The following is a 72,089-nucleotide window of genomic DNA, read 5'->3' on the forward strand; positions in this document are numbered from 1 at the left end:
TATTTCCCTAATTTATAGTATTTTTAGGAGTAATTTAGATCGTTTTTAATTTAGTTTATAATTAATTTTGGTATTAATTTGATAGTTTTTAGTTAATTTTAGTATTTTCCACTTCTCATGGCATGATTAGTGTTTTCAGGGATCTTTGGAGACCATTCGAGCATTTTTGGACCAGACCAGGGACCATTGGAGCATTTGTGGACTCATCAGGGACCTTTGGAGCAACTTTTGGACTCATCATGGACCAAAAAGGGCAAAAACCGAAAGTCTCTGCCCCTTTTGAAGACATATCTCGGCGACAGGGCCTTGTCTTGCCGAGACACCTCATGTCTCGGTGAGACGAGGTGGGGAAGGCGCTCCCAACGCCTTCCCCTTTGCTGATACGCGCGAATTTGGTCCTAGGACCCACAAAAACACTGTGTAATTATCTATTTTACCCTTGTGACATTGGGGTTTTCTTCCTAACTATATAAATAGGGAGATATCTCTTCTGTAGCGGCTATCCCGAGGGGGATTGACACTTTTAGTTTTCAGCTTTATAGAATAGATTTTACTTTTCAGCAATTCCTTTTTCTTTTCACAATGTAGATCAGATACATTTTTTCTGGCTTTTTAGCATGTAGCTTAGCAATATTTTTATTTCATAATTATTTTCCCCAGCTTTCTAGATTAGCTTTCAATTCTTTTCTTTTTGAAGAACAATTGACGGGAGAAGCACTTGATCTTCTATTTTATAATCGGAATCGACAAAACGGGTTTTAGATTTCTCTCTTCCCTTTTTATCTTTTACCTTTATAATTAATTGAAGATGTTTTCCATTATTCCTATATGCACTATTGCTATGATTAGTTTGTCTATGAACTAATCCCCATCCAATCTGGGATGAGGATGAAATTGATTGTATGATTTTGTATGATTAGGGATCTAGGGTTTATGTGGTTGCTATTGATTGATCAAATTATGCATGTTTAATGCCTTGAAACAGACAGGATAGGATTATTGCTAGATATAAACCGATGGAGATTATCTAGTATGAAATATATATGCTTAATGCCTTAAACTTGACAGAGATAAGATTATAGATAGATATGAGACCGACAAGAGATTGTCTAATCTGAAAATGCATGACTTGGCCTCGCTAGGACACTAGGAGTGCGGCTTCGTGTCTGGGCTACGACTTTAGTCTTAATTACCAGAAAATATAATGCTTTACATGTCATAGATTATATGCCTAACCAAGCCGTTAGCTGAATGCATGTAAATAGGTTATATGAATCTTGATCACGTTCGTATTTCTTGTTAGGGTAATTACTGTCAATTATCAGCAAAACATAAATCTAAACCCCCTAAAATCATATATAGGATTTAATCAATGAATTCATCATCCTAGATTGTGCCTTCCATTAATTCATATTCTGCACTGTTAATTGTTCACTTTATTGCTTCTAATTCAATTAGTTAATCAACTGTTCAACCCAATTCTATCCAGGGCTAATTACAAATCTAGCCCAATTAAGAGGGACCTTTTACATATCTAACTCACTTTGCTTCCATCTTACCAAATTAGACACTTTCAACCATTTTGGACAAAATTACCCTTAGTTCTATTCAATCATCGATCTTCTTCTTCTTCTTCTTCTTCTTCTTCTGGTTCTGGTTCTTCTTCTTCTTCTTCTTCTGGTTCTGGTTTTTCTTCTTCTTCTTCTTCTTCTTCTTCTTCTTCTTTCGTTTATCTTCTTCAATTTCTGATACCAATCATTATCGATTTTTGAGATTATTGACGTATTATGTTCAATTTCCCGTAGAAATGGTATGTTTTTAGTTTATACGCTTGCTTTTCTTGTTGGTCTTGTCTCTTTCTTCATCTGTAATGGTATCGTTTCAATTTCCTCTATTTTCCTCAATTTTCCTCCATTGCTGTCGCATTTGTGACGAAATTTGTCGCATTTCCTCACAAATGCGACAAGAGTTGTCGCATTTTGTCACAAATGCGACAGTCTGTCGCATTTGCGACGAGTGCGACAACTCTTATCGTATTTGTGACGAAATGTGACAACTTTTGTCGCATTTGTGACGAAATGCGATAGCTCTTGTCGCATTTGTGACGAAATACGACAAATTTAATCACAAATGCGACAACAATGGAGGAAAATTGAGAAAAATTGTGGAAAATAGAGGAAATTGAAACGATACCGTTACAGATGAAAAAAGAGGCAAGACCAACGAGAAAGCAAGCGTATAAGCTAAAAACATACTATTTGTACGGGAAATTGAACATAATATGTCAATAATCTCAAAAATCGATAATAATTGGTATCAGAAATTGAAGAAGATGAACCAAAGAAGAAGTTGAAACGAAGAAGAAGAAGAAGAAGAAGAAGCGGAAGAAGTAGATCGATGATTGAATAGAACTAAGGGTAATTTTGTCCAAAATGGTTGAAAGTGTCTAATTTGGTAAGATGGAAGCAAAATAGGTTAGATATATAAAAGACCCCTCTTAATTGGGCTAGATTTATAATTAGCCCTTCTATCCAACCTTCTAAATGATTAGATCAGCTTAATAGATTTACTAATTATAACAAATAGTTATTGTGTTCGATCTCGTGCTTAGCACATTATTACTTGTTGAGATATGATACACTTGTCCTGTTAAATGCTATATATTTTGCGAGCATCACCCCACTGTAATATTAGGTAATCATCAATTGTATATCTCATGAAAATGATATTTTTAATATTAAAATGATATTTTTAGTAATTTAATTCTTGATTTTTTTGGTTTTAAGGTGATTTGGGTATTGTTTGATTAGTAAAGAAAAAATAATTGTTTAGAGTTTGAAAATTTAAAAAAACGTGATTATATAGTAAATATGGTTTTAAACAACTTTAACTATCGGATGTTTCTATTTAGAGGTCATCACCAATCATTTTGTAATTTTTTACTTTAATAAGTGATCATAGTATATGTAACAATGAAATTAAGAAACTTTTATATTAGGTTTTGAAATTTAATGTCCATAATAGTAGTAAAGAAAAAATTAGTTATAATAATGTTATATATAGAAGCTATGCTTACTTTGCTTACTTTGTTTTTGACAAAGTAAATATTACTTTGTATGTTTTCACTCCATGTTGAAAAAAAAAAACAAAATAAGATTTACTTTCTACGAAACCAAATAATCATAATTTTTTATTTTTTTAAAGAAAATCCATGAGTTTTCAAAGTTTTTTTTTTTTTTAGTAGTATACAGTTTTGCCGTTTCGTTTTCAATGATGTGTCGTTTACCTGCCTTGAGCGTTTCAAAATTGAGCGACCTGTCGTTGGACTCGGCATCTCGTTTCTCGCAGGGTGAAAACTGTAATTTAGCGAACTGTTCTTTGCTCGGAAAAGAAGGAAGCAGGGTTTCTATTTCTCAATCTAACTGAAGCACGCAGTCATGGAGGATTCCCAACTACTTTGCGAGGCGTCGAGGAATGGCGACATAGACACTGTTTGCGCTCTCATAAACTCAGGAACCGATGTTTCCTATTTCGATAGCGATGGCTTCACTCCTCTCATGCACGCGGCCAAGCTCGGTCACGTTGCCGTTGTCAAGGCCCTTCTTGAAGCCGGTGCTCCTTGGAATGCACTATCTCCTTCAAATATTTCTGCCGGCGATTTTGCTATGGAGGAAGGTCACCAGGAGGCTTTCGAGGTTCTCCTCAATGCTGGTATGCTAATGATCGTCTCTCATTTATCTATACTCTCCCTTATTTTCCTTAAACAAATTAATGAATAAATCGAACAGTTCAATTGCCATTTCCATAAGTAGTATCAGGGATGGACAATTGATGCTAAACTACTTTATGTTGTTATAATTAATGTGCAGGAATTCAATCTGAATTGATATTAGGAACTATCGCTAGAAAAGCCAATGATAATGGCGAGACTAGTGGGAATTACTTGGAAGATAGAATTAGTTTCAGTGAGGATAAGCTGATGGACTCTGAAAGCAAAGCTGTGATGATGGCTTGGGAGAAACCACTAATGGAGGCGCACGCTAAGGCTGTTTGCTCAGTAGGTGGTCACATACTAAATATTGGATTCGGAATGGGCTTGGTCGATTCCGCCATTCAACAATACAATCCTATTTCTCACACAATTATTGAGGCGCATCCATTGGTCTATCAACGTATGCTTAGTACTGGTTGGGGCGAGAAGGATAATGTGAGGATAGTATTTGGCCGGTGGCAAGATGTTCTTTCTCAACTTGGAACCTATGATGGTAATTTGACACTTCACCTTGATAACAAGTAATAAGCAAATTCCTATTTGAAGTTTAATCTAATCATTTTTCAATTTTTTTCTTTTATATTTTCCATATCAAATGATCTACTTTGCAAATATTTTCTGTTGCTAACCTTTCATTATGTAATGGAAACAAACACAGGTTAATCAATTGTACAGATCTATGTTTGTGTGCATTATTCCAGAGGATAGGTTGCAGAAAACATAGGAATTAGTTTCCAACCTTCTATAAGGAGTAACTATTAGTCTCATAAGCATGATGAATTTGATGTTCTACTGAAACCAACTCTACCAAATTCCTAAATGATTTCATGTTTTTTTCTTTCTTTTTTTTTTGGTTTTGCGGAAGGTCCTATAAACAGAATGTATCATGATTAAGCGGCTTGCATTCGGCTCGACAAATGCTCGACCGTGTTTGACTCGATTTATAAACGAGCCGAGCTTGAGAAACTCGGCTTGAAAGCTGGTGAGTAGGCTCGGTTATAGGCTCATGAACACGCTCGTGATCAAGGTTGGTTCGATTATTTTTTTGATATTAGTATTTCTATAAGGAGAGAAATGGAAGAAAACAAATTAGTTTTGTAGGTTTGAAACTTCTAGTTTTGTATTAAACAAATGGAATAATTAATGATTGTTTGCGACCGAAGTTCATGAACAAAATTAATGACCTGCTCACGAGCAGCTCACGAAAATGATTTTGAGCTCGAGCTTGTTAATTTTCTGATGAACCGAGCATGAGCAAGCCAAAGCTCGGCTCGATTACCGCTGTAATCATGATGTGTTTCAAAAGTGTCAGTTAAGAAGATTCATGTCTGGCAATGAAATATATAATAATACGAGTTTCCAACTCTTGGTATTGCATTGTCTTCCTTTTAATCGGTTTATTATACAAATGATGGTGGTGGACACCCTGTTCTTCAAATGATATATTAAAATGTGGAATTGTCTAATGAAAGATGTATTCTCTGGCCCAGCAAAGCGATCTACTGATACATTTACTGATCCTGATATTAACAAAACCTGTTCAGGTATTTTCTTTGACACTTATGGAGAGTATTATGAGGATCTGAGGGAGTTTCACAATCACCTTCCTGTGTTATTGAAGCCTGGAGGAATTTACTCATTTTTCAATGGACTTTGCGGAGGTAATGCATTTTTTCATGTTGTTTACTGTAACTTAGTTTCTCTAGAACTGGAGAACTTGGGTTACTCCACTCAATTAATTCCCTTGCCAGTTAAGAATTGTCTAGGGGAAGAAGTTTGGGAAGGTGTAAGACAAAAATATTGGCAGCTTGATACATATTACCTCCCTGTTTGTCAGTCTATAGAAGATACAGAGTGATGTTTGATTCATGCTATTACTTTCTTTTCCTTAAGAAGTTCCTGAGGCTCTTGAATAATATTGAGTATCTGTAACATTTGTTATCCATTATATTATGAAATCTGGATGAATAGTTTGCTATTTGAGTTTTCTAATATTCTGAGATTGTTGAATTATCTACTGCATTAGATGTAGTCAGTTTGAGGGAATTCTTTATAGTTGAACTGATACTTGTCATTGAATATGACAGACTTCAACCTAGAAAACTAAAAAATATGTGAAAAGAAAATTCCTTTTTTTTTTTTTTTCTGCAACTCTTTTAGTAATTTCATGAATTATATTCAATATTACAAACTTAATGACGGTTAGCCAAGATGAAAGTTAGAATCTCAAAGCCTTTCTTTGAGGTGGAAAGTATTATCCTCAGGTGAAATTTTTGTTTAATTGTTCCAGTCATATGCATGTCAATTTGTTGACTAGCCACATGGTCACATCATTCTTTAGAGTTCTTTTACATTTCAAACCTCACATAGCTCAGTAAGGAAGTCTAAGGGAAAAGCTGTAGGCTACTTGTTCCTCCTAAACAAGCTGAGCAGATTCCTCCTCACATTCTTTGTGGAAAAGCAGTGGACTACCTTATTGACCATGTAGAGCACACCACAATGGGCACTGGGTATGCTGCAGTCTTCATTGAACCAGCCACTAGAACAATCACCAATCAAATACACCAGTTCACATGTGTTTTCAATTGATTCTTCTTATCTTGCGTCATTGACGTTGGAATAATTCAAGTCCTTTGGAATTTCCTTTCAACGAGTAAAACAAATTCAGGGTAATATTGTGGTTGTCATTGAACTTCCTTTGGTGGGGAAAGAACATCATTATTTTGTGAACTCACAGGTGCTAAGAACTGGTTTGTTAATAGTAGCAATGAAACAATAGCAGTATTAGCAGCAAGCAATTCTTCTTTATCCATGTTTTTGAGGATTCAGTACCCAGTGCTGCCATTGACAGTTCCATCTTAAATGTCCTGTCGTACTTACATGACAGAGAAATGAATTGTTTAATGGAATAGATTCATTGCAACGTATCTTATAATAACAAATCATAAAATGGTACTGGTCTTGCAACAATCAATTCCTTTTTAAATTGTTTAGACAGGGACCCCGGTCTGCTAATGAGAAGAAAGAGTGTAAGACGTAGGCATCAAGGGCTAGAAATTGAATCCATCTTATATGTTAACTGATAATTCCTTTCATTGGTTTTATATACAGTTCTGTCCCTCTTTTTTCTTGACCTATGATTTTTTAAATTCAACAACTAGCTGTTACTTGAGCAGTTGTTGGAACATTAGATGAGGTAAAAAAATAAATATAGTTTAAAGATATAAATTTAGGCAATTTACACCCTATATATCTTAGTCATGCATCCAATTCTTCAAGATCTTATGTCCACATGAAAGCTATTGGACTGCCAACAACGTGTTTTCCATCTGACCACTCCAGACGAGCAAAGCTTGTAGTACCGGATGGCATAGAAGTAGCAGTGAATGTCACAGTGTAACTCTTTTTCTCATTTTGCTTACTGAAGCTGAGTAACCCTGGTTGGACTAGGATCTTCACTGATGATGTCTGAGAAGACAATGAAACCTTATATGTTCCTGCAGCTCCTACATTAGTCAGAGTCCTGGTGTGTTTCACAATGCTTGTTGCACCAGAACCACCTCCTTTACCTGATGTAGTTTCAAGTGGCACTGAGAAAGATGGGTAATTGAAATCACCCAAACTGTATGTTGAGTTGCAGCTGACATCTTTTTTTGTTATGATCTTTATCTGGGATGCGCTGTAGTCTGATGCACAGAGGAAACCCACGTAGTCTTCGACAGTGGCATCGTACACCAGGCCAGGGTCAAGGGCTGTGACTGGATTTACATGACCAGCACCATAATCAAATGGTGTTGCTGGTTGCCCAGTAGACACATCTAGTATAGTTTCCCCGTTCTTGTATGTTGAATAGGCTGTGGTCATGAGGGCAGACCTAATGGCTGCTGGACTCCAATCCTGGTGAGCAGCCTTCAGAAGAGCGGCTAAACCACTGACATGGGGACATGACATTGATGTACCAGAAATGATATTGAAGTTCACCCTCCTGGTGTCCTCTGATAGGCCAGTTGGACCAGATGCACCGGTCCATCCAGCTAGAATATTAACTCCCGGAGCTATTATGTCTGGTTTTAGTATCTCTGGTGTGACCAGATTAGGACCTCTGGAACTGAATGAGGCTATTACCGGTGACGGCTCAACTCCTAGAATTGTGCCTCCAGAAGCAATTATGGCCATTGCCTTGGGATCAGAGAACGCATAACTCTTGATGATATCTCCGGCTGTTTTGCCTACAGCAGCTGATGGCAGAAAATGTGCATCAGCAACTCGCTCTTCCCCATACTCATCCGTGTTTGCCAAAATAATACCTGCACCACCAGCATTTTTCACTTCCAGACCCTTTTGTGCCCTAGTACTGTGCCCGCCTCTATCACATATCACAATTTTCCCAGTAACTTTTTCCGGATTCAGGGAATCTGGCTCACAAAGATGGCCATCTGTTGAATTACTTGCATTACCTGCATAAACAAGTGGAACAGACACAGATAATTGCATTCCGTTATAAAGTGATGCGCCTGTAAAGTTCTTTCCATTTCCAAGAGTTACATAAGCTGGAAAATCTCTGTCAATAGTTCCGGCACCTACTGTAGTTATCCAAGGTGCAACGTTGGCCAGGCTGCCCGGACCTGGTCCTTCATTTCCAGCTGAACATGATACCAGAATTCCTTGTGCTGTAGCTGAGAAAGCTCCAATAGCAACGGGATCTCTGTCATAATCTGCTAGTGGTCCCCCAATAGACATGGATATAACATTCACGCGATCTGCTACAGCTGCATCTAGTGCAGCAAGTATATCAGAGCCAAAACACCCACCTCCCCAGCAGATCTTGTAAATTGCTATTCTTGCTTGTATAGCCATCCCACGTGCTGTCCCTGTAGCAAAACCGAATAGGTTAGCTCCTGGGACGGCTGATCCAGCTATTGTAGTTGAAGTGTGAGTTCCATGGCCACCATCATCTCTTGGGGACTTTGATTCTATACTTTCGTCAATAGGTCCAAATGCTTCTTCATAACCTTTCGAGAAAAATCTAGCTCCAATCAGTTTCTTGTTACAGCTTGATGAATTGAAGGTCTTGCCTGTCTCGCACTGTCCTTTCCATGTGCTTGGAATTGGACCAAGACCCGTGTCATCAAAGCTTTTGCTCTCTGGCCAGACACCAGTGTCTAGCACTCCAACCACCACTTCGCTACCCGAGTCAGATGCAGGGAAGACACCTTCATTTCCCCCCAATCCAAGGAACTTTGGGGATCGAGTCGTGTGCAGTTCATATGTCATCTCTGGGAGAATAGATAGAATTCCTTGTTGTTTTTCAAGTGACTCAGCTTCTTCAGGTGTGAGTGTTGTGGAAAAGCCATGGATTACGTTGCTGTAAGTGTAAAGCAGGTCAGCAGATTCTGATACTGATTTCAAAGATGAATAGTACCATTGAAGATGATCATCAAAACTTGCTGGCATATTGGATTTATCCATGTGAATTATGTAAGTCTTCTTGGATTGCATGTTCTTGGCTTGTGCCATGAGAAAATTGTGGTAGAAGCACAGAAGTGCTACCATAAACAGTTGAAGCCTGAAATTCAGTATCTCCATCTTGAGACAGTCTTTGCCAAACCTCAGAAGAATAGGCAAGAAATCAATTATGTAAGGTAGAACTCTAATTTGAAGGATGGAGTGAGAACGCAAACTGGGAAATGAGGTTTAGATATAGAGCACTAAAAAAGAGGAGAATCTGTTTGGCTTTTAGCTTTCTGATGCATTTCCAATGTAATGCTGATTATGTAGGACATAACTGGCCAGTGGAGATATATTATGCAATGGTGAGATCACACCATGTTTGACTCGGCGGATCATTGTCTACTGTGTGTTAACTCATTTGCTTGCAGCTATATATGTGAGTCCTACCATAATTAGCTGTGTTTCATAGTATTTTCATTTCATTTTCACAAGAAATATGCTGTTTTAGAACCCACTTGCGTGTGCAAAAATAATTTAATTTGTGTCAAGTCATATTTACTGTTAATGCTGTTTCATAGATATTCAACTCTATGTACTTTTTGTTTCGATTTCATACAGGTCATTCATATTGAGTTATAGTATTTGCAGTAAAAGCATAATAGTTAGTAGGTATAATGGTTTTCCTTTTGAGTAAATTACACCTTCTATTATATGTGTATTCCATGCCCTACCCAATAGTGGAATATGGGATAAGGCCTAATTGTACAATGAGTGGGCAAGAGGTCGGCACTGGGATGTCAGAATGTTGATTTCCATATTTTCTGCTTCAATTCTGCTTATCCAATCACTATAATACAAAAGGCACTCCTTTTAGGCAGTTGGGAGAGGTTTCCTTTTCTTAAAAAATTGCTCATCTTTGCTTAGCTTTTGAAAATGAAGTTTGTTCTGAAATCTGGTTGCCTGTATCATTTTGGGATAAGAAATCAAAGGTTGTGGTGTCATTTCAGATTTCTATAGCTTTATTCATGTTTGAAGCTGTAACAATATTCTGATATGTTAATGTAATTTTAGGTGAGTATTATTATATGTTATCTGTTCTCATGTTGGTACAATAATGAATTATTTAAATGGAAAAGAACCAAACTTTTGATGAATCGGCTAAGATGAGTGGAATGGCCACTAATATCGCACCTAACAAGGATTTGCAAAAAGGAAGCGAACAAGATTAATCTCTCTTTTACATTACTAATGAGCAAATGACGAAAATCAGGTTAGGATTTCGGTGGGTGATAATGATGATTTAGCCATATAGATCATCGACAAGTAATCACATTATTAAACTAAAGTTAATTAGTATTGAAAGTTGAGCTTAGTGCAATGATGTAATCAAAGGTTGAGAGGAAAAAGACTTTGTTGAAAGATGATTCGAATAATTGTAGTAACATTTAATTAAATACTAGAATGGATCCCATATGATTTTATCATAGACAGTTACATACTCTTGCATCTTTTTGCAATTAGCTGGAATGGATCCCACCGCCAATAATTGCTTCTATTATTTCCTGTGCAGTTAACTAATAAAACAATGCTCTTAAAAAAAAAGGTACTGATAAAACAAAAGTTGGACCAAAACAATCCTGTGCAGGTTTTATTCGCAACTTCCCCAATTAGTGTCTTTTCTTATTTACCATTTGATGTTATCTGATTTTTTAAAAAAGAATAGCTGTAATTTGAAATAAAATAACAAAAAGAAGTTAAAAAAAAAAAAAGAAAACCGCAGTAACTTAGTCTCACTAGGCCATTATTACCCTGTAGATGTTGAATCAGTTGGATTTTTTTTTAATTATGTTGTCTTATTAAATCATACTATAAAGTATATTTACTACGATTCTGTGGACGTAATTAATTGGCTTAAAGCCCATTTTGCACCCTAAATAATACATGAGAAGTCAATTAGGTCCCATTCTCTTAAAATGAGCAAATAAGTCCCTAAACTGTATTAAATCTACCAATCTGACACCACTTAACCGAATTAGTTAACTGCATTTCCTTACTCTTTGCATGATTCAGTTTTTTTTTCCTTCGCCTTTCTCTCTTCTTCTCTTTTGTCTAGAATTCGAGCCAAGCAATTGAAGAAACAATATAACAAAAAAAGAACCAGAAAGGGTAGGTAATTGCTGGGCTTCATTCTTCACATTTTGGCCACTCTCTCTGAATTTAATAATGACTTTTTAAAATATATATTCATATTATTAACGGGTTTTTTGTTTATTAAAATGATAAAGTAATGGTGAGTTAAAGAAATATAAATGATAATCAAATAATTGCATCAATTAGTGCCAATTGGTGGCTTTAATATAGGTTAGAGACTGATTTGTTGATTTTAAAAGAATATGGATCTAATTGGCTTCTAATATATAGAATAGAGTGTCAATTGAACCTTAAACCCAATTAGTTTCATTAAGGCAGCTTGTTTAAAAAAAAAAACAGCAAAAATAATGGCTACATTATTTATCTTAATTAATTAATGGAAATTTAATACTGCAATTTCGAGATAGATTAAAAAAAAGGTCATAATTAATAAGTGAAAAGAATATGAGGTCTGCTGGGGCCAGCGAAGAGACTTGTTTGTCATATTGTAGGTATGTAATCAACTTCAGTAGTCTATTAAAATTAGTTGGAGTTGGCTAAACTGAAATTAAAATGGAACTGTAGCATGACAGAAATTAATATAATATATGATAAAGAAAAGGGCAAATTACAAAATTAAGCCAATTTGAGGTCTATTTATATATTTAAACTCATTACACATTTAGACTATTTCGTTTAGGAATTCTCAAAATATCAATCCCATATATATAATAACTTAGCTTTTTTTCTTCTTTTGCGAACTCGAAGGCCAACCATTTTCTCTGTGAACTTAAAATGTTTCTGCATTTCTCAGAGTGTTTTATTGGCGATTTCAATGGAAAAAATCAGAAAGAAACTAAATATCTAATTGTGTTTCTGCGATTTGAATGTATTTAGGGTTCCATTGTTTCATGTTATCTGTTTGTGCGATTTTGGTTTAGGGTTTATGATTTTTTTTCGTTCTTTTTTAGCTATATTTTACGAAATGGAACTTAGAAATAGTTCAATATTATAGTATGGTATTCATTGTTTCCTGAAAACGACTTCGTAGATTTGAGTTTGTTTTGCAGTTATCGCAAACTGCGAAGCAAAATCATCGCTATTGTGGAAAACCGCGAAACAAACTCATATCCGTGAAGTAGTATTTCCCTTCGCGGTTGAGTTAAACCGCGAAGTTATTGAGTGAACTGCGAATTCACAGTCTTACTCAGGTTTCACAGTTTCACTCAACAACAAAGAAAAATACACATGATTTACTTCGATGTGTGAAGTATCCCATACAACTACGAAGTGATTTTCTTTCATTATTTTCTTAAAATGAGCTACATTTTTGTGAAGGTTGACGATTCTAAGTAAGATTCAAATAAGAGGAAGAGAGTAGCAGTTGATGATAGTGTGAAGAGCATCAAATTCACGTATCTGTTAAGCTTGAATACAAAGGCATCAATAGCAATGAGGGGTGATTGGGATGTGATGAAGAAAGTGAAGACCAACTTAACTAAACAACAAATGTTGATGTTTAGGAAATATGCTTTTGGGAACTTGGCGGATATGGATGTGTGTACCTTATCAACTCTTCTATACCATGAGGTCATTACTAGAGATATTGTTCCACCAAATCCAAAACATCGAGAGATATGGTTGACGTCCAAGGTGTTGAACTCAAATTTAGTGATTTTGAGTTCAGACTTATCACCGGGTTAAGATTTGGTGTTCCGACAACAATTTTGTTGCGAATGAGCAAGTTAAAGAAGGCAAACATATTAAGAAATATGTACTTCGGAGGATGTCGGAGCTTAACACATAAACACAATGATACCTTGGAAAACATAGATTGGAGCCGTGAAGAAGATGACAATGCGATCTTCATAGTTATGTTGTATGCTATATACAGGGTCTTATTCACTACCGAACCACATCGTTCAGTTGATCCTAACATCATCGACCTAACTGATTTTCTGAAACTGTTTGATGAGTTTCCATGGGGTGTATTTGCTTGGGAGAAGACGTATAAGATGATGCAAAGGGCCATATTTGGTTTGAGCAGAAAGGAGAAATTTGAGAAATTCAGCAAGGGTAAGATCGATACCATCGTTCCATATCCGCTAGTTGGTCTAGCACAAGCATTTTAGGTATGCTTCATACATTTATTTGACCTGCGTGATGTTAGATTTCGATTGTATTTGAATTGAATTGAACTGTTTTATAGATTTGGATACTTGAGGTATGGAATATGAGGATTTAGCGATAACCCAATAAATAATTCAGTCAAAACATTCATTTATTTAATAGTTAATATATATATTTATTTATTTATTTCTCATATAAAACATCTAAAACAACAAATAATATTCTATAATTCCACGAAAAATTAAATTATATATCCTCAAAAGAAAACTTATAAAATTAAGGGTTAATTTAAAAAATACCATATGGTTTCATAGATTGGTATCTGTGATTTTTTTTTTGCCTTAAACCAAACCATGTGGTTTGTGCCGTTAGTAAAATTAAAGAAAATGATTTGAAATCGTTAGATTGATGATGTGGCAGAGACTATTTTTAGAAAAACAAAATTTTAACTTTGAAAAGTAAAAAAACAACACACTTTGTTATTTTTTTTTTTTTTTAATTTTTTGGAATTTCAAATTTCTAGAATTCCATATTTCTTAAATTGCAGAAATTCTGAAATTTCAGAATTTTTTAGAATTTCAGAAATTGTAAAATTCCAAAATTTCAAAAATTTCAGATTCTAGAATTCTAAATTTCTAGAATTTCAAAATTCAGATTTCTAGAATTTAAAAAAGGCTGCAATTTCAGAAATTATGGAATTCAAATTTTAGAAATTCTAGAATTCCAAAAGTCATGGAAATTCTAAAAAATTTCAAAAATTCTGAAATTCCAGATTTCTGAAAATAATTTAAAATTCAAGATTTATGGAATTCCATAAATTCTGGAATTTTGAAAATTTTAGAATTCCAAAAATTTTGGAATTTCGAAAATTCTGGAATTCTAGAAATTTATGAAATTTCAGAAAATTCTAGAATTCTAAAAATATGGAATTTTAGAAATACGACTATATTTTAAAGGTATCAAGTCATTTGTTTTGTAGCAAAAAAAACTCACATGTACCGATCTACGAAAACGTGAAAGCACGTGGTTTTTTTTAATTAACGCAAAAATTAATTTCATTTAATTTCTATTTGGTACAAATATTACCCATAGCTATTGAACTTTATCCATTTAACATTGTGACCACTGAAGTTCGATTCTTAACAGTATGGTCACTGAACTTTACATTTTTTAACATCGGTGGCCACCCAACGCCTCAAAACGACTATCTTACGGTCTGAAAATAAAAAATTTGAAGAGTTAATGATATTCTAAGGAACTTTAATTCTTGAAAATTTTTGTTTTAAGGTCATTTAAGTGTTGTTTGGTTAGGAGAGAGAAAGTGAATTTTTACAGAGAGAAAGCTCCAAAAAATATGATTTTGGAAAATAAAAATGTGGTTTCATGGTAAATGTTGTTCTGAACAACTTTAATTCTTGAATATTTTCATTTTGAGGTCTTTAATGGTCATTTTGAGGACTTGATTAAAGTTGAGTCGCCACCGGTGTTAAAAAAAGCGTAAAGTTTAGTGGTCATACCGTTAAGAATTGAAGTTCAATGACCACAATATTAAAATGCGTAAAGTTCAGTAGCCATGGGTGTAATTTACCCAATATTTGTAAGTTCATTTGATCAATTGACAGCCTCAATGATCTAAATGCGATCGCATCTTATGAAAATACGGTTATCGCAATTTTATAATTGGACCGCATTTTGCGATTTGCGACTGGCGAACCCTAAATATGTAACTGTTATATACGGTAAAGTAGAAACGAGATAAATCGCATATATACTTTCTTCAATAAAAAAATGACTTACCTTACGTTTGGAGACAAATGTTGCGCTGAAAATTCTCAAATTTTGCAAGTGATTTGAAGACAAATGTTTGAGAGTGGTTGAGAGATAAATGCTTGAGAGTGATTGAGAGAAAAATCTTGAGAGTGATTGGTCCTTGCAAGTGTTGGTTATACATATACTAAGAGTATTTTTGGAAAATTAATAATAGAAGAATCTAAATAGGTAGCATGTGATGAAATGAGTCTAAATATGTAGATGGGCTTTAAGTGTAGTTTTGTAATTTTTCCATAAATTTATGTTGGAAATTATTTGAATTAATAATCAATCCAACCCAACTCAACACAATCTATTCAAGTTCAATATTTAATGGATTGGGTTGGTTTTAACAACCAACTTATGAATTATTTCTTTTAATGGGTTGGATTGGATTGTAACCGAAATATAAGAAATAATTTATTGTACATCCCTACTAAAAATGTTAAGTGATAATATATATACTAAGGATATTTTAGAAAAGTTAACTTTAGAAATGTCTAATTTAATAAGAGATATTGTAATGAGTTTAAATATGTAAATGAGACATTCAATTGTGCTAGTTTTATAATTTACTTTATATATATTTCAACTAATATTCAGTTCAAGATCGAAATGTAATAAATATTCTTAGTTTTTAACATTATTTTACACTCGGTTGAAATATTAACTTCAAAATAAATTATATCATGACATAAAAAAGAAAAATCAAATTTATCAATTGATATCATTTCTAGAAAACATATTTTACACGTGAATCAATGTCTTATTTTAGATAAGAAAGACTCACAAAAACCGTCCAATATGAATAAATAATATTCTATGAAAATACGTACGGTACCTTCTGATCACGTGGGTTGATATTCACCGTCCGTCCCAATATCTGTTTGATGAAGGAAGGAGAGCCTTTGGATTGCAGGATGTGGTTATACAAAGGACAAATGTTGAATGATAGAGTGTGTCGCTTGACGCCATAACAGTTCGAAGGTCTTAGGACCAATCGAACGATGACACAAAGCAACAGGTTTGCTATAGGGCATGGTACACCCACTGACATCACTGCAATCTCAAGGTTGCAGAGCCAACCGAAGATTAGCACGCTTTTGGTGAGTCATTAGGATACACTCTTAAGTTTACAACAGTTTCTTGATAACTACTGTTGGGCTAGGTCACTTGGTCTAAATTGAATTTATGAGAAAAATCATAAAGCTTTATCTTCAAAAGTATTATAGAAGTGTAACAACATCTCACATTATTTGGAAATCACTTTGAAATGATATTTATAAAGAAGGTCCTCATACGTTTGGGTGTGTCTGATTTCTCTCACACTTTTTGCCCTATCAAACTAGAAAACAATACCTCTATTTTCTTCTATAAATAACTATGTGATTTTCATTTTACGTACATTGAAAATACTTTCTACTTCTGAAAATTGTAACTGAGCAATTACTTGAGTGTAGTTTGACAGAGTTCGTACTGCACAATACGAAATCGTATTTTTCATTTAGTGAGTTGTTTTATTCTGGAAGAGATCAGAAATCACACCGTGTGCACTTACTGAAGGCAGTTCCGCGAACGTCTTAAAAAAAGCGATCTCGTCCACGACTCATCCTATTATTGTGTTCAGTAAAATTGTGTTTTTCTTATTCCTGCTGTAACAACTACTATATATATATATATATATATATAATGTGAGCAATCTCCAAGAGGTATATATACAAAGTCATCAATATTCTTATTTTCTTCAACCTTTGCTAACTTAAGTATCGAAACGGGTTTACCGGACGTTGTCCTCTCTCTAACCAGTTGTTACTTCAGTTTTAGGTTACTCATAATGCTACATTTATTACAGGAAATAATTTTAAATAATTTTTGGTGGCGAATAAATGATTTAAATAATTAATGTATTAAGTCTAATTATTACTATGCTAATGAGGGAGTTTGTGATGAGAAACAGCTGCCAAGACGTCCTTGCAACAATTGATGGTGTCCAACTTTGTCAATGTCTTTTGGAGTTAGAATTCTCAACCATACAAATCAAATTATTACTAGTAGATAATTTTATGCCATGGCAAATAAGATGATGTCTATTACTAAATATGCTTGATTCGACACATATTAAACAGATTTTTTTAATAAATTTACAGCACTATTGTATTGTCACTTTACAATGATTTGATTTCCAATTAATACTTGTACAACACAAGACGTTTCAAATACCACATACCCAAAAAAAAAAATCTAATTTTTTTATTGGATCTTTGAAAAGAACCATGTAATTTATTGGATTTTACTTAGGAAGTGTTTGATTCGAATTTCGAAATTAGAATGTTACAGAATTAGATTCAGAATAACTATTTATTTCTTTTGTTTGGTTTAATTTGGAATTGGAATTGGAATCGAAATCCAACTAAAGAAACATTTGGTTCAAATTTCCGTATTAGAATGGAAATAAAACAAAATAAATTTTTATTAGATAATAATAATAATAATAATAACAATATATTTAACAAATAAAAAATTAGAAATACCAATAAAAACCAATCTAATCATCAACAACATTGAAAACTTCTAAGAAAAAAGTTAATTAAAAAATTATTTTTAATATCAACTTACATTAAACCATAGAAATATAAAATAAAATAAAATAATTATAGTAGTATATTGCAAAAAGCATAAAAAGAAACCATAAAAAAATTATGGTGGAACTTCATAAAAAAACTTGATGGATAAAAAAATAATCCAACTATTAGAGAATAACCAAGAATAATGTAGGAATCATTTTGATAACCTGGATAAGAGAAGGAATGGCTGATTTTATGATTTATTAAGATCACATTTTCATTTCTTAGTTAAATTTAACAAACCAAATATTAAAACTCATTTTCATTTGGTATCTTTTAACCCAACTAAACACTCATTTAAGGTTTGTTTATTTCTTATCAAATATTTAATTTGTCTTTCTGTTCGATTAATTAGTGTGTTCATTTTTCTTATTATTATTATTATTTCTTGTCATATAAACAACTATGTAACGGCTAATTTTAAATATAATAGAAAATAAATATGACCATTTTGTTTGCAATTATATTTGTTCTTTCTATTCATTTCACAAACTATTGATTTGAACAAAGAAGAAAAATTTCATTATTATTGTAAAATATTATACTAACTAGGAATTGGTAAATTAATTCGCAAAAATTGTTCATCTTATTGAAATATCTAACGTTTTCAGTTTTTAAACCTCATGAACTGATAATAATAATAATATCGTTTTCATTGAAACAATTGGTTTATACTTTCCTGCTGCCAAATTATATTAGTTATTTGACTTACTAAGAAGGGATGAAGTTAGCTTTCTTCTTCCCCTCCTCCATATTGTTGCGTTGTTTCTTCACCAAATTTATCAATCCATTTTTTTGTTGTTAATTGAGTATTCTTTTTTTTCAAAATTGTAGGTTTTATTGGAGGAGGAAGAAGGAAGTTTGTCTTCCTTTTTCCTCCTTGCACCGTTCCGTTTTTGTTTTTTTTTTCTTTGTTCTATAATTTCTTTGTTTTTGGATTTCATATATTTTACCGGATCTTTTAATCCATTTGAATTGCATCTGTTATTTATTATCTTTACATTTGTCGTTTTCTGATTTAACAAGAGCAAAAATGATAGATCTTATATGATGAAGATTGGATTTCAGATGCTTCTCTGCGAATTTGGAGTTTCAAGAAGTATATGTATCTGTTTGTGTTATTAGTACCTGTAATAGTTTGTTTTGCTCTTTGTAGTCATTTTCTTACCTATATTGATTTTGTATTAGGTATAGCCTTGTGTAAGGTTTTATTCCTTATTTTTCTTGTTGTACTTGTAATTTTCTTATCAATGAAATGATGTACTCATTTTCATAAAAAAAAAAAGAAGGGATGAAGTTTGGATTTTCGCTTATCATTTTTAGAAAAGTGCATATTTATCCCTCACTTATGAAACGCTAAAATTTTACCTCCAATATTTCTAAGTAAGATAAATTTTCATTATAAGAAAATCAGCAATTAGGGACCAAAAATGCAATTTCAATTCGGTCCCTAAATACATTTACTGACCGAATTTCATGAGTTAACAATGAAACAATAACTAGCTTATCAGTAAGGGATTACTGACAATTTTTTTGATTTAGTCGGTAAATTCACAAACAACAAATATAGTTGTAAAATAACGCCGTTAAGTTACCAACTAAATATTCGATCACATACCCATAAAATGTAGTCGCTAACTCTGCTTATCTATAAAAAAAAGAATGAATAGGATCTTTACACAATAGTAGATAATGGGCTGGGGCCTCCAGCAAGAAGCACAATAGTAGATAATGGACTGGGCCATCTTAATCGCAGCTTTCAATTTTGGCTCTACTTAATGCATGTATGTAGCAGTTGCATGTAGGCCTACGAACATTAAAAGCCCTCATTATATAATAGTTTTTAAATATCTTATAATGAATCACCATCACCGACTAAATATCCGATTGCAGGCCCATAAAATGTAGTCGCTAACTCTGTCGAAGTTCATAACTCAGCGACAATCATTCCCAACTTCCCATCAATTCATTTTTCCAGTGTCTTTCGATCACATACTCAGTATAAACAAATGACAACTCCCATTGGCCGAACATCCCAATCGGTCCGACCTGTACTGAACAATCCATCCCCACCGACAAGTCCATAGGGCCGACAACGTCATGATTCTGAACCTCACACTCCGCCTAGACCTTCAAATGTTGTGTATCCTTCATGGTCTGGTAACGAACTCGATCCTCTGCCACCTCTACATCCCACATGCACTACAACTTTGCCCTTACCAAATTCTCCAGTTAAACAACTAGATGTATCCCATACACCTCCATCTCCACTAGTCCAAGCATTGAAAGCTCATGACCAACCCAATCGGATGATTACCAGGTCCCAAACATGTATATTTAAACCAAAAATCTTATTCAAAACTACGAAGGCTGATCCAACCACGTCTGCTCATGCTGATCCGACCACATTTGCTCAGGCATCTAAGTTTCCGGAGTGGCTTCAGGCTATGACTGAAGAATACAATGCCCTTATCTCAAATGGGACATGGACGTTGGTCTCATTACCTCTGGGGGCTAATTTGATCGCTAATAGATGGTTATTCAAGAAGAAGATGACTGCAAATGGTAAATTTGAGAGGTACAAGGCTCTCTTAGTAGCTAAAGGGTTTCATCAATGCCCAGGTATTGACTATACTGAAACATTCAGTCCAGTCGTCAAGCCTACTACTATTCGACTTATTTTTGCTCTTGTTGTTGCACTTAAGTGGTTTGTGTTTCAACTTGATGTATTTAATGATTTTTTGTGTGGAGATTTACGCGAGGATGTGTACATGGTACAACCTCCTGGTTTTGTGGATCCTTCTCGTCCCCAGGACGTATATAAACTACGGAAATCTTTATATGGCCTCAAACAGTCACCTCATATGTGGCATGAGTAATTCACCTCTCGGTTACTCAGTTTCGGCTTCCAAGGCTCCAAAATAGATTGTTCTCTGTATTTCTTCATCAAAAGAGAAGTTCGAGTGTACTGCTTAATTTAGATGGATGACTTACTCATTACCGGCAACACCCCGACACTTATGAAAGATCTTGCCCAGTTCCTCGAAGCTATGTTTGCGATCCGAAACCTTAGAAAGGCTCATTACTTTCTGGGCATTGAATTACATTGGACAAATCAGGGTCTGTTCTTAAATTAGCAAAAGTATTGTCACACTCTACTCTCAAGGCTCATATGCAAGACTCTCAACCCATGACAAGTCCGACCAACCCTCAAAAAATTGAAACTTGGTGACAATGAGGCCTTCTCTAATCCCACGGTATATCAGAGCATTGTAGGAAGCTTACAACATCTAACATTTACTCAGCCGAACATCTCCTTTATGGTTAACAAGTTCTCCCACTTCATGCACGCCCCCACTGAACTCCATTGCTATGCCATCAAACGAATTTTACGGTATTTGAAAGGTATGTCATCGCATGGTCTATTCATGGAATCCGACCCCATTGGTCGACTTCACTATTTTTCTGATGCCGATTGGGGTGGCTGTCAGGACGATCGAATGTCTATAAGAGGCTATGCAGTATTCCTCAGGAAGTCTTTATTATCTTAGCCTTCAAGGAAGTAGAAAACGATCTCGCGATTGTCCACGAAGGCCGAATATTGGTCTTTAGCTACTGCTACGTTGGAAATATATTGGCTGCAAATGTTGTTGAATGAAATTGATTTTTCCCTCGCGTCTCCTCCAATCTTGTGGTGTGATAATCTTAGTGCAGTCGCGATCTTGTGGTGTGATAATCTTAGTGCAGTCTACCTCACTGCCAATCTGGTCTTTCAGAATGCATCTAAACACTTGGAAATTGACTTCTATTTTGTCCGTGATAAAGTGTGACGGAAGGCTCTCATAGTTCAGTACATATCAACAGTTGACCAAAGGCAGACATTTTTACTAAACCACTACCCCGTGGATGGTTTTGGCTTCTTCGAGACAAGTTTACAGTCTAAACTGACCCTATACAACTTAGGGGGGGATAAGTATAAGACATGTATTAGGAGTCTGATTATGTAAGTCATGTGTAGTGAATAGGAAACAACTATCTAAAGATAGTAGTCTACACAACTCAGGAGACTTTACCTAAGGTGCACGATGTATTGAGTATATATACCTGTGGATATTACTTGTGAAACATACTGAAAGATATTTGAGTCTCATTGTTTATATGGAACCACATGGTTATGACGCAGTTCTTAAAAACCACCTAGATCAACTGTGCAAACTTAGTTTTGTGTTATATAATCATGTCCTATGTTATATGTACTAATTTAATTATCTTAGGGACTGCTCGGGCTAAACCACTATTCCTCATGAGTGGTGCCGGAGATCCCGAGTTTCGGACTGTATCTGCCACTGATCATAGTAGAAATTCTCTATTATTTATTAATAGAAAGCCATACTCTGCTTCAAACACTCCTACCATAAGAGTACGGTTTTGATCGCATCCTAAGGTATAGATTCAAAGCATCCTAGAGTTTAGATTTAATTAGGCTAGATCTAATGGTGAATGACCAAATTTATTTGATAATTAAGGTCCATGTGAACACTCCTACAAATATAAATCATATTGTTTATTTACCATTGCAGGTATGAATCACAAACGGATTATGTTGCATCCAAGGGCATAAGCTTTAGTTTAAAGTTTAGACCAAATTAAATGCCTCAACCTTGTCACCTATTTCTTAGTGATTGAATCCAATCCAAACGTAAAGAATATATCATTTTGTATTCTAATATCGGGAATTAAGGTACAATAAAAAAATTCATGTAATTTCAAATAAAAGAATGTAACATTTTTTCTTGGATTTTTACCATCAACAAAAAAAAAAAAAAAAAAAAAAAATCAACAAATAGTATTATATTTTATTAATATAATACTACTTCCGTTTCATATTACATATCTTTCTAGAGATTCTTTTTTGTTTCATATTACATGTCATTTTATATGATCAGTACATGTTAAGTCATCTTTGTTACTGCTATAAAACGCAAGTTTACGAAAATTAATTAGAATAATGAACTTATTGGCCCTGTTTGGGAGTTAGCTGTTAGCTGATTACATTAGCTGTTAGTTGTTAGCTGATTACATTAGCTGATTTGATTAGCTGTTTGTGTAGACCTGTTTGGTAAAAATTAGCTGATTGATAATAGCGGTTTGTGCAAAAAGACGAATAAGGGCATTAATTTTGGCGCAGGAGAAGAGAGAGACTATCTATTAGGGTTAAAGAAGTTGGGGGTGGGCACGGTTCGGTTAACCGATCCATTAGGTAAAAAAATTAACCGAACCGTTATCAACGGTTTTTTAACCATCCAAACAACCGGTCCATATAAAACGGTTAACCATTAATTTCGGTTGGATTTTTCGGTTAACGGTTGTTAACCAATTCTCACTAGTTAATCAAAAATCAACGGTTAACCATAATTTTTACCCAAACCTAAATTTTTAAACAATATTAAAATACATATAATTTCAAAAATTCAAACGAAACGAATTCATATAAAAGTTCAGAATTTAAACATAAGTACCAAACTAAAAAACAATCCATCAAGTTTACATTTAAAACATAAAAAAATGTAAATAATATTTCGTCAAAGTACTTATGTTTAAAAGAGAGCATATTTTTTTTTAAAAGTAAAGTAGTATAATCTATGTTATATATTTATATTAATATATGTTATAATCTATGTTAAAGAATCTTATAATATAATCTATGTTATATAATATATTAATTTTTTTAAAAAAATTTATATTTATTAAACTCCGTTAACCGCGGTTTTTGAACACTCTAACCCGAAACCGAAACCGAAACCGGTACCTATCTATTTATTTAACCATTAAGAAAACCACCAGTTCGGTTAACCGTTTTTTCCGGTTCGGATTACCGGTTTAACCGGTTTTTTTGCCCACCCCTAAAAGAAGTCCATTAATTTTAATATTGCAAAACGCTAATTGAAAAAGCTCCTTTTAAGAGCTTTTTCTAAATTAGCGTTTTCATCCCAAAACTCTCTCTCAAACCTCTCTCCACCAAACACTCCAATTAGCGGTTTCAGTGGTCAAACCTCTAAAGTTGGTCAAAACCGCTCTTTTTATCCCAAAACGCTCTTTATCAAACAGGGCCATTATAGAACAAATAAATATTGGAATCAATAAATAAGAGGCAACAATGTCTTTTTTACAAGATTCTTAATTTCTATTAATTCTTTGAAAAGACATGTAATATGAAATGGAGGGAGTACTTAATTTTGTTGATAGGACATATTCAGTTATTATCATGGTTATCAAAACCGGACCGATCAAAGAACCGGAAGAGCTAAAGGGTGAAGGGTTTAAGGTTTAACCAGGGTTTAACCGGGGTTGAACCGAGGTTCAAATAATCTTAAAAAATAATAATTTTAATTTTATTTACACCTTCAAACACAATAAAAATGTTAATTTGAATTTTATATCCTAATATATAACTTAATTATCATAACGAATTATAACTTGCATATTCTAAATGTAACAAAAACTTAACTTGATTGATTATAAATTTTATATTATGATATATAATATAAAATTAAATAGTAATATAACTTGATTTCAGTACATATATTATTAATATTTTTTACTACATATCCATCAAGCATGATTTAATTCAAGCATGATTTAATTTAATGGTTTATTCTTTGTGAACAAACAAAAATCAATCATCGACAGAGACTTATTGATAATCAAATGAAAGCATGAATATCAAACCATTAACAAATATTTCAGTACTACGTTAATACTAATTTGAAAATTATTTTTTTTAAATGAAATTTAAGTTAATTTTTTCTTAATTGGATTAGTTAATTTTAATTGAACTCTAAATTTTTTATTTTTTTTTTAAAAAGTTACAGTACAAACATTGAACCGTTTGGACCGTAAAAACCGTGACCGGGTTTCCGGGTCGCTGGTTCAACCGGCCGGGTCACCGGTTTTTCAACGGTTTTCTAAGATGTAATAAAATGGCCACTTCCGGACCGGAATACCTACCAGGTCCGGTTCAACCCGGTTGAACCGGCCGGGCCGGTCCGGGTTTGATAACCTTGGTTATTATTACCTTATGTATAGGTGATATATTAAATTGTTGACTTTAACATACTAAACTTAATGATGATTTTACTCAAATTCATTTTTTAATGGCATAAAATACACATGATCTATGTTGCAATGAAAATTATTATATTTCTCTATTAGTAAATGTGTAGAATTAGGTTAATGTTTTTCTGTTATTCAAAAAAAAAAAAGGTTAATGTTTTTCTGTATGCCTATAATATATTATAAATAAAGCATAAAATTCACTCACTAAAATATTAAAGTAAAACATAGATGGGCTAGCTGAACATGGGTATAGCTATATTATACTTAATTCTGGGCCTTCTAAATATGCGCATTCTTTCTTGAATATATATGAAAAAAACACAAGAAACATTCTAAAATACAGTTTCTTAACATTTCTAAATTACCAATATATATATACATATATATATATATATATATATATATATATATATAAATCAATTTCAAATCTCCAAATTATAGCTTGAAAAGTAATTATTTGAATACTAAGAAAATAAATCTTTCTAAAATACAGCATTTTTAAAGCATGTGTATGTGTTGCCCCCCAGCACAAAAGTTACATGGCTAAGATGGACTTGAGAAAGGCAGGCACCTCATCCCAGCATTTTTAGACATGAGATTCATCTGGTGAGATCCCGTCCAAATTGGGCTCAACTAAGCCCATGAACAGGTATAGGCCCAAACTAAGCAGATTCATGCACCGTACCAAGTACCAACTTGTCACGCAAATGGCTCTGATCACCAGAAGGAGCTCACACGATTAGAGTCGTCACTCACACCCTCACAAACCATTGAATCCGCACCTCACCCATATACCAAACAGAACACGCCGCTATATATACATAAATATGCTTTTAACTACCCCTACACTACACTTTTATTTATTTCTAATTCCACTCCAATCACCTGCCCACCATTTAAATTTCAGAAAACACAACGGTAAAATCTTCATTTTTCATCTGCTCGTATCTCTTTCTCTTTTCAGGTTAAAGCTAATTAACTTTTGGTAACAGATGGGAAGAAAAGATCATGTGGTCTCATGGGGTATCGCTCTTTTGGGGTTCGGGCTTTGTAGTTTGATGCTTGTTGAAGCCATGGATTTAGACGGGACTTCAATGAATCCCAAAACCCATATGACTGATGATGAGGCTAAACAAATGCATGTTGTAAAGCGCAGCTATCGAACGTTAGATAGTGGTTACGGGGTAGGCTCAGGCTCAGGTGGTGGCTCTGGCTTTGGTATGGGTGGCGCTGGGGGAGGATCATGGCCTGGTCCTGCAGGAGGTTACGATAAAGGAGGCTCTTATGGAAATGGTGTGGGCCATGGTGGTGGTTTTGGCCCCGGTGGAGGGTATGGTGCCGGAGAGGGTGGTTGGAAGGGTAATGGAGGAAATGGATATGGTGCCGGTGGAGGTGCAGGAGGTTACGGTCCAGGCAGGGCTAATGGGTTAAACAACAGGTCTTAACTTAACAGGGTACATATATAGTATAGTATTGCCAATAAGGATGAAGATTCTCCATATCTAGTAGTAATATATATCTTTGCAAGTTTGATGCTACGCTAAAGTAGAAATCAAAGCGATTCAAGTCATAAATTTCAACTAATATGTTACTTATTATAGTCTAAAACCATTATTTTTGTATTTTCAGTTCACATGATATTATAGTGGAAAAAAAAATAGTGGAGTTTGCAGTTGAAATCTCTCATCTAAAGAATCATCTGATAATTCTTCAACAAATAAAGACTAGACTAGCTTCATACATGTATATTTTTATTATTTTGTATTTTATTAAAGACATTTCTAAAATTAAAGAGTTGGTATTTCAGAAGTGAGAAATTACCGTCGGTTATATATAAAGACAAACTTCTAAAACTTAATTTGTTCCTAGCCGATTTAATTGACATTCAAGTGGTCATAATCAATAAAAGTCCAAATATTGTTATTATCAAACTTTAGATGCTACAAAAATACAGAATATGCTAAACAAATAATTATTAAAGAATTGGTTGCTCTAAGAAATGTGGATCCAACTGCCAGGACATAAAATAACAACACAAGACAAGACCCATGAGAAAAGGAAACGTTCTTCATAGTTGTATTTATTTATTTTGGATAGTTCAAACATGCATAAGTCCAACTCCAAGTAGGCAAGATAAGCCTTATCTAGAACCCCTATCCGACTGCCTATAGGCATACCAAAGAATGCCGCATCAACTAATTAACACTGAGAACTTCTACGATGGATCGGGTGCAATGGACCCGACCAATGAAAAAAAAGAAAATCATGCTACCTCATTAGGAGATGATTGGTGTAAGGAAAGAAAGTACACAATTGTCACGTTTCTGTTGGCAAGGTCCAATGAACCGGGACCATAATAGAATTTCTCATTAACACTATCTGAAATTCTAGAATAGAATATACCAAGATTATATACTTGAATAAAGTAGTTACTGTTTTGGATTCTAAAATGCATATATTTAAGAGAAACGACTCAAGTAAACTTAAAAATATAAAGAAATAAAACCATAAATGCAGTCGCATCAATGATCCCAACCATCAGGTTAGTAATCCAAGGAAAATAAGTTACAGCAGGTTTTATATATACAAATGGATATGCACAAATATATAAATATGTTCACATCACCACCAAGCATTTAGATCAACACAGTGTAGAAATGTTACTATAGACAGGCACAAGAAGGTTACTTGCATTATACCATTCAGCACATTCTTATTATTCGCACTCAGATTCATTTCTGCTGAAGAAATTGAAGAACGCCCCGTGGTTGGAGACAAATACACATATCATTCTTTAGCCTGCAAAATTCACATTAGAAATTGTTATATGCAGTTAATTGATTTGTTCTACTAAAATTACTCTAAGCATTAACTAATCAAGAAAAAATTAACGGAATAACCGACAGAACTATGTGAGAAAAGAAACATCAATTTACGTAAAATTTCCACGAATAAAGAATAGATCACAGAGAGGAAATAGTACTAATCTCATTCTATGATCTTTAGGTCATCAGCTCAACTCACCTGGGTATATAGGATAGAATTGAGGAAAAATCAGAAAACGAGAAAGCATGATACTAATTAACTCACCTAAGAGATACAGATCATGTATTCCAGAGTCAATTTTCATGCAATAAAACCAAATTAATGAGGTAGTCATGGATTTTACCAGGTTGGCATTAGCTGAAAACTGTATAATTGGGGCTTTAACCAAGCAAACTAACCGAAAAGGTAAAAGAAGACTTGTAACTATCATATTACTTAGTTAAACAAGAATGAAGGAGCCTTGAAGCATCCTAGTAAAAAAAAGGAATTCTATAATTGTTAAATGAAGTGAAGAAATGACTTTTTCGGGTATGTACAGAACAGACAAAGTGAATCAAATCGGATGATTACACATCTTAACTAAACCGTTGAGCATTTTAGAATTAAACAAAGAAAACCTCACATAGATATATGTTTTATTATCAATATTTTGATGAATGGGCTCACAATTGAACTTGCAAATCTCATAGCATATATATTATATATAACAGCATTATTATGGCCTTTAGACTTTGCCGTGTTGAACTTATTAATAAAGCTCCAAAATTTTCATTTAGCATGTCATTGGTGCAAAAAAATGAAGATTGATTGAATTTGAATCCCTGCATAGTGCATATATACATGTACAACTTCTTTGTGTTGTTTATTAGTACCCAGTTGCAATTTTGTGGCAAGATTAAGAATAGCACATAGAAGAAAATGCAGTATAATATACCAAGCTCTCCAAGTTTGGCTCTCCAGTCAAATCATCTCTCGCAGTACTTGGTACGTCTTCTGCATTTTTGCTGGAGATAAGATTGACAGAACAAGTGATAAATAAAAAGCCAAAACATGAAATATTTCAATAGAACAAATTCCAATTTATACCTTTGTTCTGTATAATTTAGATGATTGTATGAAGGTATACTTTTATCTGAAGTCACGACCCCTATAGTTTCCACTTCCAATGGTTCTGGTTTGCCATCACCCTGAAACATAACCATTAACCGGATATGATATAGGTTGAAGTTAATGCAGGAACAGAGAGTGATCGATATAGATGAATCACAAACTTACAACGAATTTATCCTCTTTCCAAGCATGGACGTTATCTGACACAAGGGCAACATACTTCTCCATAGCCACCTCAGGACTCATGTTTCCCAGCCTTTGCCAAGCATTCCTTGCACAACGGAACCAGTGCTCTCCATCACTCATACATAGCAGCTGTCAACCCTGTTATTATAACTAACTATCAAACTATACCATGTAACTTGGTATAGGCAGGCCCTACGGTGTTCTTTTCTACATTCATTTGTTTTCCTAAGGTGGAAATCTTTCCTGATATAAAACACTATACAAGTGAATGGCTTCCTGAATTTTCTATTTTGTCTGGCAAGCTTTGTGAATTTGGCAAGTGGATAGGCACAAAAGGAAAAAAAGGCAAATGAGGCAATTGTTGGAAGTTGGAACTACAAACGGACATATCAGATTTTCCATGTGAAGACAAACAGCATATGTATAAGTTTTTCTCGTTGCTAGTCAACATTTTAGCACATGTAAGCAGGAGGGGAAAAAGACAAGAAGATTTAAGGATGACACTTTGCATTTAGGTGTCCCATCGTGGATTACTAGTCTTTTGCTTCTATGATTTTTGTTAGGAATTAAGCTTTGGTGATTTTGATGTCCACTAAGGATTGCCATAATAGCTCGTCTCATCTTTGCACTTATCTTCTTTATGGATTTGATTGGCATTTTTAACTTAAATCTTAACCACGTTTTACTGATTTTCTAGTCTTCTGTATTACTAAATTTTGACCTAAAGTTAGTCTCCTAGGAACTTAAAATCCATAATCAAAGTTTCCTTCTCTCAACTTTAGCTCTGTGATCAAGTTTATGCATCTAAACATTCATTCAATCATTGTAACAAACAGGAATATAAATTAAAAACAAAAGAAGCAGCAGCAGCAGAATTATAATAGAGGTGCATTAGGTAGCAGAAAGTTTAATACCACTTAGCACGAGCACCGACTTTGAGAGGCATAGGCGCATGCTCGCGACATGGCCCTTCCGTAGCTACCTTATGAAGCCCATATAATTCCATTTGGACATCGCTTCCTGCACTTGTCAAATCTTCATCCTCCATGAACTTAGTTGCCTTTGCAAATATATTCTCCAATTCACTCCTTTCGATTCCCTCCCAATCATCGTCGTCGCTATCAATCTTTATTTGTTTCTCATCGGCTTTTCTCTTAGCTTCAATATCCTCAGCCTGAATCTCCTCAGATTCTTCAATAACATCCTTTTCAACGGATAATTCCATCCCGATTTTTATGTTTTCTTCAAGCAGATTATCATCACCTACTATTTCTTTCTCGTCAACAACCTGCTCTGCTAGTTTAATAGCAGTATTATCCTCAGGGAAATTTACTCCAAATTCGCTGTTTACTTGAAACTCGTCGACGTCACTTCCCGAGATAACCTCTGAAATTTCTTCAATTGATTTTGGAGGCAATTCGCAGCATTCAGCTTGAATAACTTCATCGCTTTTAGCTGATTTCTCAATTTCCTCAACCTCAACCGATCCTTTTAAAATTCTATCGATCATTTGTGCTTCTTCTGCAACGAATTCCACTTTCTTTTCACTCTTAAATTGATCAACCTGCAACCTCTCACAATACTGTGTATCCTCCTCCGTAGTATCTCCAACAATGTTCCGATAAAGATTTTGAGTCTCTGACACCTGTGGATTGCGAGAACAATCACCACGAGCCATAGCCATTGAAACAAGTTTCGCTATAAGAAAAGAGAAAAAAACAGCAATAAGAGCCGTGAGAAGGAGTTCTTGAAGCAGTTCCATGGAATTATTCAGGGATCGAAAGGAAGGGAAAGAAATAGAAGAGGATGGTGATGTTTGAAAAGATCAGCAATAGATATAGAAAGGGAAGAAGAAGAAGAAAAGTAAGGAAGAGAGAAAGCTGAGAGGAAGGGATATTTGCAGAGAAGAGCAAAGCATATTCGGCTTTTGAGTTTGGCAAGCAGGTGTGGGTCACGGAGGTGTCCGAAAAGCGAGCAATAAGCCAAAATGGAGTTGGGACTTGGCTATCTTTTTCCTTTCCTCCCGTAATGATTCTTTAACGTCACTCGCCGCTTTTTTATTCATTCCTCTTTACTTTTCTTAATTTTTTCAAAACTCCCTGTTATGGTTTTGTTTATATCAGAAAATTTTATGTGATTTTCATTTTATTTATTTGAACCTATTGGGCGTGTGGTTCACCTGTTCGTGTCTGTTGTTGCTGGTATTTCGGAGTTTTACGAACAATTTTTTTTTTCCTTTTTAAAATTAAAAGATAAAAAGTAGTTCTAAAAGATGCAAATAAACATACACTTATTCTACTTATGAGTTATTGGGTTTTTCCACCTTACTTGTGAAAGTAAGATGTGTTTGTTAGAATAAATTTTATCATTTGAGTTAACTTCGAATCTAATGAACCCTATTAATGAAAAGATGACTAATCATTTCCCAATAAGTTGATTTGCATCTCATTTTCTTTGTCGGATCCATTGAACTAGGTCCATCATTTAATTTATGAGCTCATAGTTATTGCATCTCCATTCTAACCTTAGCTTGATGTAGAAGTGGAGATTATTGTGTTTTCTCGCAACAGTTATGGAAGGGAAATAGTGGGTATTTGGTGGATACAAGCATTCTGTCATGTGCGGTCTGAATGCATGTGCCAAGTCGAATGTCTAATGGGCTGAAGGAAAGGTTCGCAGTCAAATGGGTTATTTTATCGCATCTTGTCACTAGGCGAGACAATTAAAAAGGTTCGCAAGAAGACTCAAAATAACCCCAACGACCTTCTCAATACAAAAAGGAGTTGCCAAGAACGACAAATGAGGCCCAATTGTGATAGAAATGTTCCTAAGTCAATGAGAGTACAATTGGGTCTTTAAACATTGACTTCGACTTCACATAGTTGACGGGAAACATGTGGTTATGTCTGGATAAAGTAGGGATGACAACGGGTACTCTACCCGTGGGTATCCGACTCCAATGGGACTATATGTACACTATATAAAAGGATATGAGACGGGTATGGGATCAAAAACCATTACCCGTTAGGGTAATGGGAATACCCCTCAGATACCCGTTGTCCGTAATAACTCTTTTATATATTAAAAAATATTATTGTGTTTTAGATGTGAGATTTGAAAACAAACCTTTTGTTTTTCGACCGTTAAGTGATACCACTAAGGTACTTTATTTTTATTGATTAAGGTTCCATTTTTAGATGGATGGTTTGTTAAATTTGTAATATTTTTTTGTTTTATTTATTGATTCTTAACGGGTAAGAGTACACGCGGGTACCCGTGAATTAAATGGGACGGATATGGGATGCAAAACATATACCAATTAGGGTAATGAGACGAGTACGAGCAAAATAAGGACTTTTTCGATTGATACTATTAAAATCACTCTTGACGACTTCAAAAATGACATATTTTAAGAACTACTAATATTCTAAGAAACTTTGATTCTTCAACTTTTTTATTTTGAGATTATTTAGATGATGTTTGGTAAAGAGAGAGAAAGTTAATGTTTAGAAAGAAAAAGTTCCAAAAAAGATGATTTTTGAAAATAGAAAATATAGTTCCATAGAAAATATGACATGTCGTTAAAGATGGTTTTAATAACATTAATTCAAGTGCGAAACCTCAATCCTCGTTTTGACAAAAAGTAAACCACAATCCTTTATCTGAAAATTAGTGAAACCACATGGGTTTTATTTGAAATTTACCCTAATTAAAATGAATCATAAACAAATATTTTTAATATTTTCAGTACCTTAATATATTCTAATTTATTTTAGAATATATTTTGTTTTAAATCAACCTGATTATAGCTCAATCCTATTAGTTTATTTTTTTAGTTTATCTAAATTATATATATATATATATATATATAGTTTATTTTTTTTATATTCGGGTATTTAGTCGGGGTTCGTTAAGGATCCTCGTTTGGGACATTTGGGGATGGGAACGGGGATGAGAGACTTATAACCATACGCGCCCCATCCCCGACTATCGAAGACAAAATAAAAACCATCTCCGTCCCATGGGGATCCCAAACGGGAATTCTCCGTCTCCAACGTGGCAATTCTCCAATAGGGATGCGCTAGTTCTTGACTTCTTTAGATCTCACGAACCCTTAAAATAATATTAAGTGGAAATACAAACTCACGGTATTTGACGAGAGAGGGGTTATTGAAGATTTAAAAATATGATAAGGGTTTTTAATAAAAAAATTTTGGGATAGAAAATACTTATATATTGTATTAGAAGAACAAGTTCAAATACAAAAGCGACAATAGCAAGGAATAAAACCCCACTCAAATATAGGCTAAAACCTAATACAAAAACTATAAAGGGAATAAACAAAATCACAAATGGAATAAACAGACTACAAATAGCAAAAATACCATAAAAGGTACAACTAAAATAAAAACACAACAAATCTTCTACTTCTCTTGAATCCAAATCTGCATGAAAGCAATCACAAATCAATCGTCATCATTTAGTTTCTTCCGGCTATTCGGATCTAAGTCATTTCTAATGGTGCAACCACATAGATCCATGGATCTATATATAAGATAATACGCTTCCATTCTTACTAAATCCGAAAAACGTGTAAACGGAAGAGTTATAGCAAACAAATGATAAAAGTTAATTCCCTGGTTTGATAGAAGGGGGATCTAATTGAATTTGAATGTATAGTTTGAGGGCTAAATTTGATTCTATACCTTCTTTATATTTGCAACAATTCCATTTCAAAAATTTGTCTTGTTTTTTTTTTTTCATTTATTTGGTTTCCACGAACTCTTAAAATAATATTACAATATTAAGTGAGAAGATAAGTTCACAGTTTTTTTTAATGAGAGGGGGTAGATGGGAGATTTAAAAATAGGATGATGTGTAGATTGATGGTTTTGAAATAATGGATATCTCATTGATTTTGAATGTATAGTTTTAGGTTTAGTTAATGGATATTTCATGGATGGACTGTTTTAAAAGAAGGGTAACTAAATTATTAATTTTGAATTTGTGTATATTATATTAGTTATTCTTTACACATTATAACGTCATTGAATTTTGATAAAACTAACTATTTCGTCCTTCAATTTTTAATTTTTATATAAAATAACAAGTTTACGCTTATATCACTAATTACTTTTCACATATGTTTAATCAACATATTTTTATTTATAATGAAAATTAATATTAGTAATAAAATTATATTATATTTAATTTATTTTTAATTAAAAAATAGATAACTAATTTTATAATAATTTAGTATTTTAATTTAAATATATCTTAATAAAATATTTATTTTATGTTGTGTTTGTTATATATGTACTGAATTTCTTTTTTTTTTATGAGTAAAATTAAAATTTATAAAGTAATTACTAATTAATTAAATATATATGAAAAGTAATTAGTGATATAAGGGTAAATTTGTTATTTTATATAAAATTTATGGATGGAATGACTAAGTAGTTAGTTTTGTCAAAACTCAAGAACGTTATAGTGTGTTTTTTTAAAAGAAAAACACAGGGACTAACTAGTGTAATATACACAAACTCAGAACCCAACAAATTATTTACCTTTAAAAGAATGATGAGTAATTGATTTTGAATGTATAGATGAAGGGTTAAATATGTTAGTAATAATATATTATAGGGATAATATGTAAAAATACCCCTAACATTTACACCTATGAGCAATTTTACCTCTAATGTTTAAAATGATACAATTTTACCCTTAACATTGGTAGCCAATAAACGTTGACAAATTTGGTCAATTTAAGAAACTATTTATCAAATTATCTTCTAAGTCACGAATCTTGTCATTTACACTTCACATGTGCGTCATTTTACCACTAATTAGTAACAAATCATAAAAATATGATTAAACGTAAAAAAAAATTGACCCAACCTGCCAACTTTGTGGTAAAATTGCTTTTGGCTACCAACATTAAGGATAAAATTACATCATTTTCAACATTAAAAAATAAAAAAAAAATCTGCCTATAAATGTTAGGAGTTTTTTTCAATGTTATCAGAACCGGACCGGACATCAAACCGGATTGATGACCGGGTCATGGGTCACTTGGTCGGCTCGGATTGGTCGAACCGGATGACGTAATAAATAAATAATATTTATATATATTAAATATATATAATTAATTTAAAATTATTTTTATACAATATATATCCAAAATAAATGATAAACAACTTTTGGTTTGTTATTTTTTTTTGTTAATTTAAGTCTTAAATATATAACGAATAAATTAAATTCAGAATAAATTGAAATATATCAACGTATTCTATGCCATAAGATTTTTTTAAAAATATATTATAAACTCAAAACGGACAAATAATGATTGAGAAATCGATGCTCAAAGTGAACCACTTGAAATGGTTTGGAAAAAGATAAAATGAAATTAAATATTTACATCCCACGTAGGAAATAAAGGAGAAACTTAACTAGTTTATAAGTACATTGGCTTTACAAGCCTATAACCAATTACTAGGGAAAAGGCTCTCTCACGCGCAGGGGTGCAATCGATTAACCATCGGGTTAGGGGCGCACCCGCACGACGTGAGCGACGCGACTTCCGCACAGTATTCAGGTTCCATAACTTGACCCCTTTTACTATTTGTTTATTTTCATTGTGTTAAAATTAATTTTCCAAAATAATTTCATTGTGCCAGTCCTCCCAAACTTGTTTATCATTTATTTTCATTGTGCTAAAAAATTTAAATTTCCAAAACCAGGCACCAGCCCGCCCAAACTAAAATTCCAGCCTCTATAGACCCGGGGTCACACCGGGTCCCGGGCCAACCCCGGATCTCTCCGATTATTTCAGCATTGAAATAACCGGACAGGTTCGGACCGGCTTCCTCGCCGACAGGACCGGCCGGTCTGGTTTTTTTAGGTTGATGATAACAAAAAATTGGGATTTTTTTTTTTTTATGCGAAGGGAGAGAGATGATAACCGAAAAATGGGAGAGATGATTTTGTTCCTGTGAAATGAGTAAGATGAAGTAAATGAAGAAACAACCTCTACCACCCCAACAACAATACTATTATACATTTATTCCATCACCAAATCACATCAAGTGTATCTTGATTTCTTTTCATATCCAATTTTGATTTTCTATTCATAAGATTGACCAAATATTATACATTCAACATAATTAAATTCAGACTTTTTAAAATATGATAAATTATAATAACTACTAATAATATAAATATCTATTCTATCAAAATAATAATAATAATAATAATGTAATATTGAGAGGAAAAATAGAATCATAATTTCATAAATTAAAAACGATGGATTGAAAGGCAGAGAAAGGAGTGACAGCCAACAGAGTCGTTTTTTTTTCTTAAACATAAATATTAATTTAGGGTTTGAGTTAAAATAATTTGTTTTATACTGTAACTAATTAGAGTTAGGGGGTGTTTGTTTCTCTACTTTTCAATTGCTTTTTGCTTTTAGTCCCTAAACAGGAAATATTAAGGTGTTTAGTTAGGAGTAAAATATAATTGCTAATTGCTGTTTAATATGGAATCAGTAGCTTTTCGGAACAACAGCAAAACAATACTTTTCCTATTTAAATTCTAATTTGAGTAATTTTTTCTTATAAATACCCTTCTATTGTACATGGTGAAAGTCAAACTTGGTACAACACATGCTATTTCTTTTTCATGCTACTCTACTTTGCTAATTAATGCTGCAGGTCTCACTAAGGTAAGGCTATTTTTTTTCAATTAAATTGTGTGTGCTTTCGTGGGTTTTTTTTTAATTAATGATACTGATACAGATAAAAATCATGAAGAAACTAAAACAACTCAGATGAATGTAATAAAAAAGACGAGATTGTTTTAAGGCTATTTGGAGATAAAATTTAATCTTTAAAATGTACAAATATTATAGCATTTTTTTTTTTTTGAAGAATTATAGCATTTTCTTAGTACAGTTTAAATTTCAATATATATGTATATATTATTTTTTGTAATTTTTATTTTATTATTTTGATTATTTTTATGAATTTTGAAATTAAATTTATTATTAATTGATTGATTGATTTAAAACATGTCCATATTAGTCATTTCACATACTAGCAATAATATGCAATCATGATTTTACCAAACACTAATAATGAAACAACAACATCAAACAGAAAACAGTAGGAGCAAACAGCAACAGCTGAACCAAACGGGCCCTTAATCTAATAATCCAATAAATGGAATCCAATCCAATCTACACTATTTATCACATATTAAATTTCTAACATATTACCACTAAAGTTTTTAATAATATTGTTAAGGATTTTTTTCTTAATAATATACTTTTTTATATATTTTTTTTTTGATAATATGAATTGATTTTTTACTTTTTAGATGGTTTATATATTTTATTTACAATTGTTAAATATATTATTGTTGTTAATTAATCGATTTTAATTTTGAACTGTGATTTGAAAATTTTAACCAAACACTTAAATCAATTCGATTTTGATTCTGAATTAAACTAAATAAAATAAGTAATAAATATTCTGAATTATTCTCATTTGTAAAGTAGTCCAATTTCAAAATTTGGAATACAAATTTTTGTATAATTTTGATTTGATTAATTAAAAAATAGTAGTAATAGCTTGTTTCAAAAAAAAAAAAAATAGTAGCAATAGCAAGTGGTAGAGAATTGAGAGGAAAACGTAATGGTTGGGTGGACTTGGGAGCATTGGGATGAGTTGGAGAAGTGGGGTCCAGCACTATGGGTTCTAATCTTGATGAGTGAGCTCCAGCTGTATGGATCTCTCATTAAGCTTTGGCAATTCAATCCTAAATGTCTGCTCCCATCATTATATTTTGCTTTTTCATCTTTTATTTAAGGCAAATGATATATACAACCCTAAGGGACGTATATAAGCATTAATTATTCATGTGTTTTTTTATATTTTCAATAAAAAAAGAGAATTAATTATATTGGAAATATAACAATATATTATAATAAATGTATTTAAATATTTAAATATTAAAGTATCAACAAATTTTAGGTATTGAAAAATAAAAATAGCACTAATAATAAGCATTTTAAGGTTCTTATTTATAGCCCTTAGGGCTGTAACCCTTTATTTAATTATACACTCATTTCTTTTGCCTTATAAATAGTACGACTTGAGAATGGAGTCAACTACTAATCATACTGTTCAAATAGGTGAGTTATTGATTAGCTTTTGAAGCGTAAATTAATACAGAGTAAACAACATGGAATAACTCGAATCACAAACTTATATTAATGGTCACGTTGTTTTCACATCATAATTATTCAGGAAGACGATCTAAGAACGAAGTCTTCTCGTATAGAGAGAAGAGGGCACCAAATACTAGAGAGACTGAGAAAATTTATTCTCTTAATTCTCATGTCTTTATATCCAACCATGAACCCCTTTATATAGGTTAAGGTTTCCTTATTCAATAAGGATAAGATAATATTAATTATATATCAACTAGTATTCTAATTTTCTTGTTAGACTAGTATTCCCATTAAATAATTACTAAATTAGATAGGAGTCATGCAACTAGAATTCCTAATTATAGTAATGTTTAGGTGTTCTATAAACCTACTCAACTAAACTGTCTCTTATACTGTAAAGAGTACGATATGTATTCAACTTCTATAGTGAATAGTGCTATACATGTTTATTTCTTGTTTCTCCAAGATATGGCATCGTTTCCTAGCCAATGCATGGATTTTATCTCATTCAAGTCTCCTGCCCAGCCTACACTCGTGTATCCTCTTAATTGCATATCTTTACCTTGATAACATAAAGAATAATCGGTTGTACCTTTGAGATATTTCATAATTCTCTTGACAATGGTCCAGGGTTGGACTGAGATCCTCCGTATGCCAACGACATGATAAATATTGGGTCTAGTACACATCATTGCATACATCAAACTTCCAACATCACTTGAATATGAAACATTCTTCATATGTTCAATATTTGTTTGTGTTTTAGGACACATTTCTAAACCCATGGAATTCCATTTAGACATAGGGCTTATATTGAATCGTTCGAGAATCTTGTTGATATAAGAATTTTAAGCCAAGGATAACATTTTCTTAGAACGATCTCTTGAAATTTTAACTCTGTGGATATATGCAACTTCACCTATGTCTTTCATTTCAAAGCTTGAATTCAACCAATCTTTTACTTGATTTACATATCTAATGTCATTTCTTGCTATAAGGATATCATCGACATACACTGATAAAATGACAAACCTTTTTCCAGAGTGCTTAGTATAGACACAATGTGATGCGGAGCATCTCCTTTGAAGATCGAGTCCGGGCGAGGAAAGTCGGAGGAAGAACTAAGCACGAACGATCGAGCGAGTAAAGGGGCCAAAACAGTGCCACATAGCAAGTCAGCAGCCAATCCACACTCCATTTGGATTTCGACACGCTCCGCTTGAGGGAAGGCACGCTCCGCGTGAATGAAGGATTGATCCGGAGAAAAGTCAGAGACCAATCCACGCAGAGCTTGGAATTAGGCGCGCTCCGCGTGGATTCGTTTTAAAGAACATGCTCCTTACTCCAACTTCCTCCTTAATTACAACTCTGTCACTCCCTATTTACAATTCATGCCACTCACTATTTACAATCCATGCCACCCCTTATTATTACCCCCATTTTACCCCTAACCTTACTCTTTTAATTAATTATGTTAAGCTAGCCTTTTATGTAATTTTCCATTTAGGTTTTGAGGTGATATAAATTCATCTATTTCTCTTTGTAATAGTTAACTTTTTATCAATCAAAATTAATCATCTTCTTCAAGAAGCTTTTGTTAAGGTTTGAAACCTTCAACAATAGGGATTTCACTATTCCTATGGATTTAGTCCATAAAACCCGAGATTCACTCCTTCTAGTTTAGCTAGAGAAGAACATCTTTGTTAGTTTACGATTAAAACTAACACGTCCTGAAACCGATCTATATCAGTTGGTATCAGAGCTGATCGTTTTCCTAACGGAGACTTATTTCGACTATGGATCAACCAAGTTCATCTCTACCACCCGAACAAACCGCCAACAAGGGATTGGAAAATCTCAAAGCCATCATGAGAAGGTATGAAGCAACTTCTAGGGAGGATTTTCGGGTGCTAAACGAGCAAATAAGGAAGCTTACGGCATCTTTGGAGAGTCTCAAGCAAGGATACCGAAATGGTTCCCAACCAACCATAGAAGTTCCTCCTAAAGATCCATCACCAATCTTTTCTCCTTTACATATTGAAGAGGTAAATCCTAAACTTTCAATTTCTCATATTGAAGTTGTGGGTAGTCCTATTGCTAGGAAGAAATTGGATGTTTGTGATGTTGTTTGTGATGTTGGAGTGGATTTAGATTCTTCTTGTGAATTTGTTGATAATGAAATTGTGGAGGAGGATTTAGATTCATTTGTGGATGGGGAAGAAGGGATGCTTGTATGTGAGAACATGGAGGAGGTTGAATTTGTGTGTGCTAATATTGAGAAAACCCATGTAGCAATGGATGCTCCCTATGTGTTTGATAAAATTCCCCTTGAACATAACTTCATTGGTATGCTTGAGGGAAGTGAGGGCATTGATTTTGAGGGAGAGGAAAGTGAGTTTGGACTTGTTAATCTCTTTGAGGAGAATGAGGAAATCACATTATATGTAGAGATTGATGGCTATGGTGATGGGAGAGATGTTGGTGGTTCAACCATGTTGGGTGGTTACATGTCTTTTAAGTCAAGCGGCTTAGCACGTGAATTAGTCGGTTTGAGTTATAGAGAGAAGCAAATGGAAATGATAGGTCATGGGAGAGAACGGATTGAGGACAAAGAGGATATTGAAATTGCATATGATCATGAAGAAGATGAGATAGAGAAGGGAATTGAGGAGGATGAGCGCCAAAACGTTGAGTGGAACCAGTATGGGGCCACTTATGAAGAAGACGAAGGTGGAGTTTACTATGATAAGGGTGAGCTTCAACACGTTGAGTGGGATCAACATGAGGCTCCTTATAAAGATGAGGAAGGTAGATTCCATTGTGATGATGAATTGGAGGACGTTGAACGGGACCATAATGAGGATAACTATGAGTATGATGGGAGTAGGTTCCGTCATGAAGGTGAGTTTGGGAATATTGAGTGGATCCGAAATGAAGAAACTTATGATAGTAAAGAAGGTTGGCTCCAAGATGAAGATGAATCGGAGAGTGTTGAGTGGGGCCAAGTTAGTGAAGCGGCAACTCTAGAAGTCGAGAGATTGTTAACCCAATGCAAAGGAGTTGATACAAGTGTCCTTGGGATCACCATTGAGTGGGTTGAAAAGTGCCGCTGGGATATTCCATTTGATGTCGTCCATGAGCGAGGGGAAGTTGTGACCAATGTCCATGTTCGTGAGGTGGAGATCAATGAGGTCCGGGGTTGGCCGGTTCAACATGTTGTGGGAGTATGGAGGAGCCTCCAAGACATTATGAAGGATTGGTTTGACCAACTTCACCTACATATTCCGTTTAATATCGGTCGAAGATTAAAGCTAGTATCATGAGGATGAAACCCGGGGTGAGGCACTAGTTGGAATGTGGGGAATGGTTCAAGGAGAAGGAGAATCCAGCAATAGATGGAGTAGACTTCTTGAATTCATTTCGAACAACACCTTGGTCTGATTTGAGATCTTAGGTCCGCTCGAAATGAACACGTCTCATCAATACGTGGCAAGCAACTTGGGGTCAAGTTCTTTTTAAGAGAGAGTGTATGATGCAGAGCATCTCCTTTGAAGATCGAGTCCGGGCGAGGGAAGTTGGAGGAAGAACTGGGCATGAACGATCAAGCGAGTAAAGGGGCCAAAATAGTGCCACACAATAAGTCAGCAGCCAATCCACGTTCCGCTTGGATTTGGGCTCGCTTCGCTTGGATTGGGCACGCTCCGCTTGAGGGAAAGCACGCTCCGCGTGAATGAAGGATTGATCTGGAGAAAAGCCCAGAGACCAATCCACGCGGAGCTTAGAATTAGGCATGCTCTGCGTGGATTCGTTTGAAAGAACTTGCTCCTTACTCCAGCTTCCTCCTTAATTACAACTCTGCCACTCCCTATTTACAATCCATACCACTCACTATTTACAATCCATGCCACCCCCTTATTATTACCCCCATTTTACCCCTAACCTTACTCTTTTAATTAATTATGTTAAGCTAGCCTTCTATGTAATTTGCCATTTAGGTTTTGAGATGATATAAATTCATCTCTTTCTCTTTGCAATAGTTAACTTTTTATCAATCAAAATTAATCATCTTCTTCAAGAAGCTTTTATTAAGGTTTGAAGCCTTCAACTATGGGGATTTCACTATTCCTATGGATTTAGTCCATAAAACCCGAGATTCACTCCTTCTAGTTTAATTAGAGAAGAACATCTTTGTTAGTTTATGATTAAAACTAACATGTCCCAAAATCGATCTGTATCACAATGATCTTATTCAATTAGCTTGAAGTCATTCGATATCATTTCATTATAAAATAGAATATGCCATTGTCTATAAGACTATTTAAGGTCATATATCTATTTGATCAACTTGCAAACCTTTTGTTTGTTGCCTTCTGTGATGAAACCTACAGGTTGATTTATGTAGATCTCTTTGTTTAATTCTCCATTGGGGAAAGCAGTCTTTACATTCATTTGGTGTAATTATAGGTCTAAACTTGCCACTATTGTTATAATAAGTTGTATTGATGTAAATCTCACAACGGGGGAGAAATATTTCTCGAAATCGATTCCTTCTTATTTGCTATAACCCTTACAGACAAGACGAGCTTTGTACCTTTCGATACTTCCATCAGTCTTTCACTTTATCTTAAGGACCCATTTATTCCTAATTGTTTTGCATCCTTTAGGAACATCAACTAGTTCATAGATGATAGCTCCCATTTGTATAGGGTTTTTAGGCTCCTTTTAGCTTCCTTTTGCTTTATTTCCTTTCAGTTTTATTATCGTTTTGTTATCTTTTAGTTAGAATTAGTAATTTCTCTTATTTTTGGCATTTTCTGTGTTTTCAGGTGTTTTTAGGCCTATTTGAGAATTTTCGAACCTGACCCAAGCCTATTGGAGCATTTCTGGATTCTTCAGGGACCATCAGAGCACTTTTGGGATTCATCAGGGACCATTAGAGTACTTTTCGGAAGCCCAAGGACCTAAACAGATAAAAGCCGGAGCCACAGTTCCTTGAATAGGACCTGTCTCGGCGAGACATCACCTGTCTCGTCGAGACAGGCCCTCGTTTCATCGAGACATGCCTTGTCTCGACGAGACGAGGCGGGGAAAGGCGCACCAGCGCCTTCCCCCTTGCTGGAATGCGCGGATTTGGGCCTGAAGCCCACCAAAAACACTTTGTAAAAGCCCATTTTTACCTTTGAGGCATTAGGGTTTCCTCCCTAACTCTATAAATAGGGAGCTAAACCTAATCCTTGAGGGAGGATTAGCCACTTAATAAATTGGAGAGCCGCTAGGGCTTTCTCTCCTCCACAATGTAGATTTAGCTTTTATTTCAGTTTTATTTTCCTGTTTCTAGATTAGATTTATTTTCTATTTTGTTATTTCTGTTCAAGAACAATTGATGGAAGAAGCTCCAAATCTTCTATTTTTGTAATCAGAATCGACAAGCGGGTTTTGGATTTCTATCTCCCCCTCTTATCTTTTCCTTTTATATTTAATTGAAGCTTTTTCCATTATTCTTATATGCATATTGCTATGATTAATTTGTCTATGAATTAATCCCCATCCAATTTGGGATGGGGATGAAATTGATTGTAAGAATATGTATGATTAGGGATCTAGGACCTTTGATTGATCAGTTTATACATGCTTAATGCCTAGAAATTGTTAGGAACAGGATTTATGCTAGAATGAACATTGATAATGATCAACTAGCCTGTTTATGTATATAATGTGCTTAATGCCTGTGACCCTGACATTAAATAGGATTATAGATAGATGAGAACCTGACCACGGAATCGTCTATATCGAACTTGTGTAAATCTGACTTCGCTAGAGACCACTAGGAATGAGGATTTGTGGCTGGGCTACGGCTTTAGCCTTAGTTGTCAATAAACCTAATGCTTTGCATGACCTAGGGTATATGCCTAATCAAGCCGTCACCCGAATGCATGTGAATAGGTTAGACAAATCCTGTACAAATTTGTCTTTCACTTAGGACAATTACCTTCAATCATTGGTAAAACACAAATCTGAACTCCCTAAACCCATACCTAGGATTTAATCAAAGGAATCCTCAACCTATATTGTGCCATCCGTCAATTCACCTTCTACCCTGTCAATTGTTCACTTTATTTTGTTATCTTTATTGCTTTAATTCAATTAATTAGTTATTAAAAACCCAAATCTTTATCCAACCCTCTAAACAATTAGATCATTCTAGGTAGATTTACTAGTTGTAACGAATAGTCTTTGTGGTTCGATCTCGTGCTTAGCACAATATTACTTGTAGCGATAGGATACACTTGTCCTATTAAATGCTATATACTTTACAAGCATCAAGTTTTTGGCGCCGTTGCCGGGGACTATTTTGATTATAATTAGATTAAATTTGCTTGGAACTATTTTATTTATAATTAGATTATATTTCGAAATACCCCACAACAACACCATCAAGTTTTTGGCGCCGTTGCCAGGGACTATTTCGTTTATAATCTGTATAAACTGAATAGGTTGAAATAATTGTTTAGATTTGTATATAAAAATTAAAAAAAAACCCGTCTCGTCTCGGCGAGACACTGTTAATCTCGCCGAGACGGACACGAAAAAAAAAATAAAAAAAAAAAAATTTAAACGATTTTTCTTTTTCTTTTCTGTTGCTTTCTCTATTCTTATGTTTGTTTGTTTTTTTTTCTATTGGCAGAACCCTCTAATTGGAATACTCACCGACGCCGGATTGATTTTCAAGACTGCAGCTTGGAATTGAAAATTTAGTATCGGAAATTCGGGGTTGGATTGACAAGCCACCCCTGAGGGAGTTTTTTCTATCCTATTTCTTTTCTGCACTTTATGTTTTACTTTTATGTAATGATGGAAGTAAATGAATGTTGTAAGTGTGGGGAGGAGATACTAGGATATGATGATTTTTTATTCTGCCATTTGCATGTTTTTAATTTCTTTTTGTTTTTCTATATTAGGTTGCATGTTTTTGTTTTAATTTTAGGATTTCATGCTTTTTGTTTTTGTTTGCTTTTTTAATTCTAGGAATAAAAGAATCCTATGCAGTTGAATTTGATACATTTAGCTATCCCGCAATACAGTTGAAAATGCGCTTAAAAATTTGCACATTCTAAATGAAATTGATGCATGCGAAAAATCTTGAACAACGTTTGAGTCTCCAAATAGTATTATTTGCCTAAAATTGACATGGAACGAAATGTTAGTTAAGGCTAGAATTGATACAAATAACCCTTCAATTGTGAGTTAGAGCCATAAAGATCAATATTTTAGACTCATGATTAGGACCAATTGATCTCTTAGGTGTGGGATTACATTTATTGTCTCTGTGCTCATAGGAATTGCATCCAATACTGGTTGAATTTTGTGTTTTTATTAAACTTGAAATGATTAGGCAACCTAGGTATATCCCTTTGTGAAATTTAGCCTATTTCTTTGTTTAGCCAAAATCCCTTAACAGTTCCACTAGATAAGCCCCTTTGAGCCTTTTACCCCTTTCTTTGATCAACCCTGTTACAAACCTTAGCCTTCTTAAATATCATTTCTCACCCAAGTTAATTGACTCAATTTAGTTTTGATAAATCCTTAGACACACATATCCTTCAAATTCTCATTAGCAATCATTAAAAGGTTGTACTTTTAATAGAAGAAGCAACCTTTACCTATTTGATTTTCACGCTTTATCCCATCTATTCAAAAGAAAAAAAATGGTTAAAAACCAAATCAAAAAAAAAAAAAAAACAATAAAATAGAGGAAAGGATAAAAGACGTGTTTATATTTTTAGTTGCTTCCCGAATACTTCATTGCCTCATAAACACAACCTTGAGCTTCAACCTTCATATACATAGCGGAAACAGTGTCCCTTTTGGATTCTGAATTGCTTGAGGACAAGCAAAATTTTAAGTGTGGGGAGGTGGTTTATAGCTCCCTAATGCGAAAAATGTGTCCTTTTTGTAAAATTTTTAACTATTTGAGTCATTTAACTTTTTGCCTATAAATTCCCTTTTTCCTACCCCAACCTTTAGCCAATGTTACAACCCTTAAAGACCTATGATTTTGTTTAATTTTAATGCATTAATTTTGACCGGATGGATGATGCAATCCCAACGTGACCACTTTGTGCAATAAAATGTAGAGCGTTTCCAAAAAAACAATTTTACACCCAAACACTTGAGCGTTAGAGTGACCACTTGTGAGCTATCAATTTTAGTTCTCTTCTTTCGTTTTCATGAAGTGTTGATTGATAAAACCAATTAATCAGTTTTGGAGACTCGTCTGAGGTTCATTATGTTTTTAATTGCAAAATGAGTAGTCTGAACTGTTGTGAATAATAAAGTGTAGTAGATTCTTGTTTTTGTAAGGGAGCTATTTGTTGATTTTTCTCTGCTTTGGATTCTGTCTTGCTTGAGGACAAACAAGATTCAAGTGTGGGGAGGTTGATAGCTCCCATTTGTATAGGGTTTTTAGGCTCCTTTTAGCTTCCTTTTGCTTTATTTCCTTTCAGTTTTATTATCGTTTTGTTATCTTTTAGTTAGAATTAGTAATTTCTCTTATTTTTGGCATTTTCTGTGTTTTCAGGTGTTTTTAGGCCTATTTGAGCATTTCCGAACCTGAACCAAGCCTATTGGAGCATTTTCGGATTCTTCAGGGACCATCAGAGCACTTTTGGGATTCATCAGGGACCATTAGAGCACTTTTCGAAAGCCCAAGGACCTAAACAGATAAAAGCTGGAGCCACAGTTCCTTGAATAGGACCTGTCTCGGCGAGACATCACCTGTCTCGTCGAGACAGGCCCTCGTCTCGTCGAGACATGCCTTGTCTCGACGAGACGAGGCGGGGAAAGGCGCACCAGCGCCTTCCCCCTTGCTGGAATGCGCGGATTTGGGCCTGAAGCCCACCAAAAACACTTTGTAAAAGCCCATTTTTACCCTTGAGGCATTAGGGTTTCCTCCCTAACTCTATAAATAGGGAGCTAAACCTAATCCTTGAGGGGGGATTAGCCACTTAATAAATTGGAGAGCCGTCAGGGCTTTCTCTCCTCCACAATGTAGATTTAGCTTTTATTTCAGTTTTATTTTCCTGTTTCTAGATTAGATTTATTTTCTATTTTGTTATTTCTGTTCAAGAACAATTGATGGAAGAAGCTCCAGATCTTCTATTTTTGTAATCAGAATCGACAAGCGGGTTTTGGATTTCTATCTCTCCCTCTTATCTTTTCCTTTTATATTTAATTGAAGATTTTCCATTATTCTTATATGCATATTGCTATGATTAATTTGTCTATGAATTAATCCCCATCCAATTTGGGATGGGGATGAAATTGATTGTAAGAATATGTATGATTAGGGATCTAGGACCTTTGATTGATCAGTTTATACATGCTTAATGCCTAGAAATTGTTAGGAACAGGATTTATGCTAGAATGAACATTGATAGTGATTAACTAGCCTGTTTATGTATATAATGTGCTTAATGCTTGTGACCCTGACATTAAATAGGATTATAGATAGATGAGAACCTGACCACGGAATCGTCTATATCGAACTTATGTAAATCTGACTTCGCTAGAGACCACTAGGAATGAGGCTTTGTGGCTGGGCTACGGCTTTAGCCTTAGTTGTCAATAAACCTAATGCTTTGCATGACCTAGGGTATATGCCTAATCAAGCCGTCACCCGAATGCATGTGAATAGGTTAGACAAATCCCGTACAAATTTGTCTTTCACTTAGGACAATTACCTTCAATCATTGGTAAAACACAAATCTGAACTCCCTAAACCCATACCTAGGATTTAATCAAAGGAATCCTCAACCTATATTGTGTCATCCGTCAATTCACCTTCTACCCTGTCAATTGTTCACTTTATTTTGTTATCTTTATTGCTTTAATTCAATTAATTAGTTATTAAAAACCCAAATCTTTATCCAACCCTCTAAACAATTAGATCATTCTAGGTAGATTTACTAGTTGTAACGAATAGTCTTTGTGGTTCGATCTCGTGCTTAGCACAATATTACTTGTTGCGATAGGATACACGTGTCCTATTAAATGCTATATACTTTACAAGCATCAATAGACCTAATTTGATCTCATGAAACACATCTCTTATTCCATTGCTTTCATCTATTTACCCTTATCAGGACATCATAGTGCTTCTTTGATGTTCTTGGGTTCCACATCATCCCTATGGGATGCTTAAAGAGTTGTGCCTTTGATAGTGAACTGTCTATTAGTACAATGCAGTGGTTTCAAATCTTGGTAGACAAATTTTTGATATTCATCGTAGCTTGGAGTGATCCTAGTTAGACAAAAGTTCCATATCTTTATAAGATTGAGGAATAGTCCCATTTAAGATCGGATCTTGGAGTGATCATTTGTAACATTCTAAGAAAGAGATAACATAGTTTACTTCAGCATTTACTTTAGATGCTAGAAACAGTCCTCCTTAAGTTGAAGGTGCTTTCTGGCATCTTCGAAAGTCTTGATGGTTGTTGAGTGGGTCAAATGCAATTTCATATTCTCCTAGTTATTAGGCAAAGAGCGGATAACTGCTTGAATTTGTTGCTCATCTGTCACTATATGACATGCTACATTAAGTTTTGTGATTATATTGAACATCTGTTTGAGATGCTTTTTCATGGTATGATTAGATCGTTTTTATATGTATCAAACTTGATAGTCAGAGACCAAAGCATTGTCATGGAGATACCTCTGAAAGCATTTTCCAAGGATTTATAGAGATCATTGGAAGTTTGATGTTCATGATAATGTTTAGTCAAGTCATCATCCATAGAACTAAGTATGATGGGATGGGCAGTGGAATTCTCATTTTTCCATGCTAGATAAGCATATTAGTCCCCCTGTGTTGCGCAATTATTCCTTCCTCAGGTTCAACCAAGACAGTTTCTAAAGACTCAAGGACATCTTGTTCATCTAGTACATATAGGATCTTGATGCTCTAGGCATCATAATTATCCCCATTAAGACCCTGGTCTTTGTTTAGCTCAGTAATAATTGATTTCGATGCAGTCGACATTGTAATAAATAGTTCTACAGTTTTAATTTTAATTGCACAAGTCCACACAAAGTTCAAATATGAATACATGCGAGTTCTCTACGCAACTTATATCTAACTGATGAAGTTTTTGCACTAGATTTTAATTTGAAAAAGAGACCTAATAAAAGGATCTAATCACCCTCTGTTTTCTAAGATTCAGCTTTACTAACTAGATATACATGCATACAGAACTAAGTTTTATAGATAATACTAACATGCATCACATACGAAATGAATATTAATCCACTATTGGTTCATAGTTCATCAATCTTAGTTATAATCTATTCCCATAAATAGTATTGAATAACTAAGCAATAAAATATTTTCATAAATAAATTATCATTTAAAAGATAAACTTTATTTAATATATTTAAATATTAAAAAACAATAATAATTAATAATCGTATTCATAAAACAACTAGAAATGATCTCAAAGTTTTAAAAAATATAAAGAAACCTAACCAACCAAACTAAAACTAATATAGTCCGGAATTTTTTTACCACTATCATTGACAGTCAAAAATACTTTTACCACTAATATTGTCAAGTTGGGTCAATTTGAGAAATAATTCATCAAACTGTCTTCTCGGTCATCAATCTTGTCATCTACACTTCACATATGAGTTATTTTTTTATCACTCATTAGTAACAGATCATAAACATATAATTAGACGTGAAAAAAATTAAAAAATATATTGACTTTTGTACGAGTTGGAAAAAAATTCAACATATTTCACTGAATTTATAAATATTAATCTCCAATTCTATTATTAGCTCGGAGAAAATATGATTTTTTTAAAAACAAACTGATATGCAATTGGTTAAAATAATGAACAAAATATTGTATTTTTTTTTAATAATGTCTGAAACCGACCCAATTTATCAATATTAGGGATAAAATTGCTCTTAACTGTTAACATTAGAGGTAAAATTGTTCCTAAATGTAAATGTTAGAGATATTTTTGCACCTTATCCCAAAAATGAAATAAGAAATCACTAGGAGCTCCTCGATAATAGAAAGGATGGAGAGACCCTTGGTGATTTAAAGAGTCAGAAAGATACCGATTGAAGTTGGTTTTTAAATTTCTCTTCTCAATTTTTAATTTAAGAGGTAGTTGGAGGTGGTTTTAGAGCATCTTCAAGAAACTTTTAGTTCACTCTCTAATAATAATACAAACAATTGACTTTTAGTGATTTGAAGGATGACTAATATATAATTATTTTTTATATTTATCAATAATGAGAGTAGAGACTCTTTGATAATAAATTATTAATAAAAATAAATAGGACACCAAGAACATCTCAAACAAACTCTTAAATTAAAATTTAAAAACCGAACGTTTCAAAATCATTTCCAATAGCTTCTTAGTTGCTCCCCAAATGACTAAAAGCCTATGTATGATTTTTATTAATAAAGAATCTCTCCTCATTCTTAGGGAATGTTTGATTCAAACCGATTGAATTAAAAACTCGAACGGATAGTTAACCTACACGTACAAATATTCATTGGACTTGGAGCGCGTACACAGATACATCCCACTATATGTTCCAATAGTTTCTTAAAAGTTTGAACTTATAGTTTAGGGCCTAATTTAACTAGAAAGATTACCCAATTTTGCTTGCTGGCATCCACTTTCAGTCACTGTAGTCTCGCCACTAATCTCATTAACCTTCTAATTATAAATAGCAACCCTTGTGTCCTCGTTGGGATCGATACTGACTCTTCTTTAGCACAATCAGAAGAACGGGAAGGGGAAAAGAATGGGAGGAGGCAATGGGCAGAAGGCCAGGATGGCTCGCGAGAGGAACTTGGAGAAGCAAAAAGCTGCTAAGGGTACTCTCTTCCTACTTCCTACACTTAACCCCCTAATTTACCTTATTTTTCTTTTCGTTGAATGTACACTCAAATTATTTTAATTTGATAGCTGATCGGATTATGTTATTTGACGGAAACAAGTCGGAATTCACATAATTTCTTTCTTTTATTGCCTAAAGATCTGTAAATCTATTTGATTATGTAGTTAATTCTGCTATTCTTCGTCAAGATGTATCTCCTATCTGTCTTTTATTCACTCCAATATGATCCGATCTGTGTACAGGAAGTCAGCTTGAAACAAACAAGAAAGCTATGACTATCCAGGTATTGTTCTTGGCTTCGCTTTGATTTTTTTTTTTTCTTTTTTGTATTCTCTTCAATCATATTCTGAAGCTATTATCAGCATAATTTCGGCTTCCTATTTCAATTCTGCTATGTTTCGCTCACAACTAACTCGTTTTCTGGGTAAATTAGGCACTCAAGTTTATCCTTGCTAATCTTTCTAACATCATGACCACTCAAACTTTAAACCTGATATAAAAGTCCCTCAAGTTTAACTTTTAATATAAAAACTGATTAACCTTTTACCATTCTTTTACTAATATAAAAGTTGTTTAACCTTTTAGCATTTGTATAATGGTTAATCCTCCATTGTAGAGTTCATAAAATTATAAGCTATGTAACTTCATTTCTTGAATTTTTTGGTTTTAAAGGTCATTTAGGTATTCTTTGATTAAGAGAGAAAATTGTTGTTAGATAGAAATCTCCAAAAATGTTAATTTGAAAAGATAAAACACAATTAGATTAGATATGAAATACAAACATGGTTTTAAACAACTTTATTTGTTGGACTTTTCTATTGAGTTTGTCAATGTCATTTTTATTTGTTGGACTTTTCTATTGAGTTTGTCAATGTCATTTTGAGATTGTTTATTTTCATAAGAGAAGGACTTTTATGTTACTAAAAGTAAAAGTCTAGTTATCATCATGTTAGTAAGGTTTATTCTCATAAGAGAAGGATTTTTATGTTACTAGAAGTAAAAGTCTAGTTATCATCATCTGAGTAAGGCTAAAATTGAGTGGTTATGAGTGTAGTTTATCGAAACAAGTATAGAGTAAAAAGAGTAAATGAAGGGAAATTCGTATTTATTGTGTCTATTGGTCTGAAAGGTTTTTAATTACATGTATAGGTTTTGGTTTTTGGTGTGTGAATTGGGATTTTGTGATGGGTGCAGTGCAAAGTGTGTATGCAAACATTCATATGCACCACTACAGAGGTGAAGTGCAGAGAGCATGCGGAAGCAAAACACCCAAAATCGGACGTGTTGACATGTTTCCCCCATCTCAAAAAATGAAATAGCTAGCTAGCAATGGTGTGGAGTATCTGTCCAGTGGGTTCCTGACCCCGTTATATGTGTTGTGGGATGTGTTCATATCAATTTCCCTTTCTTATATTACTAATATAAAGATTAGCTTAGCTCAGTCTTGTTTTCTCTGGAATCAGGAACATGAATCCACACTTGCTGTTTCATCTTACTCCATTTTACTGTTTTCCTATTATCAAAATACTGTTAAAATTGTTGTTAGCAAATGAAACAAGCCAAGTTCATATGGATTTGCACAAAGTGAATGTTGTTGTGTGTAATGGCGTACCCTGCTATCACCTGTTTGTAGCTAATAAAGTAATTACCTATGGTTTGACTCAGTCGTTAATGTGACTTTAGTGATTCATGTCATGAACAAATGTTGGGACATAAGACCGATTGAAATTTCTAGTTACAGTTGAATAGATGCTAAGAGGGCGAGCCTTGGCGCAACGGTAAACGTTGTTGTCGTGTGATCAAGAGGTCACGGGTTCGAGTCTTAGGAGCGGCCTCTTACCAAATAAATTGGCAGGGGAAGGCTTGCCCCCAGTACACCCTTGTGGTGGGACCCTTCCCGGACCCTCGCTCAACGGGGACGCGTAGTGCGACCGGGCCATCTTTTTTTTTAGTTGAATAGATGCTAAATGCCAAATATTTACCAGCAAAGAATAATAATAATAATAATGTGTCCAAACTCAAACCCAGGTTAATAAAGGGTACAACTTTGTATCAAGTTCCAAATAAAACCAGAAAGAAATTTTAGATGCGTATACCCTTTTCCAATTCATCAATACCCAAGCTATTGTCAAATATTCTTTCCCAGGACTGTACAACTCTGCAAATCTTAAATCAAACAAGCTTAGGCATTAAGAAGAAAAGATTGAATAAGGAACTTATATGGATTTGTGGTGATAATGATGGTTATGTTTAAACCAACAAAGAACAATAAATAATTACAAAGGTTGATACACCTTGCTTCCAAAAGAGAAAAATAGAGAAAAATGTGTTTGATTCATAAAAAGTTGTTTGTTCTTAAAAAATGTGCACTTAAATACTTATCCAATCCTAGTGTGCTAAAGACTAAAAAACCCTCACCTTTTACTTTACAATAACAATTAGTAATAGGGGCAAAAAGGACTTTACAAGCAATAATTAGTAAATGGCTAGATAGTAAATAAGTTTTGGTAGGCAATGAGCCAGAACTTGGTGGCTAAGGCAGCATGTGGTCTACCTGACACATTGTGTGGCCCAGTACTTGGCCATGTCAACACGAGCCCTGGTATTGATTCAGGGTGTGGTGCTCTCCCATGAATCACGAAGGCTGCCATTTCCTTTAGCCCATATGGCGTGTGGAATGTTGTGTGGCTTATCCCTCGAAGAGATAGAGAGCCGCAACTAGGGCGTGTGATTTTCACATGCATCTTCTCATTCTAATCTGCTTACACGTCATGTTGAATAGATTACACGCAGTGTGAGCTCAATTCTACTATTGGGCTAGTTTCTTGGTGACGATGACACATCAGAAACAGTATTTTTTTATTATTATTGAAATGAAAAGTGCAGCAACCATTACCGATGTGTTTGTTAGAAAGGATATAAGAGGTGAGATAGGGATAAAAAAACACGAGATAAGTTATCTCGTGTTTGTTTGGGAGATAGAAGAGTGAGACGGATGAGGGATAAGCTTCTTATCCCTCAAATCCTATACCCAGGAGGGGGGTGGTATGAGGAGGTGGGAAAAGCTCCTACGATTTTAATAGGACGGAAAAGTCTATCTTATCTCTCAAATTACTGTTATGTAGTTTAAATAAAGTTAAAATAGTAAAATGTATTATTTTATCTCCATCCCTATCCCACATACCAAACATTGAATAATAATTCTCGACTATCATATTTTTATTCTTATCACAACCATTTATCCTTATCTCTATTCCAATTTTTATCCATATCCATGTCCCAATAGAATACCAAACGCTCCGTACATACATAATACAGCAAAACGTAATAGCTGGCAACCATGAGCACAAGTAAACAAAACAGAAAGCTGTAAAAAAAAATCGTTACAACATGCTAATGCATTTTATCCTCTGCGGTTGATTGTATAATAGGTGTAAATGTTGAACTATTTGATTGTTTGTGTGGTGATGATGGAGTCTGAGTTTTATCCCCCTACCCCTTAAGTCGAACTGGTAGATGTTGAGCAGTCCAAGATTGGACATGAAATAATTTAGAACATGACCATGCTTAGTAGAAAGGCCAGCTAATTGATTTGGAGAACGAATATGAATGACCTGTTGCAGTAGTTTTTATTTGATGAGATGACAATCAATTTCTAAGTTATGAAACACATGATTCTATGTAATATGTAAAGCAGATTGGTAATCACATTATGTAAGAGCAGGCTGAGAGTATGGTATAGATAGATTCTTGAGCAGATATAAAATCCATTGTAGTTCACAAAGTGCAGTGAGCAAATGCTCTATACTCTGCCTCATAAGAGATCTACTACGCTTCCTCATCTCGAGCAAGCAAAGACATATGAAGCAATGAAGACCTTTGGATCAAGTCGTGCTAAGAATGTAGGACCACCAATACACGTGGGCCAATAGAATGCATTCTGAATCTACTCCGAAAAGGAATCCTTGATTCATGACTGGGATCAAGGAACTGCAGTTTATGCATATTACAAACTACCTAAATTGTATCCATCATTCAAGAATCGATATTTGTCCTCCATACAAGATAAGGCGCATATCTTGAACCAACTACCAGATTTTCCTCTAGCAGCCTATAAATAGAAAGCAAATCACACATATAAGGTACATACGTATATCTATTGTAATTAATTCTCAATTGTTTAGTGTCCACCTTTTCAAACTCTGCTAACTTAAGCATCAAAGTGAGATCACGGATTACTGACCCCGTCTTGAATTTTTTTTAATTTTTTTTTTGTCTTATCTCAAGTGTAGAAAGGATTCCAGCCGTCGATGGAGCACTTCACTCAAATATATATCCTACCATTAAAAAATTGAAATGAAAAATAAAAAGATTTATGAAGATGACTTTGCGTTTTTAAATTTAAACAATACTTTTGAATTGATTGAATTTTGAATTTCTCTTCTCAACTAATATATATAAAAAAAGACTAATAAAAAATATATCACCAAAATTGGTTATGCTAATTGACGGTAACAAACTGAGTCTCTTCAAATTCATGATTATAGACAAATATCTTTTTTTTTTTTTGATAAATACAAATATCATATTTAAGCCACAGCATCTTAACAACTTTTCTTAATTAAGTTCTAGGTCTTTATAACTTTTCTTTATTTATTTCCCGATCTTTCATTTCCATACTTTCACAAAAGGCTTAGCTAAAAGAGCCGTTAATGAGGGATTTAATGAGTATAAAAAAATTAATGAGTATAAAAATTATAGTTCGTGGATTTAGATCCTGTTTGTTTGGAGAAAATATTGTGTTCTGGAAAATTTTATGCAGGAAAAATATTTTATAGGAAAATATTTTATTTTTCCGTATTTGGTAACAACACTGGAAAATATTTTCCGGTGTTTGGCTACATACTGGAAAATATTTTCCAACCATTAAATATAGATTTTCTGTATTTTTTATTTTCAATTGTATATGTAAAACACAAAAAAGAGATTCACGTGTATTAGCAACAAATTAAGCACCAAAAACACACATAAACTGTAAGGTGTAGTTTGGTTCGCGGAATGAAATAGAATTGCTACTGCAAAGAACACGTATTGTCACATTTTTGTGTTTTAGCATTTTTCGTATTTTTTTTTTACTTTTTCGTGTTTTTTGTATTTTTCACATTTTCGTGTTTTTTGTATTTTTCACGTTTTCGTGTTTTTCGTATTTTTTCACTTTTTCGTGTTTTTTGTATTTTTCACATTTTCGTATTTTTTCGCGTTTTCGTGTTTCACATTTTTACATTTTTAATGTTTTCTCCATTTTTCTCTAAACGTGTATGTTTACATGAAAACACACAAAAAGAACACTTATTGTCATGTTTTTGTGTTTTAGCATTTTTAGCATTTTTCGCGTTTTTCGTATTTTTTTGTATTTTTCACGTTTTCATGTTTTTCGTACTTTTTCGCGTTTCATATTTTTACATTTTTTAACGTTTTCCCCATTTTTCATTAAACGCGTATGTTTTTGGGGTAAAACATTTTCCCTTATTTCTTCATTTATTTTCCATTGACTTACCACTTATTTTCCTTCAGAATATTTTCCCCCAAACAAACAGGTTCTTAATCTGAAAAAATAAATGATCAGTGTTGAAAAGCTTAATTATATGTTTATCTTTCTATTTTGCATAGATTCTTTTTAGGCTTAATACATCATTTGCCCCTCTGAACTTGTTCAAAATGGTTGATTGGTCCTCTGAACTTTCAAAGTGTCTCGATAGCCCCTGAACTTGCATAAAATGTTCAGTTAGCCCCTTGAACTTGCATAAAATGAAATCAATTAATCACTCGGTTGTAAAAAAGTAAGTTAAATGCAGAAGATATATTGCACGCATCTAAAAAAAGTAAAACGACCAAAGTCGGGGTATGCGATTATAATATTAGAGAAGAAAATGTTTTATAGTTAAATAAGTAAGAAATTCTTTTTTAACATATTTTAATCTATTTTGCGAAGTATGTAATAACATTCTAAGACACATGTAACATATATTTCGCATTTGATTTACTTTTTTACAATTGAATGATTAATTGATTACATTTTATGTAAGTTCAGGTGGTTAACTGAACATTTTATGCAAGTTCAGAGGGCTATCAAGACACTTTGAAAGTTCAGGGAGTTAATCAACCATTTTGGACAAGTTCATGATGCAAATGATGTACTACGCCTTCTTTTTATTTTCATTACTAAGAGTAAAATAAAAATATTCTATTAGGATTAAAAAAACAACTATAGATAATTATTTCCAAACAAAAATCAATTAACTTCTATTTGCTACTACAATCAGGGGCAGAGCTAACCTAGGGCTCGGGGGCCCGGCCATCGGCTCCGTCCTTGAGTATTTGTGATTTTGTCTCATGTAGTCCTTCTTAAAATTAGTATACATTAATTCTATGTAGTATTATTTCAATGTTTATAGGCGGATGAGATAGTTAAAGCTGTATGTAGAGGTGGCAAAATGACACACGACCCGATTACACGACACGAACACGACACGGATTTTTAGTGTTAGTGTTGAGCTTAATAGGTAATAGGTCATTTTTGGGTTGACACGAAACTGACACGTTAATTTTTGGGTTGGGTTAGTGTTGATATGTGAACCCGAAAATGACACGAAATGACACGGATATTGAAAATTATTGTTATATTCTCTCGTGTTTTTTTATGTCATTTTATTAATAAAGATAATAAAATTATAATTATTAATTACAAATATTGATTTGAATTTCCTAAATTGTTATAAACACATTACATGACCCTCTAACATGATATTATCGAACTTTTCGATAATTATTGTTAACATACTAATCTAAAAATGATATAAAATGTTTAAAAACAGTACTATATCTGCTTATATTTTAAAGAGTTATTATTAATATATATGCATAACAAAATTACATGTAACCCGAAAACACCACACGAAATCGACACTAACCCGAACAGGTTAACACGACTTTGACACGAAAGTTTTTGGGTTGGGTTTGGGTTTACTCTTTTTGACACGAACCCGAAATGACACGACACGAACACGACTCGAACACGACAATTGCCAGGTCTAGCTGTATGCTTCTATTCTAGAGGTCATAGGTTTAACTCTCCCTTATCTTCATTTTATTTTAAAAAGTTTTTATTTATTTTAACTTTATTTTTCAATAATTATAAAAATATATTACCATTATTAATTAATTTAAATAGACTCTTTATTTTGATAACACTTTTGAATTCATTTTTATTATGTCTTTACCATTAAAAAAATTAATTTCTTATTTTTGAGATTCAAATAACTTAGTTTCTAAATTAAATTTTAATTTATGAAAAATATAAAAATAAAAACGGCAAAAATGTTATAATTTTTTAGAAACTAACATTGAACTAATAGAAAATTAAATATGTTTACTATTTTTACGTTGGACACTTTTATTATTTTAGCGAACACACCGTCAGACACTTTTAATGTTTAGCAAACACACCAAAACAACGGTATGTTCTCTAAAATATTAAAAGTATCCAACGTGAAAAGAGTAAACATATTTAATTTTCTATTAATTCAATGCTAATTTCTAAAAAAATTATAATATTTTTACAGTTTTAACACGTCGATGATGTGTTTTTGCTAAAACATTAAAAGTGTCCAGCGTGAAAAGAGTAAACGTATTTAATTTTCTATTAGTTCAATGATAGTTCTAAAAAATGATAACATTTTTAGAGTTTTAACACGTTGGAGGCTAAAAAAAATTTGTACAACCCTAACGGGTTGAATTTTGAAAATTTACCCTTAACCCCAGGACTAAAATTAGTCCCCCAAATCTAAATTTCTAGCTTCTGCCACGACTACAATAAGGGCCTGTTTGGTTCAGCTGTTAGTTAATAGATGTTGCGGTTGCTGTTAGCTGTTTGTAGTTGCAGTAAATTATTAGCTGTTTGTTATTAGCTATTTAATTACTAGTGTTTGGTAAAATTATATTGAACTGTTGTTGTTCGTATTTAAAATGCCTAAAATGGATATGTTTTAAATTAATCAACGATGATAAAATGGTGCACGTGTGAAGTGTAGATGACAATATTAATGACAAAAAAAAAAAAAAACAGTTTCATAAATTATTTCTCAAATTTACCCAACTTGTCAATGTTAGGGGTAAAATTGCTTTTGGCCGCCAATATTAGAGGTATAAATGCACCATTTTAAATGTTAAAGGTAAAATTACTCCTAGTTATAAATGTTATGTGTATTTTTTTTTGCACCTTATTCTATTGTAAAATAAAAAATGTGTTACACAAATTAATAAAATTAATCTATATAAAAAATAAAAAATTTATTTAACGCAACAAAACTTTATTCTTCCGGTAATTATGTTGTAGAAATATAAATAATGTTAAAGAATAAACATATTTTGTGGAAAAAAGAAGGATAATTTTGTCAATAACAAATAACTACAAACAGATGTTTATGAAAAGCTTCAAATAGGAGCTTTTCGTGAAACGCTCCAAAACGCTGCAGTTTCCAAAGAAAACGCTAAACGCTGCGGTTATATAAACCTAACCAAACGCTATATTTTTTGCGGTTTGGAGTGAAACGCTAAACGCTCCTGCGAAAAGTTAAAATAAACACCCACTAAATAGATAGATCATACAAAGAGTTGAATCAAATAGATCATATATGTATACTAAAGTGGGGAAAAAAAAAAAAAAAACGCTACATATTCGAAAAATAATTATTTGCAATAGAAACAAAAATAAAACTTCTTAAAATATCATATAAATAAATGTTTATATTTTACCACAATTGTGTGGTTATCCATAGCATCAGCATGTAAAGCAATAGAGGCTGACACAAACAAAACAGACTTGCTAGGATTTGGCATGTGGCTGCCAGAGTCAAAGAGTTTACAATTTGTGGCCCGCAAATCCCTCATTTTTCATTCCACAGCGCCACCGTAGAATGGATAATATCTCGGCGCTTTAAAAACAGAGATTGCGCAAGCATTTCGTTTCTTTTCCCCTGCCAATACTTCCTTCCTCGCAATGACCTTCGCTTCCTATGTAAGAAACATTACCAAACCCTCCTATCATACCTATATCTGCAGGTCCAGACAACAATGGAGTTTCAATTTCAGACCTCATCAATTCATCAAGACCAGAGATTCCAATCTATTTCTCTTCCATTCTTATTCAACATCCAATTCCAAACCTAAAATTGGCTTTATCGGTTGGTATTTGGGGAAGCTTGAATCGCGCCCAATTGCCACTAAGACTATCACAACTTCTCTCATTTATGCTGCTGCTGACTTAACCGCTCAGGTATAATCTCTCATTAAATATTCCATCTTTGGCGCCTATTCATAATTCGTGATTGCCTTGGTTTATTCAATTCCATACTGAACTCTTTGGTTTTCTCAGTAATTGATACAAGTGCCTCTCCCTCACTCCAATGTTAATGTTTCAATTGGTTAATTTTTAGGTCCATATGTATAGTTTGATAAAAACTTTAATATGTTATCAGGTATTTTCAAGTTCGTCTGGTTCATTCGACTTGATAAGGACTTCACGCATGGCTGCATATGGGCTGCTACTCTTAGGGCCATCACAGCATATATGGTTCAATTTTATGTCAAAAGCTTTGCCTAAACGAGATGTCTTGTCTACCTTGAAGAAAACCTTCCTGGGACAGGCTTTTTATGGACCCGCTAATGCTATTGTTTTCTTCTCCTACAATGCAGCTTTACAAGGTAATCAAAATTGCCTTGTCCATTATAATTTTGACTACTTGCTATGATGCCTATTTGCATTCATGAGTGCCTTGCATTACTTTTACGAGCTGGTAATGTTGTAGTAATGTCATGTCGTGTTGCACAGAAACTCTCCTCCGTTTCCGTTTCGGTATCCCTATCCTACAATATAGCATGTCACACTTGATTTTTGCTTGGAAGGTGAGAGCTTGCTCTGTTGAGTCAATTATAGAAATTATATTGCATAAATTTGCCTAGGCAATCTATAATATGTCAATGATTTTTTCAGTATTACCTGGCTGTAATTGGATGCTCATGTGTGTCCAAACTTATTTCGTAGTCTAGCTTGAGCTGCACTGGTTTAGTGAAATAGAAGGCTAGCTAGCTAGATTTTAGTGCTTTATGATGATGACATAAAATTTAGCAAGGTTTCAATTGACTGACTTGTGCTTCTGATTAAATTCCTTCTTCTCCATTTTCCTTCCACACAACTCAAAGACTTCCTCCAAAAGAAAGCTTCAATTAACCTGAAGGCCACTGGCTTCTACTTTAGGTTTGGTTGTGCTCTATGATTACTTTATGTTCCTTGCTGAGATTTAAACTCAGTATCGCATTCAGGGGAAAATCGTGCTGAGATTGCTGCCAGATTAAAGCGTGATGTCCTCCCAACATTGAAAGCAGGTCTTTGTTATTGGCCAATCTGTGATTTCTTCACCTACAAAAGTGTTCCACCTCATTTGCAGGTATATTTATTGGCTTCCTTTTATTGTTCTAACTTCTAAGCACATTGAAGAATTTATTGTGTTAATCTTATAACTTGATTAATATGTGGTTTATTATTGGCAGCCATTGGTGAACAGCTCATGCGCGTATTTATGGACAATATATCTAACATACATGGCAAGCTTGCAAAAAGTTAGCTCCAATTAGTATTTAGATTCTGTCTCCAAATAACTGAAGAAAGAGGAGACTGTTACTAATCTTGCTGATTCTAGATTATATATTCATTATTACTAGTAAGCAGCATTCTTTGAGTTCTAGACAATCAGTTAAGTTTTCGGAATTAAAATACATTTCCACTGCAGATCAGAGAGCACGTATTTCGTTAGTGATTTCTTTGCCTCGGCCTTGAATTTAGACTGGATTATCAGAACAGAATACATTTTTGTTCTTACCTCCCTTCTGAAACTAGTACTAAAGTTTTGTTATCAGTATTTTATATATGCGTGTGATAGATGTTGATGAAAGTTATTCTGTGAGGGTGAACTGAGGTTTCTTTTGTCACCATGTCTATCTTGAGTTAAGGGCACTTTAGTTAAACTAAATAATTTGTTGTTAGGCACAGTTATGAACAAATATTATCTGTAAAGTGTTCTACTTTTAAATTTTGTAATGTATTATGACAATGTCTGTAAATTTTGATACGTTTTTAACATTAAGAGATCTTATTGGCTATTCTTCAGCTTTCTCCTTGCTTTTCAAGTTTGCAGGGATGTATTATGAATCCTATTCTCTTCCTATTAAACCTCATCTTAACTTAACCAATTGATCGGCTAAATTGCCTAAAGAACAACACGTAGTTAATCACTTTATAAATCCCAAAGTATTCGAAGATCAAACTCAAAGGATGAGGTTATCGATTCTTATTTTAACTAAACTTCACTTTTAGAAGCAATAAACAGGTTTTTGGATTGTGTTATTAAGACTAAGAAAACAAAACCAATTAAGGTTAGCTTGAGTGGTTAAGAACCGCAAGTCGCTTAACCTAGATTTCGAGTTCAAATCCTAGCGTTTACAGAAAGCTTTAATTGGAAAAGGATCCACCTAAAGGGTGTCTGACGAGCTTCAAAGTACTTTGTCATGGGTCTATATTGAGTCTCTGATGATGAACAAGACATAATGCTATGTTTCTTAGAATGCAAGATATAAGTGAGTGTCCTAAGAAAACAACATACCCTACGATAGATTTTCTTGTTTTAGAACAAGATGTCCAAACTGATCCTAGGAAAGCCTGAAGGGTAAATTTGTTTACGTAAGGGAAAAACAAACCAAGGCCTGGAGCCCTTTAAGTATCTATCTCAACACTCTATTAGCACGAGTAAGGCTCTGTTCTTTATTACTGAAAAAAACTGAACTGAACTGAACTGAATGCTACTGAACTGAACTGAATGATACTGAATACTGAACTGAACTGAATTTAACTGAATGCTACTGAACTTAACTGAATGATACCGAACTTAACCGAATTTAATCGAACGTAACAATAATGATGATATTAGACTTTAAAATAATTTAATGATAATATTGGACATTAATAAGCTTATAATAATAATAATAATAATAATATTTCTATCAAAAAAAATAATATCAATAATAAATAAACATATTATTAAAGATTAAACTAAATTAAATATCAAATAAAATCTAGGCTCGATAAAATCCTATGACATTAAATAAAAATGAGTCTAATTTAAATTAAAAATATAAATTACATACAAACACAAATTTATATATAATTTAAAGCCTATGAAATTAAATACAAATTTTTATATGAATACACACTCTTAACTTTTTATTACAATTAAGTATTAAGGTACAAAAATACCTTTAACGTTTTGGGTCTGGGGTTATTTTACTCCTAACGTCTAAATATGAATTTTCATATGAATACAAAATCTTGACTCAATTTATCAATGTTAAGGGTAAAATTGCTATTGGCTTCTAATATTAGGGATAAAATTGCACTATTTGAGATATTAAGGTAGTTGAGCCAGTTAATTTTTTAGAGCATTGTAATGTAAACGTATTAATATAATATTTATTTACTTTTCGCAAAATTTGCAAATAAGTTGCACCAAATAATTATAATTATAATAAATAATGATAATATATATAATGACAAAGCATAAATTATATATAAATATAATTATAATAAAAATAGATAAATTAATATATAATAAATTATAATAATTATAATAAATTGCTGAAATTATAAATAAATAATGATAATAATAATAAATTATATATAAATAATAATAATATATAATAATTATAATAAATAATGATAAATTGAATACTGAAACTGAATACTGAACTGAACTGAACTGAACTGAACTGAACTGATTACTACTGAACTGAACTGAACTGAACTGATTGTTACTGAAATTAAGTAATAAAGAACAGGGCCTAAGGTCCATGATTGCGTGTAATACTGCTTGTTAAAGATTGTCGGCCTGTCTAAATACATAAAGCGAGCGTTTCAGCTTGCTGTGGATGAAGCCTAGCTGAATAGGTTTTCATCCACGAGAGGTCCATCATGACGTTACGAACTGTTTAAATTCAGAGTCCAATTGAGAAAACTAAAAACTTGATAAGGCTGGAATAGCACAAAAAAAAAAGTCACCACTCAGATGTTAAGTCTAAGAATGTTACTGAAATTTTTTGCAGGAAGCAAGTGGGTTCGGAAAATTAGGTACATTTGGAGATGGTTAATATTCCTTCGAAGGGGAATATTAAGCAACACAAAATCACTCAGTGAACTCACTGACCTCCTACTTAGCATTTCTAAATACATCCAGGCTATTAATAACTTTTTTAAACTTTTTAAATTCGTTTTGAATTCTTGTTTTGTTTGGAAAAATCATGTTCTATGTCATATTGCACTTTAATACACAAAAATAAATAAACAACCAAATATTACAACCACAAAAGCAATTAAATGAATACAAATCAAACACAATTACATCCGGACATTCTTGGATCAATCCACGCCAAAATAATGTTCTCTCGTATTTGTATCACTTCAAATCAAAGATTATGAACAAATGCAATAGTTATACAACTAATTATGATATAAAAATGGACTAAGGACTAAACTAATAAACTGAAAAGTTTATTCAATGACCAAACTGAAATAAAGAGAAAAACTTCAAATTAAAGACTAAAGTGAATAACATAAATTATTAAATTAGGGTTAAAACGAACAAAATAAAAAGTTCCAACTTAGAGATTAAAATGAATAAAATGAAAAGTTCCAAATAAGGGATTAAAATGAATAAAAAGAATGTTCTAAATTAAAGATTAAAATGAATAAAAAGAAAGTTCTCAAATTAAGAATAAAAATAAATAAAAAAGAAAGTCCTAAAAAATGAATAAAAAAGTTATTCTTAAATTAAAGATTAAAATGAATAAAAAAAAAGAAAAGTTTAATGATATATGGAATACCAATAAAAAAAATAAGAATAAATCAGAGATTCAATCGAATATCACCATTTCAATTCTTGGATAAAAATATACCAATTAAAGATTTTGATAACTTTCGGTAACCAAACGACAGGGATATGTAATTTATCTTAAATTGGTTCATTTATTCCGAACCATTGTTATGAATAAATAAACCGGTTAAATAATATCAACTTGAAATATTATTAATATCAGGTTTAAATATAAAAGTACAAAAACAACATATTAATTTGGATAAATTAAAAGGTCAAAATAAATGCTTTAACTAGTAAATCATTATTTTTGGGTTAATTTAAGTTAACTTAGAGGAATCAAATATACGCATGAAATATATTTGACAAGTGTTTTGATAAAAAGCTAAAGCAAAATTAAATAAAATGGGAGAAGAAATGAAAATGTATATATTTTACAATACAAAAAATAAAATAATAAACATGATATGTTTTCTCAGAAACCTTTATCTAGCTTATGAGATTTTTATAAAATCATGAATAATTAATCACAGATTTTTCATTTCATAAAATTGGGATTTGTTCAGGTGGTTTGGACGGAGTTTTGGCTGTATTCGATACATTTTTCATCCTCTCTAAAATGGGTCTAAGGGCTATTATTTTTATTGTAAATTAGAGTTTCACGGTTAAAATGGAAAAATGAAAAAAACTAAGGCAAAAGGTAGTTTTTAGCTTAAAGTTGCAAAAAAAACACCTAGATACATATTTGGGGGGATTAGATGCAGCACGTGTAATGCACGCGCCAGCAACGTGATGCCATGTGACGACCGGTAATCTAGCGCGTGCTTTGCACGCGCCAGAGTGAAAAATATTCACACCACAGGACAACCGGCACATGCCATTTTTCCCTACATCCATTTCCAGTATATTTTACCCTGAAAATGCCTTTCCGACACGTGTTATTCTATTGAACTCGTTTTGATGATCCATACTTTTTTGTGTTCACTAACTATGGCTAAAAATGACCTTATATAAGGTTATTGCCCAATTTCATCCCAACTTTCATCTAGAAATTCATTTAGTCACAACTTCTTCGTTAGACCTCTAAATCGAGCCCAAAAAAGTGCGTTAGGGACATGACTCACTAAGATATCCTGAAATTTAATTTGGTTCTTTGAAAAATTTGGTTTTGAATGAGAAATGATCGACTTTGACTTCCGATGAGAGTTTTCTATGATTCATTTTCGATCGTATTTTCCAAGCATCCTTTAATGGTTTTCATCACAGGGTACCTACTCGAGTGTCTACACCTACAAACCTAGTTTTGGGATATAATGGTGAGAGTGGAGGAATTGTCATATACACATCTTCATTCAGGTCCTCATGTAAGTGTACATTGTTGATGTCTAGTTGCTTAACATGTCAGCTTTCATGTGCTGTAATTGCCAATAATATCCCGACTGTGGTAAATTTTGCTACTAGAGCAAAAGTAATTTTGAAATTGAGTCGTTTAGTTTAAGTAAACCCTTTTCTACCAATTTGGCATGAAACCGTTATATTGAGCCATCATATTTATATTTTATACAATTTACCCATTTAGAGCCAACTGGAACCTCCATTGCATAAAGCTCAATCAATTCCCATGTATCATTTTCTTTTTAATGCTTGAAGTTCTTACTGCATAACCAGCTACCATTGTGGAACCTCCATTGCCAGAACCTCCATGAAGGCATTTCTATTCTATCATTTGTAATTCTCGATGGCTAGGGTTGTATTGACAACCAGTTTTCTTTGATCATCTCTTTTGCATTTGTAAAATTTTCATTTTATTTAAAGGATAGTGTGAAAATGCCCCTACTGTTTACTGTTAAAAACAATAATACTTCTAACGTATAAAATGATACGATTAAAGACATAAGGTTGGTAACTTGGTCCAATTTTAACCACATTAACAGATCTTGTTTTAACTGTTAAAGTTTTTGTTTAACTATAAACTAATTGTCCTTTATACCCCATCATCTTTATTCTATATGTGAAAGAATGCAAAATTTGACCTCCATTTTTGTAATAGTAGGTCTTTTGTGTCATGGTTAATGATGGAGCACATAGATTCACGCAAAAGACTTCCATTGGTGTTTATTTGATCCCATTTTTTTATTCTGTCAATCTAAGGTCATTTGAAGGCTCCACTGGTGTTTATGGAGTTGTTAAGGTCTTTTGTGTAATACTAGAAGTGCTCTGGATGAAATCGGCATAGATTGACAAAAAAAAATTCAATTGAAGGCTCATAGAAGACGAACTTCTCGATAAACACCACCTAGACTTAGAGAGAAACAAATTAAAATGTTAAGATACCCGACGACCTCATATGAGCAATAGGGATCAGGATCAAGAGGAAGATGGAGTAACATGGACCAAAAGTAATTTTGATTGTAAAAAAAAGCAATAACAATCTTCCATTTTTATCGAGAACATCTCATTGATGCGAAAAAAAAGTCTGGAGATTTTTTTTCCTTTGTTTTTTGAAAGTGTGTCGAAATTAAATTAGCATTTATAATCAGATAGTACAATGATTTTCAGACCCACTTACACTAGATTATGGATTTCAACAACATTTCCACAATATATCTTACTACTTCTTAAATATTCCGCCATGATGCAAAGACGTGTGATTATACATATAATATTCTAATTTTCTAACGAAATCATAGTGAATTTTATAGAAAGAAAAGGGATGAAGTGAAAAATTAACTGGAGTGAAATTGATAGATGAACAAGATGAGATGAAAGGATTGATTAAGAGACGAAAATAATGAGAGTAACATTTAGCTATTTCATTCATATGGAATCTATTAAGCTAGAAAATTATTATACCAGGCAAACATAGGCAAACATGATTTTAACTATTTTATTCAGGGCAAACGTTTATCGCAAGGAGGCAAAGAAGTGCTAATTAAGGTCGTGCCCAGTCTATCCCATCCTACATTCTTTAAGTCTTCCTCCTTCCCAAGTCTATATGTAAAAAGATAGAAGTTATGCTCAATGCTTACTGGTGGCGAAGAGGTATCAAATGGAAAGCCTGGGACTTTTTATATCAAAGACGGGATTTGGGAGGTATGAATTTGCGCAAATTTCATGAATTCAATATTGCATTTTTAGGAAAACTGGCATGGAAGTTTCTCCTCCATCCGGACTCTCTTGTAAGCAGATTTTTTAAAGCTCGTTACTTTCCTCGGTCTAGCTTTACAACATCGGTAATTGGATCAAATCCAAGCGCGGTTTGGTCAAGCGTAATACAATCACAACAGGTAATCAATGATGGCACTTATTTGAGAATCGGAAATGGGAAAGAAACACGAGTCTGATAAGATAAATGGCTAGGTTTGGCAACTGGTATTCCGGCTGAACCGCAACATTTTTTGACAGTGAATGGATGGTTGATCGATTTATTCGTGATGGTCAGTGGAATTTAGAGCTACTTGACAATTTCCTTTCGGTTGAAGATCAACAATGCATTTTGCAAATCCTTATATCTTCATATGACAGAAAAGATCAGCTATGTTGGCAGAGGGAGAAGAAAGGTGTATACAGTGTTAAATCAGCATATTTCCTCCTATCTGAAGCCCATCCAAGACTTCCAGTGGAGGTTCAAGGGGCTCCCTGGAAATAGCTATGGCAAACAACTTGTCCTTCAAAGGTGAAAAACTTCATATGGCGCGCAGCCTGGAACCTAATTCCAACAACAAAAGTATCTCTCTACAACCATCATGTTAATGTCGATCTCCGATGTCCGTTTTGCCATTTTCAGAATGAATCATTATCACATTTATTGCTACATTACCCTGTGACTGCTTAGATTTGGAACTCCTCCTTACTCGTATTTTCGAGAACGGTACGCTTCAAATTTCGGTAGATCACCCAATTTGAATTAGGGAGAATGAACTATATTGATACGAAGAGTTAATCATTTGATTTAATTAGTAGATCACCCAATTTGAATTTTGTTCTTGGATTTAGTTCGTTTGGTGGAACGGTAACATCATCCTTCGTGGACCCTTCACCTTTAAATCAGTGGTTTCCATAAAATATCTCTTCCTTTTTGTAAGAAAAATATCTCATCCTAACGACATCAGTTGCATAAATTACTACGTGTAACAAGTCCACTAGCTTGATTAACCTCAAAGGGGTCCACATTACATTATTTGCCATTTCTCGTTTAACTTCCTCGCGTGCCGTTATACGTTAGCTACCTAAATTCCCCCGACCAACCCCTCATAAAATGCCACGTCTCTTTACTGAATCATGACACTCCATCCACCACTTTCCCTTGCTATCTACACGTCCACGTCACGCGTTACTCTGTTTGCTCCGTTTTCCACTATGTTTTACAGCACCTGTTTTACTGAGAGTCTCACGCATTTTAGTATTAACAAGTAGGGACCACGTCGGAAAAGTGAGACCCACTGAGATAATACCTTCACATGGTCGTACGATCTATAAAAAGTGACCTCCTATCATTACGTTCCACGTGGTATAAAATATAATCAATCAGTGAGAGAACGTAGCTACCATGTCGACAAAAGCACTGGATCCAGACACGTGGCATTGTCAAGGACGTGATGGCGTCAGCCAGATACGTAGACAAAGAGAATAGTTCGGTGGTTTTGCGTTTTAAAATGCGGGGTGGGATAGAGAGGAGGAAGGGGGAGGGGGAGAAGAAGAACAAGTTCTAAACAAGTTTAACTTTTTTTTTTTTTAATTAAATTCCAAATCTGTTACAAATAGTTTATTAATTTCATTTCGAATTGTTCGAAGTTCTTATGTGATTACAAATCTATTATAAAAAGATTTGGGAGATCAATTAATTCTCTCGTTCCCTCTCTTCCTCCGCTGTTCTCTCTGTCCTCGAGGCAGAACAGATTCTTCGCCGGCATATGGAGTGGTGGGTTAAGGTTATACACCCTGCCAGAAGAGTTTGGAACGGTGTCGCCGTACGTATTGGAATTCGCAAACGAGGTAATTCATCGAGTCTCATCCTGTTTCTCTAATCTTGCTGTTCCTGAACAGATTGCTAACATTCTGAACGAATTGATTTAATTTGATCGTTTATTTTACGATATCGTATGCCTTTTTTAAGTTTAATTTTTCTCCATAGCCATTTGAATTGCCAAACAGAAAGGTTATGTGATTGTGTTTGAGTTAATTTTATGTTATTTGAATGCTTTGAAGATAGCAGATCTTGTTTGTGAGATGTTAGGTTTTTTTTTTTAATGTATTAGAGGTCTTGAATCGCTCATAACAATAGCTACCTTTGATTGGGAAAGGTGAATTCAAAGATCTATTTGGCTTTAGTCAAAATATGGTCCCTGTCATGTAGATGTAAACAGCTTATCTGCCTTTCTTTTTCCTCCTAGGATTCTCAATTTATTTCATATCATTACGGATTCACAAAGTTACTTGAAAATAGACTAGTTAAAACTGTTCAGATTCCATTTATGCTCATAAAAAATCAGAAATTGGTCTGAAGTTGTTGTGAGACTAGGGATATGAGATTGATTCAAAACTTTCGGTTGATGTTGTTGCTTTTGTTGAATTGTATAGTTGTTTGGAAATATTAGGAATAGTCTTAATTGTGCCTAGTAATTACACAAGTTTATTGGAATTTCTGGCAGTCTCTGATAGAAATGGTTTGACAGGAATACTGAGGCTGAGGTATGATGTAAGGGATTGTGAATATGAAGATGTGCGTGTGATGTGGGATATGCTAAGAAGAAATGAAACAGAAAATATTCAGCAATCGGGGAAGAGGAAGAAGAGATGCTTCTGGAATTGTTTTAGCTGGGCTAGGAGCTCGCCCTACTTTGGTCGCAACTCTTGATTTGTATCATCCTGATTAGGCTTGTTGAATCACATCACATCCATGTCATCTTCTGCATTGTCAAATGAAATAAAAAGAGGAAGTAAGGTTCCATATATATGAGAAGAGTGTTGGTACCCAGTCTTTTTTTGTAGATATCATCTTCCCAGACTTTGTTGAGTTTACCCATCTCTTCATTACCTAGCTCTCTGTTTTATCTCTTGATGAAATATATTGCAATTTTGTCTCTTTTCTGCTCTATTCATATAGATCCATTCGCCCTTTAATTTTCTATAGTAGCCAACTGCTTTTCGGTGCTTGGATTAATCATATCAGATGGAGTAACACAAGATTGGTAGATTGTTTTAGTAAAGTGCTTGGATTATCTCGTGGTTTGATATAAGAAAATTAAAGGTAAATTTATACCATACTTAACAAAATCATATTGCTGAAGACATGCTAATTTGAGGTCTAAATTTATCAATTCAGAAACATCGTATAGAATCATTACTTATTCAAAGTATGAGTTGCAGACATGCATTTCATTCCAAAACCATTGGTTAATTTTATATTAGAAGATGACACAGTACCAAATTTGTGTCGCCATCACTTGACGACGTGATGAAAGCGTTGAGGCCAGAAAACAGGTTGGTATTGACTAGTTGGGAACCACTCTTATTCACTTCTCAATTATTTATAGGATCCATTACAAAGCTGTGGACCAATTTTTTCGGTTTTTGTAATCTCTTGGTAGAAGGTAACTGAAGCTTGATAAATTGTGTAATTTTTTTTTGTCTGATACGATAGATTTCAAATGTTCTCTGTTGTTCGCTAAATGATTTTCCGCAAGATAAAGAAAGTGTCGACTATCCGGTATAAGCACTCCGATCTTAAAAGCATCTCTAATGAGAGATAAAAAAAACTCTGGTTTCGCAGGTGTGTATGTTACACGCGCAGACGCAATAACATTTGGCACCT

At 33.6% G+C, this 72,089-nt stretch overlaps 6 protein-coding genes across 9 annotated transcripts; 4 read left to right on the forward strand and 2 right to left on the reverse strand.

Annotated features, from left to right (window-relative positions):
- The first annotated feature begins 3,344 nt into the window (after positions 1–3,344).
- Positions 3,345–5,750, forward strand: LOC136235144 (protein arginine N-methyltransferase 2). Its single transcript, XM_066024680.1, has 3 exons — positions 3,345–3,711; positions 3,870–4,265; positions 5,317–5,750. Exons 1-3 carry the CDS (start codon positions 3,438–3,440, stop codon positions 5,628–5,630), a joined length of 984 nt encoding a protein of 327 aa, XP_065880752.1. The 5' UTR covers positions 3,345–3,437; the 3' UTR covers positions 5,631–5,750.
- Positions 5,751–6,964: 1,214 nt separating this feature from the next.
- On the reverse strand, positions 6,965–9,544 carry LOC136235143 (subtilisin-like protease SBT1.7). The gene has a single exon (XM_066024679.1). It carries the CDS (start codon positions 9,356–9,358, stop codon positions 7,055–7,057), a length of 2,304 nt encoding a protein of 767 aa, XP_065880751.1. The 5' UTR covers positions 9,359–9,544; the 3' UTR covers positions 6,965–7,054.
- A 16,294-nt stretch (positions 9,545–25,838) lies between these two features.
- Positions 25,839–26,711, forward strand: LOC136200597 (cold and drought-regulated protein CORA-like). Its single transcript, XM_065990975.1, has 2 exons — positions 25,839–25,950; positions 26,025–26,711. The coding sequence occupies exon 2, from the start codon at positions 26,025–26,027 to the stop codon at positions 26,475–26,477; it is 453 nt and encodes a 150-aa protein (XP_065847047.1). The 5' UTR covers positions 25,839–25,950; the 3' UTR covers positions 26,478–26,711.
- Positions 26,712–27,528: 817 nt separating this feature from the next.
- Positions 27,529–31,181, reverse strand: LOC136200962 (acyl-CoA-binding domain-containing protein 3-like). The gene is made up of 5 exons (XM_065991466.1): positions 30,069–31,181; positions 29,134–29,239; positions 28,945–29,045; positions 28,793–28,862; positions 27,529–27,831 (listed from the first exon to the last, which is right to left on the reverse strand). The coding sequence occupies exons 1-5, from the start codon at positions 30,914–30,916 to the stop codon at positions 27,820–27,822; spliced, it is 1,137 nt and encodes a 378-aa protein (XP_065847538.1). The 5' UTR covers positions 30,917–31,181; the 3' UTR covers positions 27,529–27,819.
- Positions 31,182–51,123: 19,942 nt separating this feature from the next.
- LOC136201065 (uncharacterized protein At2g23090-like) lies at positions 51,124–52,963 on the forward strand. The gene is made up of 3 exons (XM_065991627.1): positions 51,124–51,276; positions 51,542–51,582; positions 52,494–52,963. The coding sequence occupies exons 1-3, from the start codon at positions 51,204–51,206 to the stop codon at positions 52,611–52,613; spliced, it is 234 nt and encodes a 77-aa protein (XP_065847699.1). The 5' UTR covers positions 51,124–51,203; the 3' UTR covers positions 52,614–52,963.
- A 6,940-nt stretch (positions 52,964–59,903) lies between these two features.
- On the forward strand, positions 59,904–62,510 carry LOC136234880 (protein SYM1-like). Of its 4 annotated transcripts, none has more exons than XM_066024368.1 (4): positions 59,918–60,633; positions 60,836–61,061; positions 61,668–61,804; positions 61,908–62,510. In XM_066024368.1, the coding sequence occupies exons 1-4, from the start codon at positions 60,358–60,360 to the stop codon at positions 61,989–61,991; spliced, it is 723 nt and encodes a 240-aa protein (XP_065880440.1). In that variant the 5' UTR covers positions 59,918–60,357; the 3' UTR covers positions 61,992–62,510. The 4 variants fall into 4 exon arrangements, with proteins under 4 accessions (XP_065880442.1, XP_065880443.1, XP_065880440.1 ...); XM_066024369.1 differs by having other exon boundaries at positions 59,930–60,633; positions 61,680–61,804; XM_066024370.1 differs by lacking the exon at positions 61,908–62,510 and having other exon boundaries at positions 59,904–60,633; positions 61,189–61,799.
- The last annotated feature ends 9,579 nt before the right edge of the window (positions 62,511–72,089 follow it).

The sequence above is a fragment of the Euphorbia lathyris genome, chromosome 7, assembly GCF_963576675.1.
Source record: "Euphorbia lathyris chromosome 7, ddEupLath1.1, whole genome shotgun sequence".
NCBI lineage: Eukaryota > Viridiplantae > Streptophyta > Magnoliopsida > Malpighiales > Euphorbiaceae > Euphorbia > Euphorbia lathyris.

Bases quoted from the DNA above. Each gene is read 5' to 3' on its own strand.
- LOC136235144 (XM_066024680.1), top strand. From the start codon at position 3,438: ATGGAGGATTCCCAACTACTTTGCGAGGCGTCGAGGAATGGCGACATA. The intron at 3,712-3,869 runs GTATGCTAATGA...ATTAATGTGCAG, and splicing joins CGAGGTTCTCCTCAATGCTG to GAATTCAATCTGAATTGATA. The intron at 4,266-5,316 runs GTAATTTGACAC...AAACCTGTTCAG, and splicing joins TCAACTTGGAACCTATGATG to GTATTTTCTTTGACACTTAT.
- LOC136200597 (XM_065990975.1), top strand. From the start codon at position 26,025: ATGGGAAGAAAAGATCATGTGGTCTCATGGGGTATCGCTCTTTTGGGG.
- LOC136201065 (XM_065991627.1), top strand. From the start codon at position 51,204: ATGGGAGGAGGCAATGGGCAGAAGGCCAGGATGGCTCGCGAGAGGAAC. The intron at 51,277-51,541 runs GTACTCTCTTCC...ATCTGTGTACAG, and splicing joins GAAGCAAAAAGCTGCTAAGG to GAAGTCAGCTTGAAACAAAC. The intron at 51,583-52,493 runs GTATTGTTCTTG...TGATGGGTGCAG, and splicing joins AGAAAGCTATGACTATCCAG to TGCAAAGTGTGTATGCAAAC.
- LOC136235143 (XM_066024679.1), bottom strand. From the start codon at position 9,358: ATGGAGATACTGAATTTCAGGCTTCAACTGTTTATGGTAGCACTTCTG.
- LOC136234880 (XM_066024368.1), top strand. From the start codon at position 60,358: ATGACCTTCGCTTCCTATGTAAGAAACATTACCAAACCCTCCTATCAT. The intron at 60,634-60,835 runs GTATAATCTCTC...ATATGTTATCAG, and splicing joins CTGCTGACTTAACCGCTCAG to GTATTTTCAAGTTCGTCTGG. The intron at 61,062-61,667 runs GTAATCAAAATT...ATTTAAACTCAG, and splicing joins CTACAATGCAGCTTTACAAG to TATCGCATTCAGGGGAAAAT.
- LOC136200962 (XM_065991466.1), bottom strand. From the start codon at position 30,916: ATGGAACTGCTTCAAGAACTCCTTCTCACGGCTCTTATTGCTGTTTTT. The intron at 29,240-30,068 runs GTATTAAACTTT...CCGTTGTGCAAG, and splicing joins GTCGGTGCTCGTGCTAAGTG to GAATGCTTGGCAAAGGCTGG. The intron at 29,046-29,133 runs GTAAGTTTGTGA...GTTATGTTTCAG, and splicing joins GGAAAGAGGATAAATTCGTT to GGTGATGGCAAACCAGAACC.